This window comes from Coenobita brevimanus, chromosome 13, assembly GCF_032717465.1.
Source record: "Coenobita brevimanus isolate Jiangsu-jjx chromosome 13, ASM3271746v2, whole genome shotgun sequence".
In the NCBI taxonomy this organism is placed as follows: domain Eukaryota; kingdom Metazoa; phylum Arthropoda; class Malacostraca; order Decapoda; family Coenobitidae; genus Coenobita; species Coenobita brevimanus.
In genome coordinates, this window is record NC_136966.1 from 49,773,943 (window position 1) to 49,846,031 (window position 72,089).

Genomic DNA, 72,089 nt, shown 5'->3' on the forward strand with positions numbered 1-72,089 from the left:
CAGCTTGAGTGTGTTGCTTCTAACTTTACACCGCTCTTTGGCGCAGTGATAACGTTCTCGCTTGCCATCTGGTAGACGGGAGTTCGCGCCTCGCTCAGGTTGCCAAAAGTTTCACTGACGAAGTGAGTGGTTACTGTCCCCCTTGAGCAAGGGGACGGGTGTGTGCGTGTGTGAAGGTCACAGCCTTGCCCTTAGATCGGACTATATGAGCTCTCAGCTCCCTTCCGGGAGGGTAAAAGCTGACGATCACGACCATCAAGTGATCCTGACCGACCCGGTGAGTTACACACACAGACTGACGGGACTAGAATATTACTCAGCCTCTTCCAAGTTTAACCTTTTCTTGGATGACAGTCCTCACTCATATTTAACTCCGTGATTCCCAAGACCTACGAATTATTTTTACTTGGCCTAAAATTATTGCCATCTCCCATCTTCACTGCTATGATGCTAGTCACGAAGAAGTGCTATAAGAAGGACGCAGAGCCATAGTACTGTTTTATTCTGCGATGGACCTGCGTGAAATAAGAGGCAAGAGAACCAATATCTGGGCCAAGTATGGTAAAAGGAGTATAGTATTGGTTTATTCTTGCTATTTCCGGGCGATTTTATCCTGCTAGAGTCTTTTCTTAATTGCAAGCGCTAACTAGAGTCTTCATTAACCCTTTCACTATGGGGAGGTCCTCTTCATCTGAATAAAATCGTCTGGTAACAACAAAAAAACATCAGGATTACTTCAGGGTGAAAAAAATAAACTGTTTAACAAGCATATAATGTATAAATAAACAAATAAATGAGCAAAAATAGCAAACAGATAAATAAACTGTTCAGTAACTATAACGATATACAGACTGGTAACTTTCTAAATAAATAAATGAATTGATAAACAAAACAGATGTGCAGTTTTTTCCTGTGCATCAGAGAAAACACGGAAACTACATACCGAAACCTACGATATGCATGCCGATTTTGCTGAAACCCATGTGTTCACTTGCCCCTCTTTTTAATTGTTCCGGTTTTTGGGAGGGGGGCTGACTCTTCCGCTCCCCCCCCCCCGCCGAGAATTATTGGGAGATCACAACCTCCAAATACCGCACTACGGATGAGGGTCCACTGTAAAGCATTTAATCAGATATCAGAGCCGTATCTGCCCTCCAGTCACTATTTATGAGAATTCAACTAGGTAAGGGTCCTGACCCCCCTAAAAATAATGGCTGGTAAACTGTACATAGTGGAGGAACTACGGAGTAACCTGACGAACTCATCTAGGAAGTTTCATTAAAATTTATCCTCTATTTCTGGTCGTTTTTGTTTTTGGGAGGGGCTGGCTCACACAAGAATAATTTTGGAGAAGGGTACATGCTTTCCAAATATCGCATTACGGATGAGTCCATTGCACAACACATACGAAGATATCAAAGCGATAAGCTCACCAGTATCGCAAAGAAACAACAAAAAATCTACAACTCAGAACAAAAAGAAAGACTGAATGAAAAGTAAGGCAATAATAACAAATAAAAAACAACAAATGAGAAGCAACAATTGTTCATCACCAAATAAAACAGAAAAAATATGTAAAAAAAAGCGCTACAAGTCAAAAGAATAACTAAATTCAAAGAGAAACAAATAATAATAATGCGACCAAAGAGAAGCAGCCATTGTTCGTCAGTATCGCACAAAAAATCTACAGCTCAGAGTAAAAGAATAACTGAACGAATACTCACAAAAAATAACAAGAAAAAATAGCAGCGAAAGAGAAACATTCATCGTTCATTAGTATCGTCAAAAAATGCCATAAAAATCAGAAAAAATAATGAAACAAACACGAAAGAAATAAAATAGCGATATATGAGAGGCAGCTATAATTCAACAGCATCGTAAAAAATTCTACGACTCAGAATAAAAAAACAACAAAGTGAAAAGAATCGTGAAAAAATAACAAAAATAATAAAGTATCAACCAAAGAGAATCAGCCATTGTTCAGTACTAAGGTCACAATAAAGGCAGACTCCCACAAGCCCTCACTACAACCTGCTCGTGTATTTATAAAGAGGTATGGGAAAATTCTCAGATTAGCCTTTTGTATTTTCTCTCTTTCTGTTTTTATGTTCCTGTGTGCATTATCTGGCCTTTTTTTGATGGTGTGTGTGTGTGTGTGTGTGTGTGTGTGTGTGTGTGTGTGTGTGTGTGTGTGTGTGTGTGTGTGTGTGTGTGTGTGTGTGTGTCTCTCTCTCTCTCTCTCTCTCTCTCTCTCTCTCTCTCTCTCTCTCTCTCTCTTTCTCTCCCTACGTTATAAAATCAATTACATTTACTGATCCACTCCCTTCTATACCTCAAAAATGAAAAAAAACCGTAGCATAACCTTTTCGAGAGAGAGAGAGAGAGAGAGAGAGAGAGAGAGAGAGAGAGAGAGAGAGAGAGAGAGAGAGAGAGAGAGAGAGAGAATCCTGACCAATGACATCAAAGGTAAGGCCATGACATTATTAACCAGGTAAGTCTGACCCACGGACAGACTGATTAGGCCTAAACTCACCAAAACCAGGTAAAACACACTGGGGGTCCTCTGACGTACTCTCAGCCGAATAAAATCGTCTGGTGCTGGTCCAAAAAAATACAGAGTGATCCGTAAATTGTGCTTGACTTTAAACCCACCAGGGAAGTGGAGGAGGGAGCGCCATATGAACCACCCTGTATGACAGAGTTGGAGTGATCTTGAGAGGGCTACTTCCTATGACTGCATGATTAACACTGAGAAGGCGAAGGTGTATACAAACTCCCAATTACTGATGGTCATTTACAGAACACCTGTGAGCACTGGATGTAGTTAGCCTGCATGCTACGTTATAGAGCACATTCTGTAGCAGCGAGAGAGAGAAACTAAATACACCTTACTCTATCGCAGGCTCAAATATGACTATCAGATCCTGCTGCTTGCCTAGTGCCTACCTATTAGTGCTCTCAGTTTTGTTATTTCGGGAGGTACCTTCATGATACACATACATAACTCTTATGGAGGAAAATGAAGTGTTTATTAAATATCATGAAACTACACAGCTCATTCACTTCGTCGCAGTTTCTTTCTCCAGTATATTTTTGTGCATGATGCGTTATACACTTTCACGTATACGTGCAATAAATACTGATGGCGTAAGAGACTACCGTATACCGTTTTTTCTCTACTATGATCCAGATCTGTGTCCTTTACAGTTTATTTCAAGTAGCTCAGAGGCAGAAAAAGACGACGCTATGGCTCTACATCCCTTCCACTATATTTGGGTGTTACTTTATTGTGACAACTCAGTATTCCAGGTGGAGAGATGGCAATTTTAGGCCAAGTTAGAGGAAAATGGGGCAGTAGGTGTAATGTACAAAATAATTAGTTCAGAATAAGGCGTTAAAAAAATCGTAGGGAAGACGTTAATCCCTTCAGTCCGATAAAATACTTTTCATAATATTCACTGTATCATCAAAAGACTTCATTCCACCCGGGACGAATCTCAAGGAGCGAGAGATTTATTGACGCCTGTATCAAATCTATCCGGTAGGAAAATTCTGACCTAAGCTAAATAAAATGGTCTGGCGGTACAGATAATAAAATAAAAAAATAAATAACTGGCTTCTTCTGTCTCTGAGGGGAGTTAACATCGCAAAAAATATTAATAATGATTTTCTGGTAATGAAGGGGTTAATGAAGGCTATATGTAACAAACCACGTATAAATATTCTCTTCCCAGGTAAAAAAAAAAAAAATTCTAATCCTAGGTAAATAAAATCGTCTTAAGGTGCCAAGAATTAAATATGAATGAAATCTTGTAATGCTGGATTCGAAAAACTATTAACAATTTTTAAAGGACCAATACCGAGCACAAATGGAACCTGGTTACACACACACACACACACACACACACACACACACACACACACACACACACACACACACACACACCTTATCTCAAAGTTCAGGTGCATAATTTTTTGATCAGCTTCTTGTTTGTCTCTTTCGCGGCTATTCTTGGCTAGGTCTCTCTCTCTCTCTCTCTCTCTCTCTCTCTCTCTCTCTCTCTCTCTCTCTCTCTCCACAGTTATACATGCAATCATCGTGACTCTCTCTCTCTCTCTCTCTCTCTCTCCCCAATCAGAGGTTCTAGTGCGATGTCGGGGCTTTCAACCCGGCGGCTCACAGGCTAAAAATGGCGACAATTCACCTCAATCAGGGGAGAAGGAAGAGGAAACGGGGAGAGAGAGAGAGAGAGAGAGAGACACAGAGAGAGAGAGAGAGAGAGAGAGACACACACACACACACACACACACACACACACACAAAGTGAGAGAGAGAGAGAGAGAGAGAGAGAGAGAGAGAGAGAGAGACAGACAGACAGACAGACAGACAGACACAGACAGACAGACACACACACACACACACACACACACACACACACACAGAGAGAGAGAGAGAGAGAGAGAGAGAGAGAGAGAGAGAGAGAGAATCATTGACGTGGGTGAAGGAAAGGGCAAGGAAGTCAGGGAAGGGGGGAAGGGGGAGAAGGGTAGGGGGAGGAGGAGGGGACAAGGGGAAAGGTAGTGGGGAGAGCCATGGAGGGTGATGGATGAAGTCAGTCACTCAGAGGTGGAATGGCAAATGTCATGCTTGCTTTGTTTTCACCTCCATGGCGAGAGAGAGAGAGAGAGAGAGAGAGAGAGAGAGAGAGAGGAATCCAGTCGTTCACCCATCCATTCATTCACTATCCAGGTTCCTAAGACCTCAAGCTCTTCACTAGAGTTACGCGTACTTATTTTAACTCTGAATTAATTCTAATTAGGCAAAGACCCCCGTAGTGACGGGGCTAAAAATCTAACCCCTCCAAATAAAAAAAAAGCCTCCCCTAAGCTGAATAAACTCGTCTGCAGATATATATAAAAAAATGAATAAAAGGAAAATCACAGGTAACGAAGTTGTGAGCACTATTATTTTTTATTTCAATCTTGCTATCACCTAAAGATTGTGCTAATTTTGGGGGTATTCATGGAGACTGCCTGAAACCTCTTTACTGCGACAGGTTTCTTAATGCTTCCTAAGACAGGTTTCTTAAAAGCTTCCTAAGATCGTCTGGAACTGGAAAGATTAAAGTGAAAGAAAACGTGGTCGTAGTTAGGGGGTCTAACTTGTGAAATCTCAGTGGAGCCTCGTTAGTGCCTCCGTATAGGATTCTCTGAAGACTGATGAGATTAGAGAGGCGACACACACACACACACACACACACACACACACACACACACACACACACACACACACACACACACACACACACACACACACACACAGAATAATAAGCTTTTTGAATCTAGCTCTTCCCGGTCCTTAATTGATTCATTAATTTCGAACTATTTTGCTACTTATTCCATCCTCTTATCTGCTCTTCTGCTCGTAATATAGGTTTCGAATTCTTCTCTCTCTTTCTCTGTCAATTTATCTAACTATCTATCTATCTATTTATCTACCTACCTATCTATCTTTCCCTTTCAATCTTTCTCATAACTTGCCAAATTTTCGCTTCGATGATCTGCTAACTTTTTCGTTCACTCATACGTTATCCAGTCACAGTAAGCGATATTTTCCATTTTAGATCTCTCTCTCTCTCTCTCTCTCTCTCTCTCTCTCTCTCTCTCTCTCTGTCTCTCTCTCTCTCGTATCACCTCACTTTCAATAATTTTACTGCTTCTATCAGACACCCACAATGCAATGATTTTTCCAATTCTGCTTCTGTCAAAACTTTCTGACAACTTGTGCTTAAAATCAAACTGTTTTAACTTTACTTTGATCGGGTAATTTGCTGACAATATAATGATCTGTCTAATTCTAGTTTCTCCCAATCGTTCTGACATTTGGCCAAGATTTATACCCAATGATTTTTAAATGAAATGGGTTAAGGTATTTAAGAGGTGTCTATTGAATTACATGGTGACAGAGAGAGAGAGAGAGAGAGAGAGAGAGAGAGAGAGAGAGAGAGAGAGAGATGGGGAAGTTAAGAAGCGTTGTGGTATGATGTGGATGTGAGTGAGGGTGTTAAGAGAAGTACGTAAACATGGTTTGGCTATATGGAAAGGACAGAGAATGAAACTGATTAGGAGAGTGGATATAAGTGAGGAGACCGAGGATGAAATGGGGCGATGAAGTGGAGAGATATATGAGAGAGGGATGTGATAGTTGGAGGGAAGGCGACATGGAGGCGATCTGTTTGTAGCCACCCTGGCGTCTGACGTTAGGCATATATATAGATATATTTTATTTCTTTCACTCACTAAATTGTTATTTTCATTATTATTATTATTATTATTATTATTGTTAATAGCATATTATCATTAGTAGTAGAGGTAGTAGTGTAGTAGTAGTAGAAGTAGTAGTATCAATGAAGTCCCTTCCAATCCCTCTAAGAACCACTTGCATACTTTCCCAAAGATTTTATTACCGTTGCTTCTTTCACCTACTGTAAGCATCCAGTCACAATTTCCAAACTCTCTTTCTTATCTTCCCGAAATCTTGACAGTATTAAATTGCAACGTTTTTTTATCGCTTCTTTTACACACACAGACACACACACACACAAACACACATATATATTTATATATATATATATATATATACAAATAAACATAAATTCAAACATATATATATATATATATATTTATATACACATACACATACAAACACACACACACATATATATATATATATATATATATATATATATATATATATATATATATATATATATATCATCATCATCATCATCATCATCATCAGCCGTTGAGGTCCACTGCAGGACCGGCCTATCCCTACCGAAGCAAGGACGATACAGCCAATGTATCTCTACCCAGTGGCTTAGGCTGTCTGGTAGAGACTGTATGTAGGGTGAGAAGTGCTTGTAAGTGTAATTGTAGTGTTGTAGTGGCTTTGGATGTGTGTGTAGTCTGTGAACCAAGTGTAATCGGCCCGCCTTAAGCCGACTGGGTGCAAGCATACTAGTATGCGACACCGGTTCAACCACAGCACCCCTTATGTCCGCCAAAGTAGCAAGTGGCTCGGTGAACGATTCCCAAAGTTTTTACAACTCTGGCGGGAGGCGAATCCTCGTCCACCAGCGTACGAAACGCATACTCTACCACTGTACCACAGAGGCTCCATATATATATATATATATATATATATATATATATATATATATATATATATATATATATATATATATATATATATATATATATATATATATATAACATCTCTGTTGCAAACGGATTTCAACTACGCTGGTTGTCCTTCAATCTCTCCCCTTCTAATTTTGTCATAATCAACCCTTAGACTGTAATATAAGAACACTGTATTTTATCCCTGGTGGCGCCAGGTGACTGTATTTAAACTCTGAGAAACACCACGACAAAAAATGGTATGATCCATCTCAGGTAAGGTATGAATTCGTTTATTTTATTCTAGCTAACTTCTGACAATCTTATTTTGCTCAGACAATCCCAGTGCAGGCAAATATGCAATCCTTCCTGATCAATGACATTATGATTATTATACTCTTGCTATGTCCATGTGATTCTATTCAACGCAGGGAAAACATTAAACATGGCGGCTCCTCTATCCTAAATAAGATCAACTAGTAGTAGCAAAAACAACTTACAAAGAGACATCATCATACTGAAAGGGTTAATATCAAATTCAATACTGTATTTATTTTCTAACTTTCCTCCTCTAGAAAATATATAAACCACGAGGACCGAATGGGATCTCTCCGAATATTTTCTCCCATCCGTGTTCACTAGTGACACAAAGCCAAGAAAAAACTATTCTGCCCTTGTCAACTCGAATCTCTCTTCTTTCTCAGTCTTGCCTCACTCAGTCACAAAGATTACTAGTTCCTCAAGCTGTAATTATGGCCCAATCACTGTGAGCTCTGATAAATTGCAGTCTCTGTGTTTAACCTTAACTGTTGCATGCCAAATGACACCACATAGTCAGTTCAAATTGGTTTCTGACAAGGCGATTTCCCTTAGCTTACAAAAACTCCTATCACACACAGAATGTTAACATCTTAGTAAACTTGAAATACGAGCAATCATTCATTTAGACACTTTATTCAGCCTCCTGCTTGACAATTTTGAGGTGAGGGAATTGCTTATCAGGGATATTCTGAAGCATTTTTGTCTATTTACCATCTTTCTGACTCTCGTATGGGCTCTGATGGGAGCTGTTCTGGTGACTGAACATTCTTATAGCTCCCGCTTAATCTCCATTCAGGATTTCCATGAACGGCTACTGCACTTGGTAATCGTTCATTGGTTTACAGATTTCCTGCACCTACAGTGCAGGCCGGGCCATACATTAGCCCGGCCAGTGGGGTATGGGCTGATTAAAAAATAGTAAGGGGGAAGACAGGGCCTGGAATTTGACCAGCACACACGCACTGTCTCCTGGCTGGCTTTGTGGTGTGTACACTTGGTAAATTAAAGTCCAGGACCTTTCTAGTATAATCCTGCAATGTCCACACAGCTCTCCTACCGTACCATTTGTATTCTTCCACCTATGCCCTTGCCTCAATTTCATTCATGGTTATCTATAGCTACTGCTGTAGTTGGTCACTGTTCTTCACGGGTTATCAATAATGGTGATCTTCAAAGTTATGTTCTTCTACTATAGGTCACCTTTAATTCATAAATAACCCTTCGAGTTGTACATCTAGGCTCGTAATCTCGTCGGTAGAGGAAGCTCCCTAGCACCTTTTCCTTTGCGATGTTTTCTTAAATGATTGATTAATATCCTTTTGTACGTTGTTTATGCAGAGTAAGGATACTGGAAGGAAGAGAATAGTAAGGTGCAATAAACAAAATAAATCACTTAAGAACACGTGTTAGGGGATCTCCTCAACCAATGACAATATGGGCCCTAATCCTATTCACCACTAAGATGAGCAATCCATCCTTCACTTTTCTAACCACTTTTAAAAGAGTTCTCATTACAAGATTCATTTCAAAACAAAGGAAATGGCAAGGCTGTGAGACTCTGTCCTTATTATGGCAATGATTTCTGAACAAAGCAGAAAAACTAATTGTGTTTAATGTCTCCCAAATTCAGTTCTTTCTATTCACCAGTCTTCCACGTAACCTTTTCAGCATAATCAACAATACAAGATCATTCTTCTAATTCTCTCTCTTAATCTCACCTTCTTTGTTCTTTTTCTTGTGATTTCTTGGAAGCTGAAGGTCACGTTTGATCTCTTTCAAAATTAACTTCAAAGTGCTTGGACTTCTTGGACTGACCCAGTGTTTTATTCAATACCTTGAAACCAAAGGCATCATTACCTCCGCCAACGAAGTTGGAGAAGGTTATGTATTCACCTATGTTTGTCTGTCTGTCTGTCTGTTTGTTCAGACGATATCTCCAAAAGGTCTCGATGAATTTCAATGAAATTTTGTGGAATGGTGGGCTATGGGTCGAGAAAGAATTAATTAAATTTTGGGGCGGATCCGGCTCCGGATCCTATCTCCACGGCTCCGGCTCCGGATCCTTTTTAATGGCATTGGCGGAGGTACGATATGCGCTCTCTGAATGCTTTCTAGTTATTAGTTTATTCACCTTAATTCCAGACAATTTTCTTTACATTTGGAGACGTGTTTCAAACTAAAGATGTTAAATATAGCTACATTACCTCCTTCACTACTATGTTACTCTCCCAAGCTGAATATATACCCTAAGTCTAATGGCAGAGAGTATAATTATATATTATGTATATCTTCCTTGGACAGAGCGGGTATATCCTGTATATAGCTGCTTTGTTTTCATCTGAGGGAACTAGGCTACTCTCATAACCTGAATATTAAGTCGTGGTGTCATGGAATTTGATAAACCATGTGTATGAGGTTAGAATGAATCTCTTTGGTTGCTAGTCAAAAGTTTCATCCAATCAAACTATACCGGGTCATAAACTAAGATAAAAGGGAACGGGGATCTCTCTCAGGTAAAAATAAAATAAACAGATTTAGGATACGGGTCACATTTGTCCCGGCGTAACACGTAATTTTTGCATGCCTTCCACACTAACTTAAATACATGGCTTTTCCTTTTACCAGTTCCCTTCCACTCACTGCCTCCCTTCAGCCTCTCTCTCTCTCTTGCTGAATTAAGTTTCTCTCTTTACTACTGCAATTATACAGAACACAGCTCTTCCGAACTTTACTATACCAACCACACTCGATTATAAAGCAGGAAAGGTAACACACGTTTGCCTACACATTCTTAATTTTCCTTTTAAGTCTACAGCATAATGCAACAGTAACAAGTATTCCCAGTCTTCACACTTGGTAAACTCCTCTCTCTCTCTCTCTCTCGTCACCGCTTGACCTTATTCCTCATTCTTTCTCCCTTCTGTTCGACACAAGGACCTGCTTCCCTATGATTTTCCCCCGCTTATGTTCTCTCTTCCACCAAATATCCTCTTTCTTCTCACGTAAAGGAAAAATTCTCTCTCTCTCTCTCTCTCTCTCTCTCTCTCTCTCTCTCTCTCTCTCTCTCTCTCTCTCTCCACCTACTCTCCTCTTCCTTCTCACCTAAAGAAAAAAAAATCTCTCCCATCCTCTCTCTCTCTCTCTCTCTCTCTCTCTCTCTCTCTCTCGACCCCACCCAATTATTAGCCCTTAGGAGGGCAGAGAAGTCTGGATGATGATGATGATGATGATGATGATAATGATGGTGGTGATGATGATGATGATGATGATGATGATGATGATGATGATGATGATGATGATGATGATGATGATGATGATGATGATGATGATGGTGGTGATGATGATGATGATGATGATGATGATGATGATGATGAAAACTCTAGCAATCACAGGGTTAATGAACTCAGGGGGTTAATGAACGGTATATTTAAGTCTTCAAGGTCGAGAAAATAACGTATCTCTTGTGGCAAACAACATCTGCTGTGTTAATGAAGGCTATTTATAACCCTTCAGAGTTGAAAAGCCTCTCCTAACCTGAATAATATCGCTTGTAAAAATGAATAAATACATAAACACGAGAGTCAAAGGTGTGGCAATATTTGCGTCATCGCAGTATTTTTCTCTCATTTAATCCATTCAGTCCGACTACGCCACTTATAATTTACTCCTCCTAGCTCAAGACGATTTTAATAAACCTTAGAAACACCTGTCGTCCTAAAGCGATTAATTACAGGTATATTCAACCCAGGGATTAAAAAAAATACCTTTGACTTAAATCGTCCGGTGATTGCATGAACAAGTTATATAAGGGCAATGATGGTGGTTGGTTAATATATACCATAATCCTCTCATCTCCATCGCTTTCTCCATCATTCCAGCCTCCCCCATTACCTTCTCCCTCATTCCTCCCTCTACCCCTCTCTCCCTCATTTTATCCTCCTCCACAAATTTCTCATTCCACCGTCCTCCTCTGCTCTCTCATTCCAGCCTCCTCCACCACTCTCTTCCTCACCCTTCCTACCTCCATCATTCCCTTCCTCACCTTTCCTACCTCCATCACTCCATCTCTCACCCTTCCCACCTCCATCACACTTTCCCTCACCTTTCCTACCTCCAACACTCCTTCCCTCACCCTTCCTACCTCCATCACTCCCTCCCTCACCCTTCTACCTCCATCACTCCCTTCCTCACCCTTCCTATCTCCATCATTCCCTCCCTCACCCTTCTACCTCCATCACTCCCTCCCTCACCCTTCTACCTCCATCACTCCCTTCCTCACCCTTCCTATCTCCATCACTCCCTTCCTACCTCCATCACTCCCTCCCTCACCCTTCCTCTCTCCATCACTCCCTCCCTCACCCTTCCTACCTCCATCACTCCCTTACCCTTCATACCTCCATCACTCCCTTCCTCACACTTCCTACCTCCATCACTCCCTCCCTTACCCTTCATACCTCCATCACTCCCTCCCTCACTCATCCTACCTCCATCATTCTCTTCCTCACCCATCCTCCTTCACCACTCTCTCCATCGTTTCATTCCCATGCACCACTGTCCCACATTCCTTTCACCTCCATCCCCCCCCCCTCTCTCTCTCTCTCTCTCTCTCTCTCTCTCTCTCTCTCTCTCTCTCCCCTGATTTTTTCTTTCGTCCTTTTGGTAATTATTTTATAAAGGCTTCAAGTATTCCCATGCTCTCTCTCTCTCTCTCTCTCTCTCTCTCTGCTTTTTTTTCCCGTTTTTTCGTAATTATTTTATAAAGGCTTCATGATTTTCCATACTCTCTCTCTCTCTCTCTCTCACATTCCTCCACCCCCCGCGAGCGAGGCAGCGTGGGCAGTGTTTGCGACATGTCCGGTAGTCTCTTTGACGCCCCATCCTTTGATCTCTATGTGGTAACTCCACGATCACCTACACACACACACACGCACACGCACGCACATTGCCCACATGCATACGTACATACACCTCCAAGCAAACACGAACAGACAGATAATAAATGCTCATAGACAAGCATATACACGCAGATACATCCGGAGACAATTATATGCACACACACACACACACACACACACACACACACACACACACACACACACACACACAAACACACACACACACACACACACACACACACACACACACACACACACACACACACACACACACACGGCCCTAGTTCACCCCTGTACTTTCACATGTAAACATCGCCCCAAAATCAAACTACCTTTCTATTCCTCCACACACACACACACACACACACACACACACACACACACACACACACACACACACAGACGCACATGTACACACACTCAAAATTGTTCAAATACCTACTGAAATATATGAACAGAAATACACCCGCCTTCCACAAACACATGTATCACCGCACACTTGAAATAACCCTAACACACACACACACACACACACACACACACACACACACACACACACACACACACACACACCGATATATAAAAGTAATGTCCGTACTTAATAGAAAAATATGAGGGGGGGAGGGATGATGAGGGGGGGGGATGTCTGAAGTGTAGACGAACGGTGGAAACATTTTCTTTTTTATCATACCGCTCAGGGACGATCAACTGGTCACCTCCGCCTTAAATATCTAGACTATATTCCTAGCCCCGGGTCCCTACGTTCCTGATGGGGCGAAAAACGATTGAATTATAATTTTCTCTTCTTCTCAACCATTCTGTTCCTCTCTTCTTCCTTTTAAATTCTTTCATTCTTTTTCTCCTCCTCTCTCTCTACCAATCCTCTCCTTTCTCTTCCCCTTCTCTCAGTCCTCTTTTCCTCCCTTTCTTCCCAATGTCTCCCTTCTTCTCTCCTCCCTTTTGCTCCCTCCCATTCCTTTCTATTCACCTCTACCAGTTCGCTCCTTTCCCTCCAATCCTTTTTCCTCCATTCTCTCCTCTCCTCACAATTCACTCCCTTCCGCTCTCTTTCTCTTTCACATTCCTCTTTCCTATCCTTTTCCTCCTCTCACTTCTCTGCCAGTCTACTTTTCTCTCTTCCTCTTCACCTCACTCCTTATTCTTCTCTTCTCTCCTCTCAGCCCCATTCTCTCTCTCTCTCTCTCTCTCTCTCTCTTTTAATCCTCTTCTAAACTCTCCCACCCTCTCTCTCCCCTCTTTCTTCCCTGCTCATCCTCTTCCTTTTCTTTCGCTTCTCTCCCTTTTTCCCTCCCTTCTTCTTCTCCTCCTCATTTTGTCCTCTCACATCTCCCCTTTTATTCTCCCCACCACTCCTCTCTTTTCTCATTTCTCCACCCCATCACAACATTTTTTTTTTTCCTCCTTCTCTCTCCTCCCATCATTTTTTCTCCTCCCCTTTTACTTTCTCCCTCACCATCCCTTTTTTTTCTCATCTTCTCTTCACTCCTCTTCATTCTCTCTCTTCCTCACCACTCACTTCTCAGCCCACTACCCCATTCTCTCCTTTCCCCTCTCCTCTTTCACTCTCTCCCCTCCCACCGTGCCTCTCTTCTCTCATCTCCCCCTCCCTCCTCCCCCCTTCCCCTCCCCACCTCATATCCCTCGCACAAGCAAAAATAATCCCTCTTATATTTCCTCCGACCCCTCATTCCTTTCCGCCTCGTCTAACTCCCCTCTGCATCTTTATCTAATCCTTTTACCACTTCCCTCTTTCTTCTGCTTCTCCCCTCTTTCCTCTTCGCTTCCTCTTCCCATTTCCATCATACATCATCACTAACTTACTTCCTCCTACCCTTTTTGCCTGCCTTTTTGATACTATATTTTAATTTCTTTCTTCCTCGTATCCTTTCTCCCTTCTTTTTTTTATTATATTTTATCTTTTCTTCCCCCTCCCCTCTTTCTCCATTTTATTTATCCATCTGTCCCTACCTTTCCTAAACATTTCTTCCAGTCTTCCCTTGAGTTCCTCATCTTTCTTTTTATTTTACCTTTCCCACAGTCTCTAGTTCACCTACCGCCCTTCAACGTTGTCCTGTTATTTCTCACTTCCATTCCATCCACTTTTCCCTCTCTCCTGACTTCTGTTCTCCCCCTCCTTCTCCCATACCAGATATCAAGCCTCCACTCAGTAACTCCCTAAATCCGGCTGATGTTTTCACTCGTTCTTGCCATCTCCAGACGATTTCTTTCAGCCTGCAGGAGACTTTTGGAACGACAGGGGTTAGATGTAGCCTTGATTCATCCATTCACTAACGGAGGTCCTTCCCGAGCTAAATAAAATCGTCTGGAAATGGTGGATATTGCGTACTCAGTTTTGGTGCGTTTGCCTGCTTGCTTGGAAATCGATATCAAATAATTTTCTGAGACCTGTTGTCGTGGCTCGGACGCGATAAATTCAAGTACTTTGGTAAACTTTTAAATATAGATCTGTTGAAGTTATGTATATTTTTTCTATAACTACTGCAGATCCTGTACAATTAGGCAAATATATCTAATACCCTGGGAATGAGGCCACATAAGGTCAAGCAGGAATAAATAAAATATGGCAAAGTACCCCATATACGTAAACATGGACACTTCATATGAAAATAATAACATAACCACCCCTTTAAAAAAATCTTCAGCGAACTTTCACTATAGTTCATGTTATTGCAACGATCAGGCTCAAATACCAATTCCACCTGACAAATAAAAGGGACACATAAGCCAATGAAGTGCAGCAAACGTATCATCAGTGAGAAAACATATGTTCCTGACGCCAACCCCGCCAAGGGACCAATAACTCATCTACAGAGGGAGGGGAGCCATCAAACCTAATATATATTGTTATTGGTGTAGCTTCTGTACGAGTCAATTGCTTTTATTAGGAGTGTTGCTTTGGAGACAGTATCAGTACCTATTCTGAAATTACATTTAAAGGCACACTAAAAGTAATTCAAGCATTACATTTTTTGTCCCGAGTGTGTGTGTGTGTGTGTGTGTGTGTGTGTGTGTGTGTGTGTGTGTGTGTGTGTGTGTGTGTGTGTGTGTTTAGCCAACAATTCTGTAAGTACTAATACGAAAATTTTCAATGAATAGATGGTAAGAAGGAAGTCGAATTTCTCAGATAATGGTCTTCCTCTATAATACTGCAACTGTTTCTTTTTTTAGTTTTCACCTAGCGAAACTGGACCACTGCCACAGCACTGAGAACTAAGCCGTAGTTATATGAAATTCAGTGACCCCTGGTGAAGAGGAATGAATGAATTACTTAGTTACTAGTCATCTCACACCTCCAGTCTAACTACACTTGGCCATCGACTGAGCTGAACAGCGTTAAGGATCTCTGTCAGGTTAGGGTAAACGCGCTGTAACGTCCTTGATAACTGTTTCCATGCATAACAAAACGTAATATACAGATATTTAAACTTTTCCAAGAAACGAAAAGAGATATGGGTAAATACTGCTTAATATGAGAGGCTATGAATTTCTATATGTGTATGTGATTCAAAGGGCAGTGTAAAGCAGTGTGTAGTATTCGCAGAGAAGTAATTTAAACCACCAGTATAATGATTACATTAAAGTCTATATTTACCATCAAAGGTTTACTCGTACAGTGGGAGACTTCTTAGTGAAATGGAAGCACTACCCACTAATCATTCAGAAAGCAGTCAATTTTCATTTCTTATTTTGGCTGCTGCAAAGTTAATGACATTCAGCACAGCAAACACCTCGCTGAGACAAAAAAACCACTTCTTAGGACTTTTAAAATGTTCAACCTACACCACTTCATCAAAGGATCTAAATTTTTTACTGTAACATAAGATTTCACTAGATACGATAGAAAACATGAACAATTTAACGAAGTGCTTTCTCTAATAACGATTGTTTTTTACGCCATCAGCCGGATGATTCACTCCTAAACTTCATATCGTCGTCTGACAGAGGCAAAGACAAAACAAAATTACACATTGTTCCACTGACTCACCTCCTTCCTTCCCTGTGCTGTGCTAGGACTTTTTTTTCCCCCCCTATTCTGCCGTATATTTCACTGCCCCGCCCTGCTCTGCCCTACCCTGCCCTGACCTGCACTACCCTATATTCCTGCCTTATCTTATCCTACCCTGTCCTTTATTTCTTTTTAACCTTATTCTGCCCCGCCCTACCCTGAATACCCTATCCCGCTCTGCCCCACCTATTCCTACACTCCTTACCTTGCCGTGCTCTGTCCTGTTTCCCTGATGCATCCACTTCCATCCCATCCTATCCTGTTCTGCCCTCCCCCTCCCTCCCAATCTCCCCTCCAATCCCCCAACCCCAATCCCTCTCAAAAGATAAGAATTCATGGACTGTGAACAAGAAACCCGACATCTCTCCTCCATCCCCCCAAATCCCATCCTCCCTTCCTCTCCCCGTCCCTCCTCCATCCCACTAATCTCTTCCCCCTTCTCTCTCTCCCTCCTTCAGTCCTCCTGCTTTTCTATCGCTGTCTTTCCTTACTAGAACTGTTTTGTTAGCTATTACCTTCCCAATAATAAACAGCCACGAAAGGATAGACAGGTCTGTTGCTGTTAGTTTTCCTCTGAACTCTTTTGTACTCCTCTCTCCTACCCCCTCCCTTCTCTTCTGCCCTCTTCCACATGGCTGTCCTTTCTTCCTTCCTTCTCCTTTCCCTTCTGCCCCTCCCATTCCTCTATCCCCCCAAAGCCATTACTTCTTCCTACTTCCTCTTCTCCCACCTCCTATCCTTACTTAGATTCCTCTCTCTCTCTCTCTCTCTCTCTCTCTCTCTCTCTCTCTCTCTCTCTCTCTCTCTCCCTGTCTCCCTCCCTCCCTCACTCCCTAGCTTAAAGGATCTCTTCCACACTGCGTTATTTCCTCCATGTTTTATCTTCACCCCTCCACCCCTCTCCACCTCCTCCTCCTCCTCCAGTATTCACAGGAGGAGAAGGAGGAGAGGAGGAAGCAGAGGGAGAGGGATCGAAGTATTAACCCCTCGACTGTGATGGTGTCTTTCTCATATTATTCTTATTATTTTTAAACCCTTGTATTCAGCTCAGAGTTTTTTTTTTTAATTCTTGTTATTTTCAGACGCATTTATTTTGCTTCCGGGATCATTTTTCACCTAATTTTATTGTTGTTATTTTCAAACAGATTTACTCAGCTAAGATTTTCGTCTCTATTTTTTTTTTAAGACGCTTTTATTCAGCTCAGGAATTTTTCGTCCTTTTCTTCTTGTCATTATTAGAGGGTTTTATTCAGTTTAGAGATTTTTCGTTCCTTTATTTTTATTTTCATCAGACGGTTTTACTCAGATTTTCGTCCTCTTATTTGGCTTTTTAGACGGTTTTATTCAGTTTAAAGATTATTCGTTCTTTTATTCTTACTTTTCAGACGCTTTTACTCAGCTTACGGGAGGTTTTATGGCTTATTGTTGCTATTTACAGACGCTTCTACTCAGCTCAAAGGAGATTTTTCGTTCTTTTTCTTGCTATTTTTAGACGTTTTTACACAGCTCAGGTATTTTCGTCGTTCTTATTAAACTGTTGCAGTTTTCAGGAGCCTTTATTCAGCTCTGGGGAGAGTTTTCGAACTGGAGGTGTTAGGTAAAATATCAATCACTTGCTCCTTCAATAAGAGTTTTTTTCCACTGCTGAATAAAATCGCCTAGAAAAATAAACTATGGGAGACGTCACTGGATACATGGATTAATAGGAAGGAAGGAGGGTGTTGGATAGGTCCTATTTAACCAGAAGAATATTACCTGCTAAATAAAAAAATAAATAAATAAATAACCTATTACGATCTAGCCAATATGCGTGAAAAAGAGCAGATACCTTCCCACACCTACCATACCAACCAACAAAATAATACTAATAATAATAACAATGATAATAATAATAATAATAATAATAATAATAAGTAAAAAGGAAGGAAAAAAGTACAAAAAACACCATGCTTTGATAGAAAATACAATCATGGAAATAAAAGGAAAAGTTGAAGATTAGCATTAGTTATTCAGTAATTGACAAATCTGATAATAAAAAGCATATTTTATCACAGATTTATCAAATGCTTAAGCCATCGTCAGTGAGATGATGATGATGATGATAGAGAGAGAGAGAGAGAGAGAGAGAGAGAGAGAGAGAGAGAGAGAGAGAGAGAGAGAGGGGCACAAAATCCACTACGCTGCATGAATAAAGTGGATTTGCAAGAGTGTTTCTAATTCATATCCTCTCCACTGCTCAGAATTTTATTTATACATCCTCTTACATATATACATTCACACATACAATCCGCTTACACACACACACACACACACACACACACACACACACACACACACACACACACACACACACACACACACGTTTACATAAACATTCATGCATGTGCATCCGCTTACATTAACATTCATACACACATCCACTTCCATAAATATTCACATACACATCCACTCACGTAGGTTATACATTCACATATACACATCCATTTACATAAGCAGTCATACACACAACCGCTTACATTAACATTCGTACATACATCCGCGTACATAAACATTCACATACATATCCGCTTATACATTCATATACACACCCCCGTTGAACACGTACGAGTTTTAGGCTACAAGAAAACATCAATAATTTTCAGAGTATCAGCATAAACTGCGCTCAAAATAGATAATTGCTGTGTGAAACCAGCTTTGACATAATACCCAAGTACATGTTGAACAATGCAGTGTTTCTATGTTGCCGTTAATAAGGAAAATAATACACAGATTCTCAAACACTGTGAAAAGGTGGACGGTCTGCGATATTGTACATTCCTTATTTACGGCAAAATGAAGATATAACATTATTCATTAAGTACTTGATAAAATGTTAAAGCTATTTGCACACGATATTCCTCTATCCAAAATGGGATCTGTGCTAATAACAACAAAAATGTCAATATCAATATTCTCAACACCTACTTTTCTATTTGACACTCGATTGGCACTAATGCCACGAAAATGATCACTGTCGATATTCTGAACACACGATATTTTTCTGTTACAACGCGATTTCCGCTAATACCACGAAAATTACCACGTGTCGATATCTGCAACTTCCTCTCGGTCCAGAACTCTCAGCTGTCCAACTCTGCTCCCTTGGTCAATTCCAGCTGTCTTGAGGTGCCTGACAGGAGACAGCTGACATTTTCCTTCCTGTAATTCAGTGCTGACCAACTTACACTGAAGCCAGATAAGACAGGGCTGTATTTCACGTGGCCACGGACATTTCGCGACGTCTTACCGATCTGCTCTATCAGCCTATGTCATCCAAGTCTTTTTAATGTCAGCATGATTTCCATTCAGTGGTTTTCAATACTTCGTGACACTTCTTTCTTAGTGATTTATTTTGCGTTACACCTTATTATCTCACCGTATTTGATCTACTATATTTATTTTGCGTGTTACACCTTATTATCCCACCGTATTTTATCTTCTATTTATCTTTCTAATGTCTGGATAGTTTGCATTAATAATATGATTTAACTGAGGATACTGGGGTGCCCTGTATAAAATAAGAAGCATCCTAAAAGCAATAGAGAAAATGGTCTATCTGAATACTGCACATAAACACACTGACAGACAGACAGACATACGTAACCCACTTGCATCAAAGGAAGCCTCTCTTATTATTACTTTATTTTTCCTTTATTTATTTATTTATTTTTGCAGTTCCTGGATAATCCTGGGAGGAACTTGTGGTGCTGAAGAGGTTAATGAAGGCTTTGGCTAACCCCTCCAGCTCCATCTCTCTCTCCTTGCCTGAATGAAATCGTCTATATTAACAAACACGTCCTCCTGCCGAAAGGGTTAATATTGCGCGCGCACACACACACACACACACACACACACACACACACATGAATTGGCTTTCTCCTACACAGATAACATTTCCATTAAAGCATGAAAAAGCATAACTGAATACATATCATGAAAAATAATCATATAAGTGTTCATTAAAATATATAATGGAGTCAGCCGTAATTACATGAAAACCGACAAAAATAGGATAGATAATAATTAATATATTGAGAATTATTAGAATCATTACACCGGGTGAACGATGATCAGGAGTCTCTCTCTCTCTCTCTCTGTTATTGGACTAATCATTCACTTCTGGATATCAGTCTCTCTCTCTCTCTCTCTCTCTCTCTCTGTTATTGGACTAATCATGCACTTCTGGATATCACTCTCTCTCTCTCTCTCTGCCCTAACACAGACGGCTCTCAAAAACATTTCCAAAACGGATTTACATGCGCTCCCAGCCTTTGTTTCTTTTTTTAATCATGGAAAAAAAAAGCACTACATATTCCCAGGTTTTTAACAAGCGTGCCTTTGGTTTGTTTCGCGTTGATATGCGCCAATGAATTTTTTTTAACAGCGACAAAGAGATGTGCAGATAGAAGACAGCAGAAGACAGATATACTGACTGTTAGGTACACTGATAGATGAATACATATAAGACCACACACACACACACACACACACACATAGATAGATAGATAGATAGACAGATAGATAGATAGATAGACACCGGTGGATAGATGGATAGATAGATAAACTGACAGATCGACAGACATAGAAACATACAGAAAGATCAATGAGAGAGAGAGAGCGAGAGAGAGAGAGAGAGAGAGAGAGAGAGAGAGAGAGAGAGAGAGAGAGAGAGAGAGAGAGAGAATCAAACTCCAAGAAATATAGGAGTAGGTATAGATTAGGAGCAGAAGTAAAAGCCAGTAAAGTGAGAGTAGAGTAAGAGAAAGTAAAGACTAATAAAGATCAAAGAGTAAGGTCAATCACAGAAAAGGTTAGTCAGGAGCAGAGTGAGTACAGTAAGGAGAGCCAATAAAAATAAGATTAGAGAGTGAGATAGACAGAATACGTGAGTAAAGGGAGCAGGAACTAGTAAAGAAAGAGAGCGAGGAGAGTAAGAGTGTGTAAGAGTGCGTTAAGACTGCAGATGGGAATAAACACAGCAAGAGGAAGGAAAGAGAGTAAGAGTAGGTGGGAGTAAAGAGAGGAAGAGAAGGGAAAGAGAGTAAGAGAAGGGGAAGAGAGGAAGAGGAAGCAATGAGAGCAAGAACTAGTCAAGAGGGTAAGAGTGAGCTAAGAATAAGATCGAGTAGACTGAGAGCCAATAAAGTAGGTGAGAGTGAAAGAGCAAAATAAGAGTAAGAGCAAGGAAAGAGAGGACGAACGAGGTAATAGGTAAGGACAAAAAAGAGCAAATTTAAAGAGAGTAGGGGAGCAAAGACAGTACGAACGAGGTAAAGAGTAAGGACGAAAAAGAGCAAATTTAAAGAAAGTAAGAGAGCAAAGAGAGCTAAGAGCGAGCTAGTGAGTAAAATCAAAAAGAGCAAAATTAAAGGGAGCGAGACAGTAAAGAGAGTAAGCACAAGCTAGTAAGTATGAATGAAAAAGAGCAAATTTAAAGAGAGTAAGAGCAAGCTAGAGAGTAAGAACGAAAAAGAGCAAATTTAAAAAGAGTAAGAGCAAGCTAGTAAGAATGAAAAAGGGCAAACTGAAAGACAGAAAGAGAGCAAATAATAAGAGCGAGCTAGTGAAAGAGAGCAAAGAGAGTAAGTTATGGCGTAAGGGCGAAAAAGAGCAAAATTAAAGAGAGTAAGAGAGCAGACAGCCAGTGTCCGAGAGCAGGCAATTCCATCACCACGACAGCCATTAACCCAGACACTTCCAATTTTAATCACTCCCACTATCTATCTATCTATCTATCTATCTACCTATTTATGAGTCTGCTTGCCTGCCTATCTGTAACTTAAAATTTTAATCACTTACTAAATCTATCATATCTACGCTTCCATCACCATCTATCTATCTATCTATCTCTACTTATCTATATACTACACATCACTACCTATTTCTCTACCTACCTGCTTTTACCTACCTAACTACCAACCTACTTACCAACCAACCAACCTACCTATCTACCTATCAATCAATCTATGTGTATGCATGTACGTACAGTATGTAAGTATGAATGTTTGTGTACGTATGTATGTATGTATGTATGTATGTACCTATCCATCTATCTATCTGTCTACCTATTTATCTATCTATCTATCTATAAATCTGTCACCGCACACCTCCATTCATCTATCCTTCATGTATCCTTCGATCGATCATTATCTGTCTTTCCATCAACTATTTCAGCTATTTTCCTGACCCATCACAATCCTTTTATCCATTTTTTCATCTATCTGTTCATCTATCCCTCTATCTACTCCTCCATCCACAGACGAAGGAAAGATGAAAGAGAGGAAAAGGTGAGATGACGGTAGGAAAAAAAATAAATAAATAAAGGAAACTTGAAAATGAAGAGCGAGAGTACAAGAGGAATAAGAACAGAAATAAAGTAGAGGGAAGAGAAGCAAAAAGGAAGGAAGGGAAAAGAGATTACTAAGGAGGAGGAGGGGGAGGAGGAGGAGGAGGAAAAACAGAGGGCAGAAGGGGAGATGACAGAAGAATTTGGAAAAAAAAAAAATGATGAAGCAGAGAAACCAAAGAAGATGGATAGGGGAAGAAAGGGATAAGATGAAGAAGAAAGGAAGAAAATGAGATGAAGGAAGAAAACAAAGATGAACGAATGAACGAGGAAGGAAGAGATGGAGAAGAAATGAAGGAAAAAATATGAAGACTGGGATGAAAAGGGAAAAATGAGATACTAAACAAATGTACGAGAAGGAGAGATGGAGGAGGACGGAAGGATTAAGGACGAATACCAAGAGAAAGAAAATAAGATGAAAATAGAAGATAAAATACTGTAAGAATGAATACGGTGAGAAGGGAAGCCCAGAAAAATGAAAGAATGAATGAAAGAAATCTTGAGGGAGAATCTTAAAGAGGTAAGATCTGAAGAGGGGCCAGGAGACACGAGACAGAGAAGGGCGAAAGAAAGGGCAAAATGACCTACAGGGGAAGAAGGATTGAAGGAAAGGGGACGGGAAGAATGATGGTCGGAAAAACAAAAATGAGGAATGTTTGGGATGGAAAACTGATGGAGCAAAAGAATGATAGAAGAAGGGAGTCAAGAGGAGTAAGAAAAGAGAAAATCGAACGAACAGGAAGAGGAAGAAGAGGAGGAAGATAAACACAGAACTATAAACAGGAGGAAAAAATATGTGCTGATGAGAAAGATCGATAGACTGACACAAAAAGGGGCAATGTATGAGAGGATAATCAGAAAGAGAAAGAGCAGCAAAGAAAATGCGACGAGAAAAGTGTACGAAAACCCACGAGAGAGAGAGAGAGAGAGAGAGAGAGAGAGAGAGAGAGAGAGAGAGAGAGAGAGAGAGCCAGGAACGACTTCTCAAACAGCCCTGAGAATTGAAACTTGTCTTTTAGTGCCCTGTAAACTCCTGCTGATCTCACTCCTGATCTTACTCTCGTGATCTTAGTCTCGGCTGATCTCACACTATCTGCTGATATTTTTACTTTCTTAACCTTACTCCCTCCCTCCCTCCCTCCCTCCCTCTCTCTCTCTCTCTCTCTCTACGTCTATCACTGTTTTTCCGCATTCCTTTTCTGACTTTCTTTTCCTTCCTTTGCATTTCTCTATCTGTGTGTGTGTGTGTGTGTGTGTGTGTGTGTGTGTGTGTGTGTGTGTGTGTGTGTGTGTGTGTGTGTGTGTGTGTGTGTGTGTGTGTGTGTGTGTGTGTGTGTGTCTGTCTGTCTGTCTCTCTCTCTCTCTCTCTCTCTCTCTCTCTCTCGCCCATGAGAATAGCCCCGCAAATGACGTCTATTCTCCCCTTTCAAACCTCACAAATAATGCACGAGGAGAGAGACAGGGATGAGGGAAGAGAGGAAGAGGAAGAGGAGACGAACAGAGGAAGAGGAGGAGGAAGAGTGGAAAGTAACAAGAAGAGGAGACAGGAAAGAGAGAAAGGGGAGGAGGAAATAAAAAGTGGAAGAGTGGGAGATAAGAAGGAAGAATAGAAGACAAGGAAACGAAAGAAGAAGCAGAGGAAGAAGGGATGAGAAACAGTGTTAAGAAAAAAAGGTACTGGAAGAGAGGATGAGGAAGATGAGAGGTAGAAGGAAGAAAACGGGGGAAAGATGAAGAGGGGCAGAGGAAGAGAAATAGGGAGAAGGGAAGAAAGGGTTGAAGATGGGAAGAAAAAAGGAAGAGACGCAGAGAAGAAAGGTGAAAGAAACGGGCTACGGGAAAGGAAGTAGTGGAGGGTGTCTGCCTGTAACTGTATCCACTGCACGATCGGACTATCACCTAGAAGGGAGAGTGATAGCTAAAGGTAACCCTCTCCTCATGCTGGTGAAGTACGAATGGAGGGGTCTATATAAAGAGTAATGCCTATGAAGTTATATTCACGTGTAGGCGATTCTGTGCACTGGATGTCAAAGGTATGGCCGATAGGATGCGAACACTGGAAAGCACATGAAGGGACATACAACAACCACCCAATTTAAATGTCCACCACGGCATGGGCTCGAACCCTAGACCTGGGGCATATGTAACACAAGACCACAGAGCCAAGGCAACTCTGAAGCTTAAGGGATAGAAATATACGACAGGGAGATGAAAGAGGAGACAGACGCTTAATATCGGAGGAGTAGCAGGGACGAAAGTTTAATATTTCTCCTCTTTACTTCTCGCTTCGGGCACGTCCGTCACTTTCCCCCCTGACGCAGAGAGGGTAGGAAAGTGACGATTATGCCCAATATGTGAGGCAGAATCGGCGATATATTAGGTAAAATTTTATACATTATACCGAACTTCACTGTCAGCTTTCAAACAGTATACTCTTTTTACTCCAACTTGGCCTAAAAATATCATGAGTTTTAACAGGGGATTAGCACTAGAATATGATCCTAGTCATGAGGAAGTGCTATGAAAAGGATGCAGCATGCAGTCTTGTCTATCTGCCACGGAACTATGAGAAACGAGAAAAAGACAAAAATCTGGGCCAAGTAACGGTGAAAAGAGTACAGTCAGGAGAGGAAAGTGATCAGCAAACCGTGTGAAAATTAAGGAAACATTGGCCCTAAGTTGCACATTGAGGATGGTAAAAAAAAAAATAAATAAATAAATACATAAAAAATTAATTAAAATAATTCTGAAAAACACAGGATTCGGATTTTGACCATTTTTGAAGACCTAAAAGTGATGAGGGGAATGGTTTTTAATTACGTGACCGGAAACAGACGAAAAAAAAAAAAAAAGTTTCATATATACTGTACTTTACCCCTCTTCATCTAATGTCAACACCTATATAATGAAGGCTCTTTTCTCTCTCTCTCTCTCTCTGACTATTTCATTCGTTTCCAAAAAGACTTTCAACATACTGGGGGTACATACAACCTTCAATAACACTCCAGACCGATTACGTCCTCCTCCACTTAATTCTTGCGACCTCCAAATTATTTTAACATATCTAAAGGAGAATTTTCGAAGTGCAGGAGACAGATATAGCCTTTAAAAAAACCCTGACTGCCCAAAAACAACATTGTCACTTACTTTACCTTCAGATGAGTCTATTATGCCTAGGAGTGAATTTTTGACCTTAAGGGGTTATAAGCAGTCCTCATCAACTTGCTTCGCTCTATCTATCCATGTATTGCCAGACGCCTTAATCTCGTAAGGGGTGGCCACAAATAAATCGACACCATGTCACCCTGTCCCCTTTGCTTCACTCAATATACAGTATACACAAAATCTTCCTCTCATCAATAACAAAGGAGGTCCTAGATATAACAACAACAACCAAGAACTACAACAAGAACTACAGTAACCTAAAAACCATCCTGTCTGGTTCTAGCGAAAAAAAGAAAAAAAAACATGCGAACAAAGCGTGCACCACAACACATACAAGAAAAGCAACAACTGACGACACAACAAGAGTATCCTAAAAAAAAAAAAAAAAAAAAGGCATACAGTCTCCCCTTTTTATAGCAGAAAAAAAAAGGAACAAGGAGAAAGAAAACAACAACAAAAATAACGGTAACGCGACGAAATCGAAGCAAAAACATTAACCCCCAAAAATATGGCGTCTTGTCCCTCTTATTTCCAGAATTAAAAAAAAAAAAACTAGAAAATAAAAATGGATCATGAGCGCCGGGGGAGGCGAAGAGGTCGTGTTCCTTCACTTAAAAATCACTTACACGGAGGAGGAGGAGGAGGAGGAGGGAGTCAGTGGCTAGAAAAGGAGAGAAAAGAAAGATTCCACACAGGTGAACAGTCAAGCCTTGCCAACAAATGTACAAAATAATCAAACAGAGAAATACACAGCTCAACATACATACATATACACCAAGATTTTTAACTACATATCCCAAAAACGAAATAAAATAAATAAATAAATACAGTAAATATGAGACAAAGACAAAAATGACCAAAAAAACATGAATATTAAAATGCAAGTGAACGAAACAAAAAGGTTGCCGAAACAAAATGAAACAAGGTAAGCTCTTCACTGTCTGAGATCTTCAATACAGGTATATGAAAATTATTGATCTAAGTGTGGCTATCCGGAAAAGTTGTGGGTCAAATGTACTGAGAGAGAGAGAGAGAGAGAGAAAGCGAGAGCGAGAGAGAGAGAGAGAAGGGGGGGGGGTGCGATCAAGGCATCCTCAACGGGACAAGTGGGACGAGCGAGGTTGGGACAAGTGGGACGAGCGAGGTTGGGACAAGTGTCGATGTCTCGTCAAGATTCACTCGCTCCCTAATCAATTGTTTTGTTGATGGCCACGTCTCTTTCTTCCGGGTGCTATATTCGTATTATTTGCATCCAGTTGGTAATTTGCTGTTCAGTGGGGTATGATGTTGATGATGATGATGATGATGGTGTTTGCTGTTGTTATTACTATTATTATTATTATCATTATTATTAGTAGTAATGTAATGGAGATGAATGTAATGGAGATGAATGTAATGGACATGAGGTGTCTGAGGAGTATGTGTGGAGTGACGCGTATGGATCGAGTGCGAAATGATGAAGTGCGAAGGAGAATTGGAGTTGTTCGGGAGATGGCTGGTAGAGTTGAGCAGAGGGTGTTGCGATGGTTTGGGCATATGGAGAGAATGGATAATGAGCGATTGGTGAAAAAGATAACTAGATCTGATGTGAGAGGTGTAAGGCTGAGAGGAAGACCACGAATAGGATGAATGGACAGTGTGAAGAGAGCACTGGATGCGAGAGGGATGTCTGTTGAGCAAGGAAGAGTGGCTGTGCGTGACAGAAATAAAATGGAGAGAAATTGTGAATGAATAAGTGATGACGCAGCCCTGAGGGGATATTCTCCCGCATTTGGTCTGATCAGCTAGTCAGGTCAGGTGCAGGTAAGGGGATGGGTCTGTTATGATGTGGCAGGGGTAAACCAGCTCTGCTGTCGGGCCCTGCTGCGGATGTCACTGACTGCATTGCGCAGTTGACCCTTGTGCGGTGTGGTGCGGTGAGGATCTGTCCGTTCTCCCCTTTGGGGCTAAGATGCGAATGAATGTGTTTGAATGGATGAGTAAATGGGGAGTGTGTCGTCCTGTCTCGGCTACCTCCCTTTCCTTGGGGGAAGCAGCCTAGGCATATAGATAGATAGGTAGATTATTATTATTATTATTATTATTATTACTATAGTAGGACTCGCCTAAGTTTGCGGCTGTGGTGTGGCCCGCACCTGTGTACAGTGTTGCCACGTTTTCTATACCGTTATCTCTCTCTCTCTCTCTCTCTCTCTCCTGGCGGGAGATGTGAGCCACCCTGAGTACTTTTGATTCTTTTATAAGTTGTTTATAATTGTGCTTTCATTTGTTAATTTGGTTTTGTTATATTTAGTGATATTTATCATTTTTTGTATACGGCGACAGATGACCCGTTATTGCTGTACCATGATTGATTTTCATTCATTCATTCTCTTTCCCCTTCCTCCATCTCTCTCTCAGCCTGACAATGCCTCCACATCATTTCCACACCATCCCTGAGATCAAGGCCACCGACTGGGTGTGGAAGTGTTACCGCTCGCGAGTGAATAATGTTTTTTTTTTTTTACTTCAGTATTGGCATATGCCTACTATTTTGTCCTACATATTAGCTTATGATTATAAATGTGATTATTCCTCGCCCTTAAAATTACGGTAAAAGCCGGTAAATGTGAGCATTTTTCCCTAGCAACACCTGTACAAGCTATGTTTGGGTCTACGGAGGGGTACGTACTTTACCTTAGGCCAGACTGGGTGTGTCAACGTTGCCACTCACAAGAATTATTTAAATTATTTCTTTTACTTTGGATATTGGCATATTTCTTCTTTTTTCAGGCTCATTCTCTTATATCCATAACTGTAATATTATTACCCACCCTAAAACTATGCTAAAAAACATTAAAAGTGACTACAATTTCTTTTAGCAACACTGTACAATATGTATGCCATGTTTCTGTGTTACTGTATACATATTTATGCATAATAAGATTACTGTTGATTCATCCATCAAAATACACAAGTGTAAGTTTTATTCATCTGAATTTATCGTATTTGTGTTGCCTTGTACATAAATAGCTTCCGTTTCACATCGCAAGTTGGGGAAACGTGGCACCATTGTACACAGGTGCGGGCCACACCACAGCCGCAAACTTAGGCGAGTCCTACTATATCATCATCATCACCATCATCAGCATCGTCATCATCACCTCCATCACCATCTTCGCCATCGTCACAACCACCAACACCATCATTCCTATCATCAATCATCATCACCACCACCACCACCATCACCACCACAACCACCACCATCATCATCATCACTCATCATCACCACCACCACCACAACCACCACCATCATCATCATCATCATCCAAGTCATCCCTAATTTCATAAGACACTGACGCGTTCATTTTAATTTGTGTTCATTTTGGGGAGACTCCTCGTACGGAAGGGGTTGCAAATTCTAAAGCAAATGGGTATCTCTCTCAACCCCTCCATTACCATCACGTTCACTGCTATATTTTTGCGGCCTCCAGACGATTTTATTCAGCACGGGGGGCTTTTCAAATTAAAGTGGTTATACTGAATCTTATCTCCTTTATTACGATCTCCTTCCTAAATTAAATATGATCATTTGAGGATAGCAAGTAAATATTAAAGAAAAAAAATCAAATACTGAAGAGACTTGGCCCATTCAGTACAAATTATTACGTTTTTTATTGTTATGGGCAAAGGAAGACGATTATATTTAGCTTCCGAGACACCCCTTGCTTAAAAAAAAGAAAAGAAAAAAAGAAAGAAAATAATGAGAAAGAAATATCATCCACCAATTAAGCGTATATAATTATGAGGGAGAATCAATGCTAAAAAAAAAAGGGCAATTGCAAAGGAGGTTAAATAATGGGCATCGAATTAGAGAGAGAGAGAGAGAGAGAGAGAGAGAGAGAGAGAGAGAGAGAGAGAGATCACTGAGACACGCCTTTAGGACACGGAAGCTGGGGATGAATGTTAAATGGGGGTGAGAGGGAGGAAATGAGGGAGAGATAGAGAGGAGAGGTGGTAGGGAGTGGAGGAGAAATGAAGGGGTCGGGAAAGGAGAGAAGGAGGGTCGACGGGGAAGACAGAGGACGAAATGGAGGGGAGAGGAAAAGAGGAGAGGGGCGGAAGGGAAGGGGAAGGCGAGGAAGAACGGTAAATGAGGGAGAGAAGTAGGAAATATGAGGGAGGAGAAGAGGGGAAGAGGGAGTGAGAGGAAGGTAAGGGTGGGGAGGAGTGGGAAGGGAGAAAGGGGGAAGGCGCAGGAGAAGTAGGAGGGGAAGCTGAGGAACATATTAAATGCTGATGGCAAGATGAGGAAGGAAATGAGGTAAAATGTAAATAAATCTAGTTAGGAAGAGAAGAGAAATGAAAGTAAGCAAGGAAGGGGAGTGAGGATGAGAGACGGAGGAAAAGGACGGGAGAGGCCAGGGAGAGTAGGAAAGGGGTAAGGGAAGAAGAAGAGGAGATAGGAAGGAGGTTTGGGGGGAGGAAGAAAGGCGAGAGAAGGGAGGAAGTATGGAAGAAAGGGTAGGGGATGGGAGAGAGAGAGAGAGAGAGAGAGAGAGACGAGGGGCGGGGAATAAATACATAGGGGAATTGCCTGTCTATATTTGCGGTGGCAGTGTTGGTTGGGTCGATTTGTGTAATTTCCCATCCATTAATCCATTCGTTAATTCATCCATCTTTCCATCTATCTGTCTATCTATCTATCTATCTATCTATCTATATTCCTGTCTACCTATGCTGCATCTCAATTTACCTGTCTTCACTTCGCAACTCTTCTTGTTACCTCTCTTCTCCACACACACACACACACACACACACACACACACACACACACACACACACACACACACACACACACACACACACATTACCCTTACAGATGCCATGAAAAAGGGGCATTAAATTAAGTGGCCGCTCTCAACGACTCACTCTATCACGGAGAGGTAAAAGTTCTCTCTCTCTCTCTCTCTCTCTCTCTCTCTCTCTCTCTCTCTCTCTCTCATATTTCTTGTAACTTAATCCACTCACATTTTCATTTTCGGAACCTCTCTCTCTCTCTCTCTCTCGTTTTTATTCTATATTTCACTCACCCCTACACCCTCCCTCCTATTCTCTCTTGCGCTTCCTCCCCTCTGCCTCCTCCTCAATTCCCATCTTCTTCCTCCTCCTCCTCCTCTCCCCTCTATCAGGCTTTTTTCGTTCCTCTCCCTACCTTTTCATTGCTCCTCCTCCTCCTCCTCCTCCTCCTCCTCCTTCCTCCTTTCATTTCCTCCCACTTCTTTTCTTCCCCTTCCTCTTCCTCCCGTCTCCCTTCCGGCCCTCCTCTCCATTTCCCTCTCCTTCCTCTTTTCGTGTACGCGTTTTTTGTTCCATTGTGCTTTATTCTCTCTCTCTCTCTCTCTCTCTCTCTCTCTCTCTCTCTCTCTCTCTCTCTCTCTCTCTCTCTCTCTTTCTTCTTGTCATAATTGTTTTCAGTAATAATATCTTTATTAAAGTCCAGTTCTGGGTATCATAATCACACTTTCATTCATGTCGGTTTGTTTAAAGAGGTGTAGTAGTTTTTTATCTATCTATCTATCTGTCTATCTATCTATCTGTCTATTTTTTATTATGAACTGAAAGTGTAAATGAAAATAGCCTGGAAAAATATTTGAAGCGCGTCTGAAAAGAATTAATTTTATTTCCCTTCACAGTGGAACATTTCAATTATATTTTTCTGCCTTTTTATCACTTTCTTTTCCTCCGTCTTTGTACATATTTTTACTTCGCCTCTATTTTCTTCTGCATCACCATCATTACCATCACGTCATCACCATTATCACCATCATCGTCTTCATCATCATCACAATCATCATCACTATCGTCTTCATCATCACTGTCATCATCAATCAATCAGGCATCATCATCACCATCACCACTATTATCGTCTTCTTCATCATCATAATCACTATCATCTTCACTATCATCATCATCATCATCATCATCATCATCACTATCATCATCATCTGCCTCGTAACCGGAAATACCTGGTGCTTCTCCGGATTAACTCAGCGCTGCGTGAGAAACGAGGTGAGGTGAGGTGAGACGTGGGAGGAGGTGGTGGAAGATTAACGCGGCGAGAGAGAGAGAGAGAGAAAGAGAGAGAGAGAGAAAGAAAGAGAGAGAGAGAGAGAGGGGGGGGGGAATATTGCTCTATAAACAAATAACGACAGACAATATGACAGGGAGACAGACAGACAGACAAACGAAGCAAAGGTATCGTTTCTCTCTTTCTCTCTCTCTCACAAAGCAAGAAATTTAATTGCACTAAACTAAAGATAATCTGTATCTATATCAACCCCACTGCAGGACCGGACCATCTCCTCGCAAGAAGAGTGATTGGCGCAATTCATTTTCCCACGCTGGCAAAGTACGAATGGAGAAGGGGTGTCTGTGGAAAGAGTGAGATGTTAAGGCGCTGCAATGACTATGTTTGCCCGAGTGTGTATACGTCACTGGTAAAAACGAAAGGGTGCGAAGAACGGACAAGGAGCAAACTAAGGCAAGCATATGAAGGGACATACTACCAACACTCTACTTAAAATGCCCGTCACGTTGCAAGGACACACTACCAACATCTACTAAAAATGCCTGCCACATCAAGGGCTCGAACCCAGGACTAGGGGCTCATGCATAACGAGGTAAGGACGCTACCCACCTAGCCACCCCAGCTCCACTAAGAGGAATACGCATGTCGTTTGAACCCTTTCACATCGATGACTTACTGTACATTTTATACGTATTATCTCCATTTTACTTATTTACTTATTTTTTGCTTAAATAAAACTTTTGGAACTGGAGGGCTCAGATACAGTCTTCACTAATCTCTTCAGTAAATTCTCCTACGCTGAATTAAGATGTTCGAGAATAGCTATAATAATAATAATAATAACAATAATAATAAAAACAACACTAATAAAGACACACAGAGTTAATACGCATACGAGTCTGGACATCCGCTATATATAATCAGATTTCAATACACCAGCCCAGCGGTAGCAAGGAAAATACCGAGCAAGATTACGTAAGAAAGAATATAGCGCTGTGGGGGATAATCTTGCGTTAATCCTCGAGTCTGGAATTCACTGCTTATCAGATTTACTCATTCCACTCGGGGACATCTTCATAGTCTTTCTTATGCTATTTTCATGCAATTTTTATTCAACTAAGCGATCACCTTTTGTGGTATAGGGGATTAATGAAGACTATAACATGTACAAATGAAAAAAAAAAATGAAAAAGTCCCTCCTACGCTGAATGAAATAATCTAAATGCAATAAGAATACAGTGGAAAATAAATCACTAGTTTCAAGGAGTTAAGGTAAAATGCTTCGGCTCTGCAAGAATAATATCGTGCAGGTAAAAAAATATATATCGTACTGGAATAATCTGCTTGCTTTAATCGGCATTTCATCGCTATTTGTTATCAGATTCCTACGTATTTCTCTGAAGTATTTTAATCTGTAAAATCTCAGAACTCGAGTGAATAGAAGTGGGGGACAGGGTGGAAGGAGAGGGGGCGGGAAGGGTGGAGAAAGAGGCGCAGGTGAGGAAGGGGGAAGGGGAAGGGAAGCCGGTGAGAGAGAGAGAGAGAGAGAGAGAGACAGAGAGAGAGAGAGAGAGAGAGAGAGAGAGAGAGAGTACAAAGGGGTACAAAGGAAAGTAAACAACATCCTATCTACTGGTCCTTTCGAGGCTGTTTGTTGCATGATACGACATAACGTAACTGTTCTGTGTATAAAAGACAAGGATAGGAAAGCAGGAAGGATGAAAGGGAGGGGAAGCAGGAAAAAGAAGGAGGAGAGAGGGGAAAAACGTATGAGGGAGGAGGGAGGAGGCGGAGGGGAAGGAGGAAGAGGGAAGAGGAAGAACGAAAAAGAAAGGGAGATGGAAAAGGAAGGGCTGAGAAAGGGGGAAGGGTGGACGAGAAGAGGGAGGGAGAAAAGAGAGGACAGAGGGAGAAGAAGGGGGAATATGTGAAGGACAGTGGTTGGGAAGAGAGAGGGAGGGAGGAAGGAAAAGAAAGACAGGGAGAGGATGGGCAGAGAGAGGGGAGAAGGAAGGGAGACAGAGGAGAGAAAAGAGTTGGTGATCTGTGATTATGCTTGTCACGCCATACTTTCTGTTTTCCTTTAATCATCACTCAAGACCTTTCCGATATATCAATGAACTATTCCAGGACTTTTCCATCGATACTGTTTTCCTTGTAGGCCTGGTGGGTCGAGAGGGTGCCTATATTTCTATTTTCTTTCAATTATGTTACAATAAATGACAAGGAATACATACACACACACACACACACACACACACACACACACACACACACAAGGCAATGCATTCACACACTGAATGAACATTAATACACAGTGCATTAACATATGCTCTCTCTCTCTCTCACACACACACACACACGCACGCACACACACACACACACACACACACACACACACACACACACACACACACACACAAACATACACACACAAGGCAATGCATTCACACACTGAATGAACATTAATACACAGTGCATTAACATATGCTCTCTCTCTCTCTCTCTCTCTCTCTCTCTCTCTCTCTCTTCATTACTGGTGCTTGTACAGATCAGTCCTTCCAATCTGTTTAACCCTTTGAACCTGTATCAGTCACCCAGCATGTGTTTGTGTGCATTTGTACGTGCATTTACCCTCTTCATATTTTGTAACTATAGCCATTACAATTCTAAGTGACGAAATTTTCAGACTGACACAAAGTTGTACTGATTTTTGACGAATGGCTTAACAGAACACAAAACACTTATTAACCCCTTCTGTCTTATGACTCTCTTTACTTTTTCTACTAAAATTCTTGCTAGACCAAGATGTTTTTTACTCGATTTCTGGGAGACTCTTCGATCAGGATGGGTCAGATTTTGCCTTCATTAGCCTCTCAATTTAAGGCTCTCATAAGCTAATATCATCTCTAACAATAATAATAATAATAATAATAATAATAATAATAAAAAAAGGGATTGTTAAATATGGATAAAACAGACAGTATTTTAAAACTCTTCGCTCGGTTTCTCAAAATGCAAAGTTCGGCCGAAGTCTTCATATTATTTTTTTCTTTGGCAACACAGATGTAAACAATTCAGTGTGTCCATACACCTCTACATCTGTGCCTCTATGTAACTTCTCATTCCCTCATCCACCCCCATGGAACATTAATTATACTTGCTGATATCTTTAGCCCCTTTCTCGTTCACTTGTAGCATTAATTCTCTCTCTCTCTCTCTCTCTCTCTCTCTCCCAGTTTCTGTCTCTACTCTCTTTCACCCCTCCTGCACACCTCTTTCTCCCAGCGTCTCTCTGCTTCTACTCTCTTTCTCCCCTCCCGCACACCCCACCCCTGCCACACCCCAGCCCACCGTGCAATCAGCCTATGCAAATGACTGCAATACGCGTGCAAGATGAACAGCTGATTTGCCTCTCTTAGTTGCAGTAGGAAGTTGGGCAACGTGGGGAGAGGGGAGAAGAATAAGAGGAGGAGGAGGAGGAGGAGGAGGAGGAGGAGGAGGAGGAGGAGGAGGAGGAGCACAATAAAGGGAGGAAGAGGGTGGCGAAGATGAGATGGTGGAAGGGGGAGAGGAGAGGAGTGAAAAGGAGAGGAGAAAAGGGAAGGAGGTGAGTGTGGCAGGTCTGAGGAGGCGGGTGAATTTAGGGAAGAAGAAGGAATATTGGGAAGACAATGAAGATAATTATGATGGTGGGAAGAAGGGGAAGAAAGGGAGCATAAAGAGGGGCGGGAGAATGGGGAACGGTAGCTGGGGAGAAGAATGGGGAAAGAAACGTAGGGAGGATAGGGGGAAAGACAGACAGGGGGAAGAAAAAGGGAAAGTGGAGTATGTAGAAAGGTGGTAAAGATGGGAATGGGATAGAGACGGAAGGGGAAGGGGGTGAAAAAAGATAAGTGAGGATGATGAGGGTGGGACAAGGATGGGGAGGAAGGGATAGTGGAGAGAATGACGAGGTAAAGATGAGGAGGATGGGAAAAGTAGATGGAAGAACTGAAATGGGAAAGGAAGGAAGGAAGGAAGGATGGATGGACGGATTGTGGGAAGTACAGTGAGGGTGAAAACAAGAAGTTAAACAGACAAGAAAAAAGCAAGAGAGCATAAAAAGATGATCAGGAGGGAGGGGACGATGAAGAAACGGGAGATGAAAAGCGAGAAGGAAAGCAACGAACCAAAAAAGGGAAAGCAAGTGAGGCGAAAAAAAAAAAAAAAAAAAAGAGTAAGAAGGAAAAAAAACAAAAAAAACAAACACAATCCTTGAAATAACGAGGACAAAGACTGTTATATATATTACTACAGTGAAAAAAAAAAATAAAAAATTAAAAATGAGGAGAAGTGGACAAGAGGAAGCACGGATGGAAAGGGGAAGGATGGAACAATAAATGAAGAAGGGAGAGGAAACGAGGAATAAAGACAAGAAATGTATGGGAAAGGTGATAAAATGAAGGAGACATGGAAGACAGGGATGATTATAAAAAACATTCTCTCTCTCTCTCTCTCTCCCCTCCAGCAGCCTACCCTCCCGTCCCTCTCTGTTTACCCCATCTGCTTTCTCCCCCTCTCCCCTCTCCGTCCTACTCTCCCCTCCCTTTTTCCTCCCTATCCTACTCCCCCCGCCCATCAATTATCTCCCGTTAATAGTAGAACATCTTCGTTACTTTCCATTTTGCGAGTGACGTAGAAAAATCAGAGTGATATTTGTGAAGTGAGACAGGTTGCTGGAAGAAGGCAGAGAGAAAGAAGGTGCTGCAAGAATTCTGTGATTGGGAGTCTGGCAGATAGACAGATGGATAGCTAAGTAAACAGACAGATAGATTGATAGGTAGTTAGATTAGATAGACAGATATATGCAGACAGAGAGATACATAGATGGATACACACAGACATACAGATAATGATAAAAGAGTCAAATTATACCTATCCCCTGCATTCTTTCACCATTCATTCCACACCATCCTTCCTACACTCTCTCCTCTCCCTGTCCTCTCGACTCCTCTCCCTCCAAGGTTCTCCCTCACACTTCAATCAACTCTCCCTCGTCCCTTCCTTCCTCAACTAAACACGGCCTTCCTCCCTTCCTTCCTTCATTCCTCCCTCCTCCACCACCTTTCCTTTACTCCGTTATCTCTGTTCTCCCCGCATTCACTTTCTCCGTCTTTCCGTTCTCTTATTTTATTCTCAGTATCAACTTTCATACTATTTCCTTCTTCCTTACTTCCTCTTTACACCTCTTACTTTTTTCTCTACATCCACGTTCCTACTTTTCTACTCCTCAATCTCATTTTCATCCAGCTTCCCAATTATTCTTTCATATATTCTACTCTCTCTCTCTCTCTCTCTCTCTCTCTCTCTCTCTCTCTCTCTCTCTCACAAACTCAAGTTACAAAAGAACCGTGCATGATTACTGCGTTTGATGTGTGAAGAAACTGCAAAAGACTGCTGGTGTGGGAAATTAACTCAGAATTTTGCCCACTTACGCATGCATATATTAACTACCAGCGTGTGTGTGTGTGTGTGTGTGTGTGTGTGTGTGTGTGTGTGTGTGTGTGTGTGTGTGTGTGTGTGTGTGTGTGTGACAAACTACGCTTACATTAATATGAAAACAGCAAAACTCACACATATACGAGTAAAATAACAGAAGCCATATATCTGGCGTTACAACAGTGCTTTCCTATGTACGCGCATAATTAAAACTGAATATATCCACTTGTATGTAGCTAGTGTGTGTACATAGGATCCAAAATAAACTGGTCTATAATCTGCGTTAAGTATTATGGCGAACCGATCGAAAAATACCGGGAAATGCGGTTCTGTGGTTCTGTCCTACTACTTTGACTTGGCCTAAAACTGCTATCTCTCTACCTTGAATGCTAAGCTGTAACAATAGATTAATGCTAGACTTTGGTGGTAATCACGAAGAAGTGCTATTGGATGCATGTAGAGCTGTACCACTGTCATATGCTGTTAATGAGGTACGTGAAAAAAAGCATCAAAAGGGAACAAATCTGGGCCATGTTAAGGTCAAACGATTATAACTGACGCCTGTACAATAAAGGAATGGTTCCCTTTGTTACAAAATATATAGGTATTAAATGCTGTAAATTCTTCATGGTCGAATCCCTTTATGTAGCATCAGATCCACTTTGTACCGATAACAATTTTTGGAGCTAGTGTACGCGCTATTCTTATTTTATTTACAAAAAAAGGTTTACATAATACAACTGGTGATGTGAACTATGCTTAAATAAATCAAAGGACGCTGCATTATAACAGTTACCTGAGCCTACGCACCGTCATATACAAAGTTTACAGCTATGAATGAAACGTCACTGCCTCTAAACATGAATTAGCGAATATAAATGTTTTGTTTTGTTTTAATGTTACTAACTTATTGTCGGGCAGATTTTATATATATATATGATTATTTTTTTAAGAGTATCCTATGTGGTACTTCATTTGAAATTAAAAATATTTTCATCTAAAAAATAAAAAAGCATCAAATACATAGATTATAAAAGTCTCCATGCACAGGGACAAATTATAGTACACACACACACACACACACACACACACACACACACACACACACTAAAGACGAACTCCAGCACCACAAGCCCACTCACACCACTCGCCAGGGCCCCTCCTCCTCCTCTCGTCACCCAGAAAGAAAAATGCGTGAAAAATTTAGTGTGCTGTGGCCTACGAGAGGAGAGACTGCTGTGGTTATTAGTGAAAGTGTTTCTGGTGTGGTGGTGGAGGGGAGTGAGGTGGAAGTGGAGAGGAGTGAGGTGGGAGTGGAGGGGAGTGAGGTGGGAGTGGAGACAAGTGGGGAGAGAAGTGAGCTGGGAGTGAAGAGGAGTGGTGTGATAGGTGGAGGGGCGTGTTGTGAGTGGAAGAGAGGGGTAAGAGGTGAAGTGGACAGTGTGGTGAGGTGAGATGTGGAATGGTGTGATGGGATAAGGTGAGTGTGGAGAGGAGTGAGAGGTGTAGTGTGTCTGAAGGTGAATTATAGACAGTGTTTAGGTGAGTGGAGTGGGAGATTTAAGGTAAGAGTGGGAGATGAGGGGTGAAAGTGGAGTGGGAGATGTGGGGTGAAAGTGGAATGGGAGATGAGGGGTGAAAGTGGAGTGGGAGATGAGGGGTGAAAGTGGAGTGGGAGATGACGGGTGAAAGTGGAGTGGGAGATGACGGGTGAAAGTGGAGTGGGAGATGACGGGTGAAAGTGGAGTGGGAGATGACGGGTGAAAGTGGAGCGGGAGATGAGGGGGGAAAGTGGAGTGGGAGATGTGAGGTGAAAGTGGAGTGGGAGATGAGGGTGAATAATAACAACCAAGTATGTGGTGATCTAGGAGAGGAAAGGTTGAACTGCTTATTACTGTGGACTGTCCTGGTGTGGTGAAAGGAGTGGAACAGAGTGTGGAGGAAAGGGGTGAGTGGTGCAGTGGTGACCCGAGTGGAATGATGTGATTTAAGGTGAGTGGAGTGCTGTACAAGGGTGTGTGGTGTGTTGTGGTCTGCCAGTGATGTGGATAGTGTGGTAAGGTGACCGTGGTGTGAGAGGAGTGGGGTGTAATAAGCATCAGGAGAGGGGCGATTTGTAAAGTGGGAAAAGAGGGTGCAAGGTGGGGTGGAAGAAGAGAGTGAAAGGTGGAGTGGGCGGACAGGGGTGAGAAATGGATAGGAGACGGGGAGAAGGAGGGGTGGTGCAGGTGTGAGAAAGGGGGTGAAATAATTAAGTATGGGGTGGACTACGAAAGAACCACTTTAGTTTATTCCTGAGGTTGTGTCTGACCTAGTGGTGAGGTGGAGAGAGTGATCAGTATGTATGTACGTATGTATGTGTGTGTGTGTGTGTGTGTGTGTGTGTGGTCAAAAATTCGTTTTACCTGTCCCTAATTTCATCACAAAAACATATTTTTCTGGTGGGCTTTTGAGGCGCTTTGTCCAAATCAAACCAGTATTTCCGCGGAAAATCCCAAATATTTGAGGAGATTATCTGACATTTCATACAAGACTGAGATTTTTTACCGCAAAATAAATTCGTTTGGAATGAATCAGGTCATCTTTTCGACGTAACCTTTGTATCTATCGGGCCTCACTTGGGCAACATTCTGAGGGGAAAATCAATGAGCAGAAACCTCCCTAACTACACCTAAAAAAATGTATCCTAGAACTGAAATGCACATCCTTCGATTCTAACTCTACCATCCCCAGAAAAACCTTGGTATCCTTGGAAACTAAAGACTAGCAGTGGGTGGCGAGGGTGAGGGTGATGTAAGGCGTGATGGTAGGGTGGAGTGAGTGGCAAGGGATGAGAGGTGAGCAAGCTGAGGGAGGAGAGCAGTGGGGCAGATATCGTAACAACAATGGAGTGGTGTGAGTGCTGAAGGCAGGGCTGTGTAAGAGGTGTGGGTACCGGTATAACAGTTGGAAGGGTGGAGTGGTGTGACTGATGAGGGAGAAGTGGCACAAATACCGTGTTAACAATGGAATGCTGTGAGTGGTAAGGGTGAAACAGTGTAAGTGGCTATGGCGAGTGGTGTGAATAGTGAAGGTATGATCTCTTAATGTGAAGAATGATAACTGAAGTATGAATAAGAGTGACCGTATATGAATGCTAAGAAGAAATCAGGGCGAGGGACGATGATGGAAAAATTTAAGGCGAGTGGTGACTGGTGAAAGAGAGAGCTGCGACTGGTGAGGGTGGGTGGCGTGGGTGGTGAGGGGAGAGTGGCATGAGTGAAGCGGGAACAGGAGTGGGATACTGTAGTTTGAATGGAGAGGTTGAAGAGAGGAATAATGTGATGACAGAGGCAGAGAAAGACACACACACACATACAGAGAGAGAGAGAGAGAGAGAGAGAGAGAGAGAGAGAGAGAGAGAGAGAGAGAGAGAGAGAGAGAGAGAATCACCTCATGCAAGGGTGCTCATTTCCCTGATCCTCCATGACTGCGAGGCTGTTAAGGGATTACCACCCCCTCAACCCCCCCACCACCCCCTCCCCCCTATACCCCCACCTCCACCCCATCCCCTCCCCCTAAATCCCCACCTCCTCCCTCTAAACCCCCACCAGCACTAATACCTCTGCTTAATGCCCCCTTCACATAACACATACATACATACATACATCAGTAAGCATAAACACACACACACACACACACACACACACACACACACACACACACACACACACACACACACACACACACACAAAGTTCACTACCCTCCTTTGTCCCTCTGCCTTCCATTCCTTTCCTCCCTTCCACTTTCCTTTTCTCACCTTCCCTCCCTTCCTCCCTCTCTCCGACCTGTCTTCCCTCCCTCCATTCTCTCCCTTCACATACAATTTACATTCTTCTCCTCGCCTCTCTCGCCAGCCTGCCTCTTCCCTCCCTCCTAACATTCCTCACACTCCCCTCCTTCCCCTCCAACATTCCTTTCCCCTCCCCTCTCCCTCTCCTACCCTCTCCTCTTTCTCCCCTCACCCTCCGTCACCTTTCCCTCCCTCTCACCTATGGCAAGTTAATATTGAAGTCTCTTTCAGGGCGGTAATTACACTTCATTGATCCCCCTCACTCATACCTGCCCCTTCCCCTCACGTTTCCCCTCACTCTTGCCTTTTCACCTTGCCCTACCCTCACCCTTGCCTCTCTCTCTCTCTTTCTCTTATTCATGTCTCATTCTTCTCCTTTCCTCTCACTCTTACTCTCACCCTCACCTAATTCTCACTCTCACCTGACTCACTCTCACCCTCACCCTCACCATTCTCGCTCTCACCCTCACCATCAACTCACTTACTCTTGCCCTCTACCCTCACTCTCACCCACAACAGACTCCTCTTACTTTCACCTCACTCTCATTCTTGCCCTTTCACTCCACTTTCACCTCTCTCTCTCTCTCTCTCTCTCTCTCTCTCTCTAACCTGGGCACTTCTCGGATCGATCCTGGGAATACTTCGTACCTAACCAAAACGCAATTCTCAAAAAAAAAAAAAAAAAAAAAAAAAAAAAAAAACTTCAAACAACTTTCCAAACACCTCATATTTCAAAGTTAACTATTTTACGGCACGATGAAAAAAAAAAAAACATATAACGTAGATATATATATGTTTTTCTTAGGCTGTATACAATCATCCGTCTGTAGAGAAAAACAAAATTAAAAATAGTAATTGTAATGAAGAGGTGAACATTGGCAAGTTGGGCCGGAACACGCTAACAACCATTACACCGGAGTGGAGAGAGTCTATTAACCCCTTCAGTCCATTGATGTAGTCCGTATTTCATTCCTGCTGCTTTCACACCGTTATATTCGGCTCAGCGAGAGAGATTTAGGCTGTGAAGGGGCCAATGGAGACTGTTCCTAACCCGTCCGGTGTAAAACAGGCTATCTCTCCCAAAAATCTCCCCCCAATATCTCTCCCCAAAAATCTCTCCTCAAAAATCTCCCCAAAAATCTCTCCCAAAAATTTCCCAAAAATCTCTTCCAAAAATCCCTGAAAAATCTCTCCCTAAATTTAAATTTCTCTCCCCAAAATCTCTCCAAAAAAATCTCTTCCAAAAGTAAATATAATCGTTTCGTGGTAGCAAGCACGTTGTGGTGTAGATGTGAATGTGATACAATGCGTTAGGAGAAATACATTAAGGTGGTTTGGCCATATGGAGAGGACGGAGTGCGAGAGACTGACGAGGAGAGTGTATGTGAGTGAGGTGGAGGGGGGAAGGGGGAGAGGGAGTCCAAGGATGAGATGGAGGTATGGAGTGGAGAGGTAGGCTATATGAGAGAAGGAGGGTATGAGCTGGGAACAGGGCAGTGAAATGGCAGGGGACAGGGCGACATGGAGGCGATTTGTTTGTGGTCACCCCTTACGGGATTAAGGCATCTGGCAATAGACAGATAGACAGGGAAATAAAATGGGCACCAAACTAAACGAGTTAAATCCCATTCTAAATTTAGTCTGCTTTACCCTGACGAACTGTGACCCCTTCCAAGCTCAGGTCATGGCCAGGTGTAGTCAGATCGGATGACAAAATTGACTAATAACCAAGGAGACTCGTCCGGGCCGCATAAAAAAAAGCTCATCGAATTTCATGTCAGTGATCTAAATCCCTAACATGACAACAAACCGACTCTAGCAGAATGACGCAAGTTGGGGGTGATGATGATGATGATGATGACAATGATAATATTGATGATGATGATGATAATAAAGATGATGACGTTTCTGCTATACACTAGTGCTATCATTTAACGTAATTTAGATTCCAAACACACAAATTTATTTTTTCCACAATTTCAAATACCACGCTTATAAAAACACCTGAAAGCCTATTTTCAATAATCCTACACACAATATATACTCTGATTTTATAACACTAACACATTCCAACATTTTTCTCTAAATAAACAATGACCGAATACAGCTATATGCATAAAAAAATTCCTTATAGATCTTTTAAAATTAATGAAGATATAATACACCCAAGGGAAGATAATTATTTCACACAGAGGAAGTTTGGAGATACACAGAAGCTGCTAAAATACACAATACACGTTTTCTCGATATGATCCAACTCAGAACACTGTTACTATTTCTGTGTCCCCCTGCAGCGCAAAAGTATACAGTGAAGGCCAGGAGGAAATACAAGAGAGACTACATAATGATACCCAATACTTATATGCAAAATGGGGTGTGAATTAGCAATGTACTCGGCAAAGCATATACCTCCGACATGGTAGACACTTCCACACACACACACACACACACACACACACACACACACACACACACACACACACACACACACACACACACACACACACACACACACACACACACACAAAATAGACTTTAATATATAGGTATGGTAAAAAATCCCTTTACATCTACAGCTCCAAATCTAAGAAGCGAGATTTCTCCCTACAGGATTACTGGCGATTAGCTCCCTTGTTCTAAACCTGAAGACGATTCCTAACCCACCAGGTGTAGTCAGACTGGAGGGTTGATCTGACTAGTAACCAAGGAGACTTATTCCTGCTTCATTACTAGGGCTCCTCGGATTTCATGCAAACACGACTTAGTCCTGAATTTCTGGGTGCAGGAAATTCTTTGATGAAAAAAAAAAAAAAAAAAAACTAACCACAAAATTTTTCAAGATTTCTATAAATTCTGGCACTTTTTAGATAAGGTGTAAAACAATTATTGGGTACAGGTTGTCAATCGCCGTCAAAATTGAGTACACTGAAGTCTTGGGTTAAATGGAATACTCCCTTAACCCCTTCAGTGCCATTACGTATTAGTAACATTTATATCTGCTCTCTCCTAACTATCTTATTCAGCTTTAGAGAAACCTTTCGAACTAGACAGGTTAGGCAAATCTTTTACCTTTTCACTATAAAAGGTCTTACAAATGTTGAAATAAAAAAATAATGATAATAACCCGATGCCAACAATGAATCCATGTGTCACCCGACTGAAGGGGTAACTGTCTCATCATTATTCTCTGACAAAAAGAGATATATGGGAAAAAAAAGAAAAAAAAAAGCAAGTACTTCACGCCCGGTAACACAAACTACAACACAGTGCATACGACCACAAGACAATCAGCAAGAAGGGCACTTACCTGAAGACACACCTCTACCATGCTGCACTGAGATGGAGTTTAGTTACGAGGTACCACTGAGTTCTTGCACTTAAAATCCCTTCACCAAAATCAAGCCAGTTTCCCCCTAAATAAAAAGCAATACCTCAAAACACTCGTCTGTAATTCAGGGAGAGACAAATAGGCACAGAAGATGAAAAACATAAACTCAGTCTACTTCTGTGGTCAATGTAACGAAAACCTTTAGCCAAACAGAGGATAGTATTTCTTTTTACACAACTTCCACATACAGTAAACTCCACAAAACTGAAACTGCAGCCCTGGAGACTAAAGCGTTTTTCTCTCTGACATTTGGACGTATCGGAATCTCGGGTAATCTCCTAATTTCAGACCCCAGGTAAAGCAGCTCACTGTTGAATACATAACACCTGACATTTTGCAACCAAATAACAAAGACATTATCCCTTTGTAACTCAGAAAAAAACACCTCAACCTTTTGCAACTAAATAACTAAAACTTTCACAATTTGTACCGAAATAACAAACACTTCATCCCTTTGGAAATAAATGACAAACACTTCAACCTTTTGCAACTAAACAACTAACACTTTGCAATTAGAAAACTAACACTACAGCTTTCTGCAACAAAATGACTATCACTTCAACCTTTTACAACTAAAATAACCAGCACTTCACCCTTTCTACAACTAAACACTTCAACCTTTTGCAAACAAATAACAATCACTTTAACATTCTGCAACTAAAATAACTAGCACATCATCCTTTTTTGCAACTAAATAACTAACACTTCAGCCTTTTGCAACTGCACGACTAACACTTTGACATTTTGCAACTTGCAGGGACTGGCGGAAGTAAACTGAACAGGTACCTGGAGCTGGATTCTTTAATTTAAAAAAATAATAATAATAATTTCTCTACACAGATTGCTAGGAGCTCAACTGCCATAAATAATCTGATAAATTACCAATATGCCGGGAATCGAACCCGGGACTCTCAGGTGAAAGCCAGGCAGCATACCACTACACCACGACCAGGTAAAAGTTGTGACAACGTGAATTACCTTTTACCTGGTCGTGGTGTAAAGGTATGCTGCCTGGCTCTCACCTGAGAGTCCCGGGTTCGATTCCCGGCATATTGGTAATTTATCAGATGATTTTTCCCGTGTACAGTACGGGTTTCTCTCTTCATGCCATAAATAAACAATGCTACACCGATTTTTTTTTTTCACGGTTTTCGTTACGGCTTGCGAAGGACGGCAATATTTATTTTACTACTCAGTACTCAATGGCACCTTTTTTGATTATGCACTGCGGGGTCCCACTTTTACTGTCCGACTTTGCTGGAGTGAGTGATGGCGATAACTGCTTCATGTAAGAAGTTATTAGAGCCACATATTGAAATAAAACTTGGAGCAAATATACGGTACATCACACACACACACACACACACACACACACACACACACACACACACACACACACACACACAATTCTCTCCTTCTCCTGCCTCACTCTTTCAATACACTCTCGCACTCCACATCACCCCCACTTAGCTATCTTTGTCTCTATATCATTAAATAGTTACGTTACTTATACCTACCCTATTACGAACAGCCTCGAAAGAAACAATAGGTCTGTTCCTGTTTGCTTTCCTTTGTACTCCCTATCTTCCTTTATTCTCCTTTCCTCCACCTTTCCCTCCATCAACCTCTCCTCCCGCTTCTTCACCCCCCGACTTGCAAACAGCACCTCTCTCTCTCTCTCTCTCTCTCTCTCTCTCTCTCTCTCTCTCTCTCTCTCTCTCTCTCAAAATATCACCCTCTCATTAGGTACCAAAATTTGCCCCCGGTGTGATATCTGATCCTTTCCCCAACTTGCTTAAGCCAAAACGAAGCTTGATTGAGCCAAACTTAAGCCTGACTTGAGGAAACTTGACCGCATTGCTCTGGTGGGGGGTATTGATGGTGGGAAGGAGGAGGGAGGGAAGGTATGAAGGATGAAGGGAGGAAGGAAGGAAGGGAAGGGATGATGGAGAGAGGGAGGGAAGGTTTGAAGAAGATGAGGGGAGGATGGCAGGAAGGAAGGAAGGGATGAAAGGGAGAGGTTAGGGAGAGAAAGTATGAAGAAGGATGAAAGGAGGATGGAAGGCTGGGAGGAAGGAAGGGATGAAGGAGAGAGGGGATGATGGAAGGAATGAGGGAATGAATGGATGAATGAAGGAATGAATGAATGAAGGAAGGAATGAAGGAAGGATGGAAGAGTGAGTGATCTGAGCTGAGTGAGTAAACAGTGGACGGACGGACGAACAGAGGAAGAAAGGAAGGCAGAAAGAAGGGCGAGGAAAAGAAAGGAGAGAGGGAGGGAAGAAATGGGAAGGAACGAGGGGAAGGCCGGGAAGAAGGGACGGATGACAGAGGGGAGGAGAAACGGAGAAAAAAATGGGAAGAAGGGAGGGAGAGAAGGAAGGGGGAAGGAAGAGGAGACAGGAAGGAAGGGGAAAGGGTGGGGAAAGGAGATACGAAGAATGAATGGCGGGAAGAGAGAAAGAGAGAGAGAGAGAGAGAGAGAGAGAGAGAGAGAAACAAGGGAGGAAAGAAGAGAGTGGAAAGAGAAATTGTGTGTGTGTGTGTGTGTGTGTGTGTGTGTGTGTGTGTGTGTGTGTGTGTGTGAGAGAGAGAGAGAGAGAGAGAGAGAGAGAGAGAGAGAGAGAGAGAGAGAGAGACTCCTACACTCAACCAGCTATCCTTCTGCAACTATACAGTACACTTTAAACCTCTTCATTCTCCTGTATAATACCTCGTAGCCTCAAAGTAACCTATAGAGCAGACACCATCACTATTGAGCAAACAGCATCACTCAACAAATGTCATCGTAGTGAAGGGATTAAATATTCTGGATGACATAGGCTAGCTTCGTGTCCCTACGCTCCGAAGTGGAAATACAAGAATGGCTTTTACGTATACCGGTAATCTACTCGTATAACGAAAACGAGGAAAAAATCTACGGTACCCACTTGCCATGTTTTACGGCCGACATTACGACGACGAGGCAAAAAATAATATTGTACAGCTTGGATCTTGACCATCTAAAGGGGCGGCCTGAATGTTTATGAGGGGCAGGGACATGATTGTAGTGTTTTGTATTTCTCTTTCTTCGAGGATTTATTGATGCATCGAGCAGAAATCGACAGAAAACAGACTTACAGTGAGAAGGAGTGTTGGAGACTGGGAAGCGTGGAAGTGAGGGAGGGGTGAGAATGTCAGAGAGGGAGAAAGTGACAGGGAGGAAGTGAGGATGAGAAAGAGGTGGAGAGGGGAAGTGGAAAGTGAGGAGAAGAAAAATGAGCAGGTTCAGGAAGAGATGAGAAGGAAGGAATAAGAGAGAGAATTATAAGTGGAGAGTGAAAGTACGAGGGAGAAGTGGAGAGTGAATGTGAGACGTGCAAGTACAACGCAAACAGCAAATATGGGAGAGGCGAAGAATACGAGGAAGAGATGCAAGAAGAAAGGAATAAGCACAGAAAGACAGGCACACAAACAAACCCTTGCTCACTCCTGCAATACCCTTCTCCCTTCGTGTATACTGAGAGCCAAAAGGACACAGAGATGAAAGGAATCGCCACAATAAACTCTCCTGCTCTCGCTCACAGACAGGTGGACAAAAAGGGACACACAAACAACAGGGACAGGAGAAGGTAGGTAGGGGTACTGATAATGCCCCCATTCATCTTATATTCTGTTAGTTTTTGTGTGTCTGTCTGTCTGCCGGCTCTCTTTGCCTCTCTGCCTGGCTGTCTGGATGCTTCTGCCTGTCTGTCTGTCTGCTGAATCTTTGTCTGTCTGTCTGCTGGCTGTCAGGATGTCTGGATGCTTTTTTCTCTGTCTGTCTGTCTGTTCTGGAACATCTTGAAGGGAAGAGTTCGTCTATATGACGTGTATCTGTAATTTTCTCTCTCTCTCTCTCTGCTCCAGAAGGACTTTTCTCATCCGCTTCATCTGAATTGCTCTCTTTCTGGTTGTATGTCTCTGCCTTTGTGAGGGGCTCGGACCAATCTGACGACCATTTTCTGCCTGTCTTTTTACCTTCATCTATCTGTCTATCCGTCTGTCAGTCCTTACTCAAAACTCTATGATTGCTTTTTTAATAATTCTGTTCGCATGTCAGCCTCTCGACCATATTTCCAGTCCTTTCCGGTCCTCTTTAGTACTCCAATAATACGGCACCCAATAAACCCCTTTTAGTGCAAGAAGAGACGCTGGAGAGGGGCGCCTTCACGTGGTGGCACCGATATAACCAAGCGGCTCCTCTGCCTGGTTATACGAAGATCCTATAACGCTCTCCCTGCCTCTGAAAGGGGGACGGGGGACTGCCGGAGAGGGGCGACTTCAGCCAGCAGTTCAGCGGGTTCGACAGAGCGTTAAAAAGACAATATTCTGACACCAAGAACGGACAGACGGAGGGACCAATAAAAGGCAGACTGGTAGAAAAACAAAACTCGAAACATCACTTAATATGGACAAAGGGACACACAAAGGTACACAAAGGGAGGCACAAAGATACACAGGCGACAAGACAAAAAGGCGAGGCATCACTACAGGACAGACAGAGGATTGAGTGATAGAAGATACAGTACAAGATTTACATAAAAAAGACAAGAGGAACCAAGGAGAAACAGAAAGCCAAAGACTGAGCGAAAAACAGACAATAAAGACTAAGTACAAAGCGAAAAAAGAAAAACACGGAGAGAAAAACAAACAAGATAATAAAGCCTAATAAAACAGATAAACGGAGAAAATAACAGACACAAGCTGACAAATACATACACACATACGGACAGACAACAGAGAACAGCAAACAAGTGGATAGAGAAACAGAGACAAACAGCCAGAGACAGGGAGACAGACAGACAGGCAGCTAGCAAGGCGGATGAAAAGGAGCTATCAAAGTAAGCTGATCCCTTTCGTACCATCAGACACACATATATAAAAGAGTTAATGTCAGTTCTCCGCCATCCCAAAAACACAGACACACACAAACACACGGGCCAGAATATCAGACAGACAGACAGATTAAAGGACCAGACAGGAAAACAGACAGATGCTTTTGTGGGGAGCGTACAGACACAGGCAACAGACGGCTCAACCCACAATAGACACAGATTAACGAACATTTAGCAGATTGGAAAGCAGACAGAGAGATTTATGAAGCACAAACAAACAGACACAAACACACAGTAAAAGACAATACACAAACAGATCGACGGACACAAAACATGAAAGCGAATATACAGATTTACAGAGAGCAAATAAATGCAAACAAGTAAAAGGGAGACAAATCAACAGTAAAGACAAACATAGAGACAGATTACAGAGGACAGCAGCGATGGGTGAGGGGGAACGACGGGAAGGAAAGGATAAGGGAGGGATGAGGGGAGGGAAATATGAGGGAGAGGGGGAGAGAAGAGATATAAAAGTGTTGAAGGGAGGGAGGAAGGGAGAAAGGGCTAAGAACGAGAGGAGGAGGGAGAGGGAAGCTGTGACAGGATGGAGTGAGGAGGGCTGGAGGAGGGGTGGAGGTGAAAGGAAATGAGTGGTGAACTAGGAGGAGAGGGTGAAGGGAAGTGAGAAAGAGGGGAAATCCGCAAAAATTCGAAGGGTGGGGTAGGGGTGAGGGGATGGAGTGAAAGGGTAGTAAGAGAACTAATTGAGGGGTGCGAGGGGTAAGGGTGAGGACTGAAAGAGAGAGGGTGGAAGGAAGGAAGGAGGATGGAGTGAGGAGTTGAAGGGAGAAGTAGGTGAGGGGTGAGAGGAGAGGCAGAATGAAGGGTGAGGGAGGAGACGGGGAGGGGAGGGGGACGGGGGGGAGTGAAGGATGTAGCGAGGGATGAGGGGAGAAGAGATGGAGTGAGGGAGGAGGGAAGGGGGTATGAGGGGTGGAGGGGGGTAGTACTGAAGGGAGGTGATGGATGGGTCTGCAAATTTTCCTGTTTAAAAAGCAAATTGAGATAATGAAATCCTAACATGGCTCAAACAGCGCCCTGGTGGGAGGAAAAAGAGAAAGAGATGGGAGAGAAAAAGTGAAACAGAAAGAAAAAGACACGAGAGAAAAAAGAGGTGAAGGAAGAGAAGAGAAGTGAGGAGAGAGTAAAAGACATGAGAAAAAAAGAGAAGGAAGGGGAAAGAAAAGGAGAAGAGGAAAAAGAAGTGAGACAAAGGGAGCACAGAGAGTCTAAAAATGACAGATGGTGGGAGTAGAGAAAATGAAAGACAGAAAAGAAGGAAAAGAGGAGAGAGAAAGAGACAGCGAGAGGGAGGAGAGAAGGAGATGGTGAAAAAATAAAGGGCAGGAGAAAAAGGGAGAAGAAGAGAAAAAGGGAGACCAGACAGAACGAGGGAAGAATGAGAATGAAGGAAGAAAAAGAGAAAAGGAGGGAGGGGGGAAAGAGGGATGGGGAGTAGGACAAAAATAAAAGGAAAGAGAGAGAGAGAGAGAGAGAGAGAGAGAGAGAGACGAGGGGGGGGAGTAGAAAGGAATACAAAGGAAAGCAAACAGCAACATTTTTATCAGTCCTATCAAGGCTGTCTATTACGAGTATACCGATGAGGGGAGGAAGTCAGGATGGAGGATCAGGGGAGGAAGTCAGGATGGAGGATGGGGAGAGGAGGGCAGGATGGAGGATGAGGGGAGGAAGTCAGGATTGAGGATGGGGAGAGGAAGGGAGGGTGGAAGATAAGGGTAGGAAGTCTGGATGGAGGATGAGGGGAGGAAGTCAGGATGGAGGATGAGGGGAGGAAGTCAGGACGGAGGATGGGGGAGGAAGGGAGGAGGAAGGATGAGGGGAGGATGTCAGGATGAAGAATAACGGGAGGAAGTCTGGATGGAGGATGAGGGGAGGAAATCAGGATGGAGGATGAGGGGAGGACGTCAGGATGGAGGATGAAGGGAGGAAGTCAGGATGGAGGACACGGGGAGGAAGTCAGGATGGAGGATAAGGGAAGGAAGTCAGGATGGAAGATGAAGGGAGGAAGTCAGGATGGAAGATGAAGGGAGGAAGTCAGGATGGAAGATGAAGGGAGGAAGTCAGGATGGAGGATGAAGGAAGTAAACAGAACGGAGAAAGTGACAGAAAAACAACAAAGCCAGGACTGAGGAATAGAAGAGGTAGGATGTCTAGACGGAGGGAAAGGGGAAGAGAACTTAAAGGATGGAGGAGACAGGAAGGGAGACAACCAGGATGGACGGAGAAACAGAATGGAGAGAAAGGGAAGAGATGAAAGAAATAAAAACGAAAGAAACTGAGGGGAAAAGAAGAAATGGGCAAATGAAAGAAAAACGGAGGAGAGAAGAGAGCGTAGATGTGACAGGGACAAAGAAAAAAGAGGACAGAAAACAGGAGAAAAAAGAGGAGAAAAGTGAAGCGAAAAACAGAGGTGAGAAAAGAGAGGATAAAAACAGAGGTGAGAAAAGAGAGGAGCAAAACTGAGGAGACTAAAGAGAGGAGACAGAAGAGGAGCGAAAATATAGGAGAATAACAGAGGAGAGAAAGGAGAGCAGCAAAACTGAGGAGAGAAAAGAGAAAAAGAGGAGAAAAGAGAGGAGAAAAGACAAGGGGCAAAAAGAGAGCAAAACGTTTACATTAACCACTTTTTTAAACGCTTCCAACAAAAATTGGTGCTTATTTATCCTGGGCCTTCCATGCATTAAGGGTTCAGGGCAGGTCCGCAAAAATGACAGCTTAGTCGGACATTTTTCAGCAGAATTTAATGACTGTCGGAGGGGGGGGGGGGAAGGATGCCGAAAAAAGGTAAAAAAAAAAAAGAAAAAGAGGTACAGTACAAAATTTAAAAAAACGCCAGGAAGGATGAGGTTAAAAGCATATCAGAACGACCTGAAAAGTACAAATAGTTATCCCTCTTAGTCTGCCATTTTTCAGAAGATTTTAATTCCACAAAAGTACGATGTCTTATTTTCTTGATGCTGCCTGGCAATATTTTCAGTCATGTAAAAACCCTAAAAATGTGCTTAAATAACAATCTTTAATGAAGCCCTTTTACATAATATTTACTACAACTAATGTGGGGGCAATTTCTAGCACTCAGAACTAATGTGGGCTTAACAAGAGACGAACGAAAGAGAGGAAAAGTCTTGTATTAACAAAGCACAAGCATGAAACCTTTGATGATGATGATGATAATCTGTGGGTATATGTGAACAAAGGAGTTGTTGTTTTTGTTGATCAACGCTAGTCTGTCTGGCCATGCAGACCCATAAACCGCACGCAAGCAACCGCCGCTGTACAGGCCGCCCTATGCAGTAGACTGATGTTGTGAGGTGTGGGGAAAAGTGTTGAAATTTGGTTCCTGGATGGATGTTGAATTTGCATCTCTCCATACAGTTAACAGGGGCACCACAACAGGCTCCACATCACCCCGTTATCAGGTTTTACGGTTACCACCCAGCGATGTCAATGGTTTCCTAGGTTACAGGAAACCATTTGGCTTGTCACTCAGTGTAGAGCCACCTGAAGTGGAATGAAGTGTAATAAAAAGTGACAGGAAGGAAAGGAAGAAGAAGAGAGGAAGGCAGACACAGAGATAGAATGATAAAGGTGAAGGAAGAAGTAAGCAGCACTGCATCAAATGTGGGATGATCGTCCCCACCACCCACCACCGAAGGCTTTAGTGAAGAATGTAACTTCCTTCTGCGACTAAGTACGGCGGCGGCGGTGGCGGCGGTGGTTGTGGTGGAGTTGGTGGTGGTGAGGAAGAGGGGGAGGAGAGGGAGGGTGACGATAACGAGAACAATAACAGTTAGCAGGGGGAAAGAGTGAACCAAACGCTGAACAAAACTCTATTATCGGATGACGCAACTCCCTCAGCACACCTACCCCCGGGAGAGTAATGCTATTATATACCTGACAACACAACGTCAATGTGCGGATCGTGACCTTCCTTTCGACGGTGTGTGTGTGTGTGTGTGTGTGTGTGTGTGTGTGTGTGTGTGTGTGTGTGTGTGTGTGTGTGTGTGTGTGTGTGTGTGTGTGTGTGTGTGTGTGTGTGTGTGTGAAGGCGTACAAATTCTTATATAATCCTTCATCAGTTTTCATTCCCACATTAGCCCACTTTCTCTCTCTCTCTCTTTCTCTCTCTCTCTCTCTCTCTCGTTCTTCTTCTTCTTCACTCGTCCTTCTTTCCTGTTCGATTACCTTCCTTTCCTTCCTCTTCTCCCTCAACATTCTCATCTCTCTTCCTGTCATCTTCCTTTCCTTCCTGCCTTTCCTCTCCTTTCCTACTCTATTTCCCATTCCTTCGTGGCATATTTCCTCCTACTTTCCACTTCTCCCCCCTCCCTTTCCTTCCAAGTTTGTCGAGGGGAGTAGAAGGGAGGAAAACAAACTCCTCTCATCTCTCCCCTCGCCCTTCCCCCCTCATCCCTCTCTTTAGCTCACACCCTTACCCCTCCCCTCTCCTTTCCCCTCCCCCTTCCCCACTCCGTCCCCCTCACATCTCTCCTCCCCTCACCTTTCCCCTCACTCGTGTTTGTGGTTTTGTGAGGGGAGAAGAATGTTTACCAAGGATTTCTCACCTCACCGTGAAACTAACCATAAGTGAAGAAGGGGAGGAAAAGGGGAGCTCGGAGGGGGGGGGGTGAGAGATAGATAGACGGATAGATAGACAGATAGATAGATAGATGGATAGACAGACAGACAGATAAAGAGAGAGAGAGAGAGAGAGAGAAGGAGTTAAGGAGGATGAGAGAGGAGTGAGAGAGTAAAAAGAAGAGGAGGGACAGAAGGAAACAGCATGGGTTTGAATGACAAAGTGACGGTAAAAAAAAAAGTCACAGACCCATAAAACTGTCCATATGTTACCGTACCAATGAGATGATACTTGCTATGTATTACGAGACTAGAAGAGAAACACGGCAGATTCCTTAACCCCACCCCCCTCCGACAACCGATGTAAGATGGAACGTAAATGAAATGAGGTATACGAGGTTTGATGAGGAGGCTAAGAACCACAGACAAAATAATAACTCCTTACAGTATACAGTATATTATCATAACGTGGTTTGTAATACTATATAATATGAAAAGCAATAGAGTTACTAGTGATAACGTACTAAGCTGTTTTTGTCGCCCTAAAATCACTCTTCAAAATTATCAAGGGTAATTTATTGCTGCCTTTTTGAGTACTGGTAACTTGACAATACGGTAATTTAATGCTGCCTTTTTTAAGCATCCTAATATTGTTATCAAAGCTCAAAATTTATGGCGATGTCACGGGAGCATATTTTTGGTAATATATGGGCAGCAATATACGGAGGGTAATGTATTACTGTCAATTTATTGGCAAACTGATCCTCTCACCAAAAGGACGTCATTTTTCGATTTTGTTAATGGAATCTCCTGCTGTTGAATCAGCTTTGGAGAGATTTCCTGGCTAGAAAAGTTATATACAGCTTTCATTACCCCATATCCACCAAGAGACTCAAGTACCAAGAATGAAATGATCTTCTAACAACAACAATAATCTACAAAAAAAGAAAAGAAAAAGAGAAAAAGAAGCTATCGTTGTATCAATATTAGTGGTAGCTGCAATCCCAGACTCACCTTAATGTGAACCCAGTGGACTGCAGGCCAAAGCTGCTCTTCTTCCACAGTGCACAATCACCCATCCGAGGGAGGGGGAGACAGGAGGAGGAGGTGGAGAGGAGAGGGAGACGCTTAATGTAGAGCATCCACATTTGTCTTCAACCCATTACTATACTCCGCGCCAGCCAAATTGTCCTAAGTGCCACACCCTCCCAGACACAATTCAAGACTCATGCAAGGTGTGTGTACAATTCCCGACTAAATATGAACATACTGTGACAAAAACAATTACATTTTATGAATAAGAAGTAAATTAATAAAGGCAGCTAATAAAGAGCTTACCTTGCGCAAAATAACACCACGTAATCTACACTATACAACTTAAATATATCACTGTTTGCTATTTCACTTACTGTACCTGTCTGAACACCAACGTCTCTTGCAGCTAACTATCCACCCCCCTAACACTAAAAAAAAAAAAAAAAAAAAACAATAAGAAGCACAAGGGAAGAAATAGTGCGACCGAGGCAGAAACAAACAAACAAAAAAAGTCCCTGGTCAGCTGAAATCAAGCCTACCAGAAGGGGCTAAGTGTAGAGAGAAGCAGAACGAGGAAGTAACAAATTTGAGAGAGAAGCAGAACGAGGAAGTGCTAAGAAATTTTATCCAGACATTATCGAAGGGGTTATGATAAAAGCGCCTCCCAAATCCCCCCTTTCACCAGCTAAACAAGAAAAGTATAAAAAACAATGCATATCCTCAGCAGTAAGATAAAGGAGAGAAAAATGGTATTCTCAAACAACCTTGAATGTGACGTGAAAGTATGAAGAATACCCGTACATTAGAGAAAGTGGCAGTGACAGTGAGGGTAGAACACGATAAAGGAAAGATTACAGATAGATAGGTAGACAGACAGATTCATAGACAGCTAGACAGGTAGGTAGATAGACAGAAAGACTGATATTGACAGATAGTGAGATAGACAAAGATAACTCCATAGATATAGATACACAGTAGATGAAAGAGAGAGAGAGAGAGAGAGAGAGAGAGAGAGAGAGAGAGAGAGAGAGAGAGAGAGAGAGAGAGAGAGAAAACAGCTCAAACAGTAGTCTCCTCAGGGCGTCTGGCAAGCCAGCTGCTACCATACCCCAGCTGTTTTGTGTGTGTGTGTGTGTGTGTGTGTGTGTGTGTGTGTGTGTGTGTGTGTGTGTGTGTGTGTGTGTGTGTGTGTGTGTGTGTGTGTGTGTGTGTGTGTGTGTGTGTGTGTGTGTGTGTGTGTGTGTGTGTGTGTGTGTGTGTGTGTGGAGAAGGAGGAGGAGAACAGAAACAGCCGGGAGGATTGAGAGAAATGCACAAGGTAAAGAAGTTAGAAGAAGGAACACAAGATGAATGTCGGGTGGAAGAAGAGAAGGAAGGACAGCGTGAATGGTGTAGAGAATGGAATGGAGGAGGGCGAGAAAGAATAGGAAGAAGACGAGAAGAGACGAGATAATGGGAGGGAGGGTAAGAGGGAAAGGAAAAAGAGAAATAAGAGAGACATGGAGAGAAAAAGGAAAATTGTTAGGAAAGAGGAGGACGACGGAAGGGGGGAGAAAGAAAAAAAAGTAAGAGAAAGCAGAGAGATGAGGAAGGATAGTAAGGGAAGTAAGGATAGGAGGATATTAGAGGTAAATCTGCGCAATGGTCAGAAAAAAAGAGGAGGAAATAGAAACGAATAAGAGGAAAGGAAGTGACAGAGCGTAATGACAGAAAAAAGGTACTTAAGAGAGGCAGGGATAAAAGCAAAAGGCAAAAAAGAAAAGATATAGAAAGGAAAGACAGGGAGAGGCGAAAGAAAACAGAGAAAACGGACACTCAAAGCAACAGACGAGGGGAGAAGAAAACAGAGAATTTAAAAACGAAGACAGAGAAAGGCAAACGAGAGAGAGAAACTGGGAAAGGGAGAGAGGAAGAGAAAAAAGAATTAAAGAGAAGAAAAAAACAAAAAACAAAAACAAAAGGAGAATGGGAAGGAAATAAAGCAGTGCACAGAAGTAAAAAAAATAAATAAATAAATAAAACAGGACAGTAAGATTAAGGGGAAAAGAGAGGGAAGTAGGAAGAAAAACGGAAGTCATTACAACACACACACACACACACACACACACACACACACACACAGAAGAGGAGAGAGATGAAAAAACAAAACGAAAGGGAATTACAGAGGAAAAGGGAGACATGGAGTACTGAAAAACTGACCGAAAAAATAGTGAGGGAAAAAAAAGGAAAAATAAAAAAACGAAAAGGAGGGAGACATAGATAGATAGTCAGACAGACAGATAGATAGATAGATATAGATAGATAGATAGATAGATAAAGAGAGAGAGAGAGAGAGAGAGAGAGAGAGAGAGAGAGAGAGAGAGAGAGAGATTAGATTACAGAGAGAGTTACACAAGAAGCCACATCGACCTTTAAGCTCAAGTGAAGTGCTCTCTCTCTCTCTCTCTCTCACTCTCTCTCTCTCTCTCTCTCTCTCTCTCTCTCTCTCTCATACTTCTCTACCAATTTTTTTTTCTCCCTAAGATTTTTTTTTTCCCTATGCTTCCTATTTTCCTTTTCTCTTGATTCATTTTTCATTCATCTATATTCTTCTTCTTCTACTTCTTCCTCCTCCTCCTCTTCCTCGTCTTCTTCATCTCTTTACAATGTCCACTTGAGTTTAATCGTTCACTTCTCTTCAGTTTTCTCTCCGTTTCCTCCTCCTCCTCCTGTTCCTCCTCATCTTCCTCTTCTTTCACCACCACCACCACCACCACCACCACCACCACCACCACCTCCTCCTCCTCCTCCTCCTCCTCCTCCCGTCCCCAGAAGTCACACTATCTCAGGGTCACGTTACCCAGAAAAATTGTCCCACTTTAATTAAATTGCTTCTGTTCCCCCTCCTTCTCTCTCTCTCTCCCTCCGCCCCCTCTTCCTACGCCCCCAACTTTCCCAATTCTTGTCCAGTTTCCCTTACTTCCTCTTCCTCCTTCCGTTTTCTTCCAGTCTTCCTCCATTTCCTTGACCTCATATTCCTAAATCCTTCCTCTATCATCTTTTCTTTTTGTCTCCTGGTTCTTTTCTTCCATCTTCCTCTCCTCCTCCCTCCTCTTCTCTCCCATTTCTCGCAATCGTTCCTTCCTTTCCTCTCACACTTCCATATTCTCTCTCTCTCTCTCTTTCTCTCCTCTTCCTCCTCCTCCTCTCTTTCCCTTCGTCTCTTTCCCTCACTTCTTCTTTCATATTTTTTTTTCTTCCAACCAATCTCTCCGACCATGTCCTTTCTTTCCTCCCTCCTTCCCCCAACTCCGCTCCCTCCTCTCCTGCCTCCTTCTCTCTCCTCCCTCCCTCCTTCTTCCCCCACCTCTCTCTGCAGATTTTATTCCAATTTCCATCTTCCTCCCACACTTTCATTCCTTTCTTTTTTCTCTTTCCTGCCTTTCTCCTCGTCCATTTCGTTCCCGAGTTCTCTCTCTCTCTCTCTCTCTCTCTCTCCCTTCCCCTTTCTCATCTCTCCCTCTCCTCTCTTCCCATCACATTCCCTGTCCTCTCTTTCCATCTCCCTCACTCCTCCCTCTTCCCACTTCCACATTTCTTCCTCTTCTCCTGCTTCTCCATTTCTGCCACCGGCTCCCCTCCTCCCCTCTTCCCCTTCCCCCTCCTCTCCCTCTTCCCCCTCCCCTTCCTCCTCTTCCCCCTCCTCTCCCTCTTCCCCATTCCCCCCACCCTCCATCTTCCTCTTCTTCCTCTTTTCTTTCCCCACTTTTTCCATCTCGCTTCCCCTCCCTTGCACCGCCCCCTCCTAATAACAAATTCCTTCGTTTTTTGCCCCACCCTGTACCCCCTCTCCTCTCAATCTGTCCACCAAGGGAAAGAAAAGATAGATTTTTGTCCATGTCAGTACTTATTTTCGGATTCGCTTTTCCGTCCCTCGTCTTCGTTATCCGGTTAATTTGTCTCTCCTTTATTATCTGCTCTTGTATCTCCGAACTCGAATTCACATATATTACTTTAATTCATTCTTATTTTTTGTGTCTCTTTTCCTTCCCTCGTTTTTGTTTTCTGGTTTTATTTGCCTCTCCTTTATTAATTCTTCTTATATCTCTGAACTCGTTTGGATATCTATCTATCTATTTATATCTATCTATCTATCTATATAACTTTATTTAATTCGCTTTAACTTTTAGGAGACTTCTCGTTATTTTGCATCTTATTTTCCAAAGTTTTATGGCTGACTAAGGCAATAATACGCTTCTGCACATCTCCCTAACACTTCTTAACGACTAACACCATTACTCTAGTGTTACTCTTTAATTACAATATAGCATTCACGAAAGGGATGGCAATTTTACGACTAATTAAAGCGAAGTGAATGTTGTTAATTACATCTCACTTTATTGCCTGAGCTTTCTTCCTCTTTCCTTCTTCCTCTCTAAGTCTTCCTTCACTCCCCTCATTCTCTCTTTCATCGACTCGCACCTTCTCCTCTTTATTTATGCTCTGCCGTCTCCCTTCTCTCCTTTCTCCCCGTTTTCCTCCTCCTCTAGTTTTTTCCTTTACATATTTCCTTACTTCCTTCACATTATTCTTTCTCTTTCTTTCTCCCCTCCATTTATCTCCCGCAGCTTCCTCTTCATAATGTCTTTTATTTTTTATTCCTCCCTCTTCTTTTCCTCCTCGTTATTTGTTACTTGCAACACATTCATTCTTCCCTCTTCCTGCTCATGTCCTCCCTGCTCTATCCTCTCCCTCCCCTTCCTCTTCCCCTTCCCTTCCCCTGCGCTTCCTCTTCCCTTCCCCTCCCTTTCTCTTCTCTTACTCTTCCTCTCCCTTCCTCTTCCCTTACTCTTCCCCTTTCCTCCCCTCCCCTTTCCTTTCTCGTCCTCTCCCCCTCCATTTCTCTTCCTCTCCCCTTCCCCTTCCCCTCCTCTCCCCTCCCCTCTCCTCCCCTCCCCTCCCCAGGTCGTTTCCTTGATTTAGGGAGCATTTTAAGAAAACAAGTTATTATTTTATATGAAAAATGCTGAATGCCGGGTGATGTATCCTCTTAATATTTTACGGTACACACACACACACACACACACACACACACACACACACACACACACTTAATATTTTACGGCACACACACACACACACACACACACACACACACACACACACACACACAACGCAGGTCTGTCTCCTGGACATATATTAACACATTCTATATGTGTACCCAAATATACATATATCTACACATAAGCACTTCTGATAGGGGTTACCTCTTTCCAGACGCAAACATGGCAGACAGATAGATTGATAGATAGATAGATAAAAATATACGCGGAGAGAGACAAATGAATATGGTTAGGCATATTGACAGGGAAATGGTCATAGGTATATATGTATGATAGACAGACAAACAGGCAAACAGAGATAGATAGACAGATATACACAGATAGATACACAAATAGATAGACAGATAGATTAATTGACTAACTGATAGACAGATGGGTAGATATACTGATAGATGGGAAGATAGATAAACACAGATATACGTAGACAGATAGATGGGTGCGATAGACAGATATGCAGATAGATAGATATAATACATGAACAGAGATATACAGGTGGATAGACAAACACGGTATAGTAATAAACACAGATAAATACGGAATGACAGATAAAATGACAGACTTAAGAATATGATTAGACAGATGAAATAACAGAAAGAAAGACTAATAGCACAACAATGATAGATAGACAGATTGATAGATAGATAGACAGATAGATAGATACAGGTAGATAAAAATATGAGAGAGAGAGAGAGAGAGAGAGAGAGAGAGAGAGAGAGAGAGAGAGAGAGAGAGAGAGAGAGAGAGAGAGAGAGAAATATATACCCCGATATGATCTAAAGAACTGCCATCTCACTAGAGGAGAACTGAGTAATCCGATCTTCCTTTACTAATTCAATACTTTATTTAATATGACCCGGTGCACATTTTCTGTTCAGTAATTCTAAGGTGAGGTGCAAAGGTCAAGGCCAGAGAGTTCATATGCTGTGTGTGTGTGTGTGTGTGTGTGTGTGTGTGTGTGTCAGAATGTAAAAGCACAGCCACAGTGACAAGCTAACGAGTTCAACTTTCACAATGCAATTCCCTGCAAAGTTCCTATTGCATTTCGTACAAAGTTGTGCAAAGCTGTCAAGTTTTCAGAAATCATAATGAGGCCCAATATTTTTTTTTTACGACAATGAATAAATAAAATAAGGAAATTGATAATATATACATAAATGTTGTGTGTGTGTGTGTGTGTGTGTGTGTGTGTGTGTGTGTGTGTGTAAAGAGGGAATGAAAGAAATATCACACTGTCTCTTTGATTTTTCTCTCTTGTAATTAGGGGCGCCGATCATCCACTCACTCAATGTTGTGCAACCCTCAGGTGACTCTACGCTACATATCATTATCATCATCATCATCATCATCATCATCATCATCATTATCCAATCAACCTAGAATTTTTCCTGTCAACTCTAAACTCACAAAAACTCAAAGCTCATCTAAACATAAGCTTTTTATTGGCCAAAGCTTTACCATTAACAGCTTAACCCCTTGAATCCCACTACGTGTTTTTCATGTTACTAATGCCATCAGAAGACGATTTCTCTCTCTCTCTCTCTCTCTCTCTCCAAGGGCTAATTTTACTCCCGACATTTGATGGAGGTGCCAGTTCCCTTTCCCTGAGTGGCATTATGTGAGCAATAAATTCCAGCTCCCCTCGGATGTAAACCCTAATAGGTCACATCCGATTTAAGCGCCTTGGCCCACTAGATCACCAGGCGTCTATTTGGTTATACGGTTACCTCACCTCACCTCATCTCATCTCACCTCACCTCTCCTCTCCTCTCGACGCCACATCTCTCGTCTCACCTAACACACATCACAACCTCAGTTCAGCTCACATATCTCTACTCTCCTTACCTCGTCTCACCACACATCATCTTAGCTCACACATCTCAAACTCACTCCTCTCCTCATTTCACCTCACCTTACCTCTCTCAACTCGCACACCTGTTTACCACACTCATCTTACACACCTCTTTACCTCATTCCTCGCCTCACCTCTCATCACTTAACTCACATACCTCTTCGCCTCGCTCCTCTCCTCGCCTCGCTTCACATATAATCTTCACTTCACTCCTCTCCTCTCTTCTCCTCACCTCATTCCTTCCCCTTTTTTTTTACCACACCTCACCTCATCTCATCTCACTCGAGCGACCACCTCTTCCCAACCATCAAAAACATTTCCCCTTCCTCCCACAACCTGCCACTCCTCATTACGTTCCTTCCTCCCTCATGACATATTCTCTCTCTCTCTCTCTCTCTCTCTCTCTCTCTCTCTCCCTCACTTTATCGTCCAATAACACATCCTTCCTTTCTCCCTTCTCTCTTCCTCCTTCTTTCCATTCATTACCTTTCTTTTTCTCAGTTTAAGCTTTTTTCCCTTAACACTCTTTCATCCATCTCCATTCCATCCTTCCTATCTCCCTCTCTTCCACCTGAACTCTTCCTTAAGTCTGTCTTCCTATTTGCTTCCTTCTCCCTCCCTCTTTTCAATTCTTTCCTCCCTCCTTCTATCATTATTTTCCTTCCTCCCTCTCTTCCTCCCTCTCTCATGACCTCTCATCATTCCTCTCCATTTTTTTTTCTTTCATTACATCCTCCCTCCTTTCCTCCTTCATTCTAGGTTTTTATTTGTTCTCTTTCAAGCACTTTTTCTAAATCTTCCCTCATTCTCCCTCACCCTCCCTCTTACTTTCCTTCTCTACTTTTCTCTCTCTTCCTCCCTCACCGCTTTCTTCTCCCTCTTTCCCACAATTTTACCTCCCTTCTCCTGTGCCCTCCTTCTCCCTCCCTCATCCCTCTTTCTCTCTCTCCCCCCCTCACTCCTGTCTTCCCCCCCCTCCACCTTTTTCTTCCCTCCTTCCTCACATTTCTCCTCCATCACTACCTTTTCTTTCCCTCCTCTTTCCTTTTTCCTCCTTCCATCACTCATTTTTCCCTTCGTCCCTGCCTCACATTTTTGCCTCCCTCCTCCCTCGCACCCCTCCGTAACTACCTCTTTCCTCTCTCCTTCCCTCTTTCCTCTCTTTTCCTCTCCCTCCTTCCTCCCAGCCTCGTACTCACCTACCTCTATTCTTCACATCTTCCTTCACTCCCTCCTTCCCTCTCTCCCCCTCCCCATCCTGTTTTTATTTCCTTCCCTCCATCTCTCCCTCCCTCCCTCCCTTCCTCTCTTCCCCTCCTAACCCTGTTTTTTTCCTTCCCCCCATTTCCCCCCCCCTTCCATTCCACCTTCCCTCCTGCCTCTCCTTCCTTCATTCCGGAATCAATTGCTTCAAGATCTTGATAAATTACTTAATTGGGACCAAATTAGGCAAATGGACTCCCAGATTGAAAATCACAGCGTGCTTCAAAATGGCAGGCAAAATGGACAAGTGCTCTCCATTAATATCACGCAGGCTCCTATGACTCACTCTCAGATGAATAAAATCGTCTGGGGTTAGCTGCGAAAATGCAGAGTTGTGGCGAGCATGTGAGGGTTTACGTGAAAGAAAATAGAGAGTTGTGGCAAGCATGTGAAGGTTTACGTGAAAGAAAAAGTGGAGTTGTTGCGAGCAAGTGAGGGTTTACGTGAAAGAAAATGTAGAGTTGTGGCGAGCATGTGAGGGTTTACGTGAAAGTAAAAGTAGAGTTGTAGCGAGCATGTGAGGGTTAACGTGAAAGAAAATATAGAGTTGTGGCGACCATGTAAGGGCTAATTCAACAGTATCAACACTCTCAGGCTCCTATGACTCACTCTCAGCTGAATAAAATCGTTTGCCGTTAGTTGAAATAAAATATAGAGTTGTGGCGAGCATGTGAGGACTAATTTAACAGTATCAACACTCTCAGGCTCCTATGACTCATTTTCTGCTTACTGAAATCGTCTGGCGTTAGCTGAGATAGAATACCGCTACCAGAGTTGTCCCGACGCTGAGAGGGTTTATGGTACAAGTATTAATTTCTTCAGGCTGATTCATTCTCAGCTTAATAGTGTCTGGGGTTAGCTGGAACAGAATGGTAGACTTGTTCCACCCATGCAAAGGGTAATATTATTAACAAGAAAAGGGCAACTAAACAGGACACCGGAGGGCGAACCATCATTCTGCTGAAGAATTTAAGATCTAATGATGTACCTGAAAATAGGAGAGAAAATTCCAATCTTCATGAAAAATATACGTAACTATCCTTGAACTTCCATCCCTTCCGCGGCCTTCTCAATTATTATTATTATTATTATTATTATTATTTTTTTTTTTTTGAGCAAATGAAACGAGCGAGAACACCAAGCTTCACCTGAAATTTGATGTGTAAGTCTTTTGCAACATACAGCTTGCAACATTTCCCTGCAAAAATAGTTTTATTCTCAGCTATCGAACCAACCCTGGCAGGTCATAACATTATAATACTGTCATAAAAAAAACTTAAACACAAGGGGAAAAAACATATATACTGTAAACATACCCTGACAGCATTTCCGCCTGGCATGAACAAAGCACCGAAACTTTTTTCTCTCAGGTATAAAGTCGATCATGGCATGTCGTACCTTTTTGACCCCGTCATGAAAACTGTTTTGTAGTGGCACCTGTTCTATACATATAACAACGCTAACTGTTTTGTAGTGGCACCTGTTCTATACATATAACAACGCTGGGTGGTAACCATATACCCAAATTATGGCGCCTGGTCTTTTAGTGGGTGATAACGGCGCTCCAATCGGACTGAGCCTGTGTAGGTTTATATCCAAGGGGTGGCTGGGGTTTATTGCTCACGTAATGCCACTCAGGGATGAGTGAGGCTGGTCATTCTCATCTTAAATGTCGACCAACTCGCCTAGCCCCAGGCTCCTACGCTCCTCATGGGCCAACGTAGGATTGGATGATGGATATATATATATATATATATATATATATATATATATATATATATATATATATATATATATATATATATATATATATATAAAGCCAAAGCCAAACAGCAGACAAAGATTAATATATAATCTTGCTCCCTGGGACACGTTCCACACCCGTGGTGTCGATGCCTGGTTCCTCATTTTTTACTGCTATCAATATAATATTATATTTAACTTTGAAATACTTCTTTGGCTGGGTTAATGAAAGCTCCAGCTTACCTCTTCAGTTCGGTAAGTCTCTCCTAAGCTGAATAAAAATCTGTTACAAAAAGAAAAGATTAAATACTTTATCGCAGTGAGCGAGTCCGTGCAGTATATCCAGGCATCTCGACATGAATGAATCAAGAATGTTGGACTTTTTTTTTCCTCCCTCTCTGGGTGGGACACATTTTTACGAGCGCTGAGTCACTGGTCTTTTGACGCATAAAATAATCTGGATAACTATGTATTTTTGCCTCGGTTAGATTTAGCATGTAAGAATAGACCTTCTGTCCGTCTGTCTGTCTGTCTGTCTGTCTCTCTCTCTCTCTGTCTCTCTCTCTCTCTTCCGACAAGACACAAGACACACTAGTCCTTCCAAGGCATTTTATCATCTGCACGATATGATTATGGTATCAATTTTATCAGAACATTAGAGGGGCAGAGTAAAGCAAGCGTTTCCCCTCTCACAGAAACCGGCAGGAAAAAAGAAGGAAGACTAACATGCTATATATACTTAGACTCGTATTCCCTTCGGTTCAATAAGCTCCCTAACACCTCTTCCTTAACGATTTAATTTTGGTTGTTGCTAGTTGTTTTCTTTTGCACGTTATTTATGCAAAGTATGGAGATGCAGGAAGGATTTACGTAACGCAGAAGAGGACTGAGAGCTGTAATAAGCAAAGTAAACGCTAAGAAAATGGTGTTGTGGAGCTTCCTTAAGTATCAGAGTCTTGGAAACTTACTTGAGAAGAAGAGCGAGGAGGAGACAGTCTAAGACCATCGCGATCTGAAAACGAAAGGGAAAAAAATATTAATAGGATTTTGTGAACTCTTTTACCCTGCTCAGGCTCCTATGACCCTCTATGCTTCAGCCCAAAGACGTCTTTTTTCATTATATTATAGGTATTAAGTGATCTTTTACTGAATGGATTAATGAAGACTACAGGTAATAGGATTAATGAAGGCTACAGGGATTAATGAAGACTACAGGTAACAGGATTAATGAAGACTACAGGTAACAGGATTAATGAAGGCTACAGGTAACAGGATTAATGATGGCTACAGGTAACAGGATTTATATAACAGGATTAATGAAAGCTACATGTAATCCCAGCAGTTCGAAAAATCTCTCCTGGCTTGAATAAAATCGCCTGAAAATGGCAAAAAAAAAAAAAAAATGTAAGTGAGGGGGTTAATCTACTGGAGGAAAAAAATAAGTGTAGGGTACAATGTTCGCCATATTTTTTTTTTCCCTCTCGTAGCTTATTTCACGTAGTTCAGTGGTAGAAAAAAATAATGTTACGGATCAACGTCCTTGCCATTGCACGTGTTCATGACTAGCATCGTACTCCTGTGTTTTTCTCTTGTTACAACTCAGGTTTAAAGATAGAGAGACGGCAATTTTAGGCCAAGTTAGCGTAAAAGCAGTACAGCAAAATTCCTTCCTTGCAAGCTTAACGGAACTCAAGTCGATTAACATAGACTGGGGGAATGAATATGCTTTGCCGTTTCATTTGCTATGCTCTTATCTAACTTGGATTCAAACTGCCACCTCTCCATCTTGAATGCTGATTTCTAACAAGAGATTGACCCTGGAATATGATGCCAGTCACAAAGAAGTGCAATGAAAAGGATGTAAGGGGGTGGTATTATTTTTTGACACCAAACTACGAGATATAAGCTTCAGAACAACGAAAATCTCAGCCTGTTAAAGGTAAAGGAACTATAGTCACATTCATTGCTCCTCCTGTTGTTCGGATGGTCTCTTTGGAATCAACAGTCAATGGGCTGATGATCGTGCCCTTTAATGTTTTGCATGGGTTATTTACATTTGGAATTCTTTCGTATTCTGGGTTTTCGTATGCTTAGACGGTATATTTCATTTAATTGAGCTACACATGGTCTATTCTGCAAATCAGCTATCACTTTACACCTGCATTCGTCACTTTACCTTTCCAATAATAAGTCTCTGTCATACTTCTCTCCATCTACCTTCATTCCTCCCTCCCCCGTGCCATCACACTATTTTCTACCCTTACATACGTCCTCTCTCCCTCATACTTTCATTCACTCTCATACTTCTTTTCTTCCTTCCCTTCTTCTTTCCATTGCTATATCCCCGTTTTCCTTCCTCGCCCCTTACACATCCTCCTCCGTCCCCCCTCCCATATTTATTTCCCTCCTTCCCATCACCCTTCTTCATCCCTTACACTTCCTCACTCGTCCATATCCTCCATTCCTACCTCTTCCATCTTGCCCTCTCCTCTTCCATCTTGCAACTCCCTTCTCTTACTCCTTATTTTACCTTCCGTCGCAATTCTTATTATTATTCCTTCAATTCTTTGCTTTCCTTTCCGTCTTAATTCTCCAGTCACATTTTTTTGTTCTTCCCTTTACAAGTCCTTCTTCATACATAACCGCCCTCATTCACTCTCCCTTACTTACCTCTCTCTTCTCCTCTCTCCCTCCCTCCATCACACATTCTCATATCTTATTCCTCCCTCAGTTTTACTCTCCATTTCTCACTCTTTTACGGTACTTTCCTTCCCCCCCTCTCTCCCTCCTTCATAGCTCCCTTCTCTCCCTCCCTCCTTCCTTCCTTCCGCCTTTCTCTCCCCTCCTGCCTTACTTCCTCCCACCTTCCCGTTCTCCTTCCCTCCCTCACTCTCTCCCTTCTTATTTTCTACCTTCATTCTCTTCCTCTCTCACTTCAACCCTCCTTCTCTCCTCTCTCTCTCTCTCTCTCCTACCTTCCTTCTTTCCATCTTACCTTCCCTCCCTCCCTCTTTCTCTCCCCCAGTCATAACTCCTCTTCCTTACTTCTTCCCTTAATTTTTCCCTCTCTCTCGGTAGTTTCCTTCTTTCCTTGTTTCCTGGCAACCTTCCTCTCTTCCTCCATTCCTCCTTCTTCTCTCCCTCCCTCCCTCCTCATCCCTTATTCCTCCCAAACCAGTCACACCCATTTTTTCCCACTGTCCAATCTCTCCCGCCCCTCCCATCAATCAACCAGTCTCCATTTTCCCCTCCTATCCATCTTCTTCCACCTTTCTTATTCCCGTCCATAAAGAGGAGAGATAGACAGGGAAAAAGCCGTGAGCGTGTCTATCTTCTTCATTCTCCTTCATTCCTGTCTATTTCCTCCACCTGTCCTGTTATATCCTTCCATCCTAGTCTGTTTGTTTTCCCCAACCTCTCTGTTGCTTTCTTTCATTCTCTCTTTTTCTTCCACCTTTCCTCTTTTAGCTTTTTCCATCCTAATCTATCTTTTTCTTCCACATCTGTTATTTTCTTCCATCCTAATACAGTATTTCTTTTTCTTCCGGATTATCCTCTGTTATTTCCTTCCATCCTAATCTATCTTTTTCTTCTATATGTCCTCTGTTATTTTCTTCTATCCATTTTCTTCCACCTTTCTTAGAACCGACCAAAAAGAGAAAGATAAAATAAGGAAGATGTGTGTGAGTCTTTAACCTTCTTCCTGTCTGCAGTTCTTCTTCCTTTTTATCTCTTTTCTTCCACATCTCCTCCATTATTTTTTTCTATCCATCTTCCTCCACCTTTCTTATTAGCGATTAAAAAGAAGACGAGGGAAAATGAGAATTGGTCTGTCTCTCCCTTCTTTTCTTCTATAATTTTCTTCTCTCTTTCTTTTTCTTCCATCATTTTCTTCAGTCCTCTATCTTTAAACTTTCTTTTTGCTTTGCCCAAGAGAAAGGAATGGACAGACAAAGTGTTATCTCTTTTTTCTCTTCTTTCCTCCGTCATTTTGTGTGCCATCTCTGCTGTGCCGTTTTTCTTACTCTTCCGTCTACCTCCTAATTCTTACTACTGAGAGAGAGAGAGAGAGAGAGAGAGAGAGAGTTGTGTGTCTCTACCTCCCGTATAAATTTCCACCACTCCCGTATCCGTCATCCATGTTATTTTCCTTTACTCCAACCAATCTAACAACTTTAAAAAAAATAAAAAAGATGGTGAGGAAAAGCTTTGAGTGGTGATCTTTCTCCATCTTTTTTTTTTCCTACTTTTAACCATCTTCCTCTTCCCTCCTTCTTAGTTTTACTGAAAAAAAAAAAAGATGAGAGGAAGTAACTGGGAAATGCTCTAAATATGCCTGTACTTCCCACTTCATTATTTTCTTATCTACCTTACTTATTACTGAAAAACATGAAAGAAAAAGTAAAAAAAACTACTTTCGGCGACTGCATCATCATCATCATCATCACCAATATCATCCTCCACCTCCTCCTCCTTATCATCATCATCATCATCATTATCATCATCACTTTCTTCCTTTCATTTGTCGTCCTTGGTATCCCTACTTTTCTTCATCCTTTCTATTTTTCGTCTTCATTATTATGTCTCCCAACGTCCCTATTTTCATGTCTCCCTATTTTTTTCCCCTCTACTCATTTTTCTGTTTCCCTGTCTTTCTCCCTACCTCCTCATTTTCCTGTCTATTTTGTCCCCAGCCTCCTATTTTTCATTTGTTTCCTGTCCTACTTCCTACCTCCCCATTTTCCTGCCTTCCTATCTCTCTCCCTACCACTCCTCCCTTCCTATTTTCATTTCTGCCTCACCACATTTCCTCCTCGGGCACCCATGTTCCTCCCTAACTCCCTGTTATCCTCTTCGCTTCCCAATTTTCCTACCAAAGCTTTTTCTAACTCCCCCTATACTTCTCCCTGTCTCCAATTTCCTCCCTGCTTCCTCATTTTTCCCTCCCTATTTTTCTTCCAATATCTCCTTGCTCTTCCCCACATTCCTATTCTTTCCCAGCCTTCCAATTTTCCTTCCTTCCCTTATTTTTCTAAATCTTTTCTTCCTACATTCTTATTTTTTTTTAACTGCAATTTATTCCCAGTTTCCATTTTCTCCCTTTATTTTCCCTCTTGTTTCCCCATTTTATCCCCGTCTCACCATTAATCTCATCTTCCCATTTTTCTCATCTCCCCATTTTCCTCCCCTCCACTTCAGCTTTTCTCCCCGTCTCCCCATGTTTTCGGCCTCCCCATTTTCCCGCCCCCTGTTCATCTCCCCGTCTCCCAATTTTTTCTCCCCATCTCCTCTATTTTTCTCCCCGTCTCCCCATTTTTTTCTTCCCGCCTCTACTGGCTCATTATTCGCTCACGGGTGGGTGGGATTCCCCTCATTTCTCCCTTGTCACCTACCCTTCACATCCACACTCCTCAGCACCTCTCTCTCTCTCTCTCTTTCTCTTTCTCTCCCTCTCCCTTTTTGCTCATTATTACCAGTTTTCCTCAAGTCTGCCTTTTTCAGATCATATCCTTCTTCTTTTCCTAAACTATATTTTCCTCTCTGTTTTCTCTCCTTATCACGTACCGCTTTCAAACCTCACTTTTCCCTACCGTATTAGTTCACCCGTCCTTCCTCATCTTTCGTGTGTGTGTGTGTGTGTGTGTGTGTGTGTGTGTGTGTGTGTGTGTGTGTGTGTGTGTGTGTGTGTGTGTGTGTGTGTGTGTGTGTGTGTGTGTGTGTGTGTGTGTGTGTGTGTGTGTGTGTGTCCCTCTCAATACTTCCTTCTGACCCGTCCGTCCCGTCCAAACACCTTACAGCGAACTTCCTCTCTCTCTCTCTCTCTTATCTCCCTCCTTAACACTTTCAGGCCCATATACTTCCCATCTTCCTCCTCTTTTTGGCAGACTCCTCTCTTTTTCTCTTTTTTAATAATTTCCCTTCCTTTCTTTACTTCCTCTCCTTTAATAGTTTTTTTTTTCTAACAATTTTTCTTTCATCTCTGTTTTATCCCTTTCTATTTCTTTTAATACCTTCCTTCTTTACTTTCTTTTTCATCTCCTTTTTTTTCTCTTTAGACTTTCCCTTCCTTATCTCACAGTCTTAAAATTTCCCCTTCCATATTTATTTTCTCTCTTATTTCTTTTTTACTTTACTTCTGGCCTCTGGTTCCATAAAAAAAAAAAGACACACACACACACACACACACACACACACACACACACACTTTCCCCTCCTTATCGTCCAGTCTTAACAGTTCCCCTTCCTCTCATTTCTTTGCTGTCATCCACCCTTCACATCCACACACTTCAACACTAACCCCCCTCTCTTCATTATCCCCCTCCTTTATTTTTCTTCTTAGTCATTCATCCACCCTTCCTCCTCCTCTTCTTCATAGCTCTCTCACTCCCTTTCTTAATTCTTTTCCTTTCTCCTTTCCCCCTTCCCTTGTGACTTTTCTTTTTATTTTTGTTCCTGTCTCATCACTCGCCTTTCACAATCCCGTTTCCTTTTAGTTCCCTCCTTTCTTCTCCCTTCTTCCTTCACCTCCGTTTTTTCATTTCATACATATATTAATACATACATACACACATACTACTACTACTATTATTTCTCAATTTACTTATCAATCCATCTTTCTATCTACCTACCTACCTATCTATCTATCCATCCGTTGATCTATCTGTTTATCTATCTCACCACTTTTTACATCCTCTCCCTTTTCCTTTTCGTTAATCGTCCATCATTCTCCCGGACACCCCATTCTTCTCCTTCCTTATCTTCTCCCTTCCCTGACGACCCTACTTAACACCCTATTCATCCCTATCTCCCTTTC